General features: G+C 40.3%; 1 protein-coding gene across 1 annotated transcript; it reads right to left on the minus strand.

Annotated features, from left to right (window-relative positions):
- Nucleotides 1-4333: 4333 nt before the first annotated feature.
- On the minus strand, nt 4334-28276 carry LOC147901658 (chromatin remodeling protein EBS-like). Its single transcript, XM_087374493.1, has 5 exons — nt 27932-28276; nt 27459-27801; nt 27289-27357; nt 11788-11929; nt 4334-4872 (listed from the first exon to the last, which is right to left on the minus strand). The coding sequence occupies exons 1-5, from the start codon at nt 28002-28004 to the stop codon at nt 4846-4848; spliced, it is 654 nt and encodes a 217-aa protein (XP_087230619.1). The 5' UTR covers nt 28005-28276; the 3' UTR covers nt 4334-4845.
- Between the last annotated feature and the right edge of the window lie 43813 nt (nt 28277-72089).

The raw sequence follows: 72089 nt of genomic DNA on the forward strand, positions 1-72089 counted from the left end.
TGATTAGGGCAATGATCGTGGGTTCCAAGGGAGGCCTAGGCCTAAGCACCTAACCAGGTAGGTTAAGCCCATAATTTGGCTCCATATCTACCAAAAGTGAGGCACAAATTTTAGGGGAACCCAATTCTAAAGTAGCTCTTTTCATGCTAGAACTTGACAATTAAAGGGTCCCAAGGTTTTCAAAATTAGCCTCCCATTGCTTCTTATTCGCATCAGTTATCTTGCTCTGAACATCTACACGTCTATTGCTTTTGCTCTTCATCCCATGTCCTTCTCTCCTACTCTAAACCTCTACTCCTCTTGCTCTCAACCTCTGAACGTCTACACGTCTATTGCTTTTGCTCTACACTCCATGTCCTTCTCTCCTACTCTAAACCTCTATTACTCTTGCTCTCAACCTCTACTCGGATGCGCGGTTGCTACACTAAACGTGTGCACTTTCTTGAACCTTTGCACCTGTCGTCCTACTCTGAACGTTTTTTCTTGCTATCTTACTCTAAATTTGAGAGCCGGCTTTGTTATGTGAGGCTCACCCACCAGACATCTCATGCAGAACTCCTTCCCCCTGCCTTATTTATTCGGCACCACCTCACGTGTGGACCCTCTGCAGAACATAACACCAGAGAGCGGAGAAGATACCATGGCCCTGATGAACCCAGGCATGCGGGACTTGCCTTCGACCCCCAGGCCTCCAGCTCACCATGCTAAAACTCCATAAAGTGGCAGGTGCTTGGACTAGACCTTTCATCTATTATCCCACATTGTTGCTCCTTCTTTGCACCTATCCTACTATGAATCTCTAGTATTCCTCTTAATTTCTTCTAGTGCTCTAAAAGGTCTACTACTCATGATCTAAATTGTTGCTCCTCTCAATATCTTCTACTCCTACTCTAAAGGTTACTCTTGATCTAAAAATTTTCTACTCCTAATTTAAACCTCTTCTCAATTTGCTCTAAACATCTACTACTATACTGATCTAAACTTGTACTACTCTTGATCTAAATGTCTACACCTCCTTGCTCTATAACTACATCTCTTGTACACCAAGGTGTAATACAATAGGAGCATCACTCAAATCTTGGTAGAACGAAGATAGCAGGATTTTCATTTCCCAATAGTAGTTGCTCTGGAATCATGGAATGAAATAGAGGAAATAGAGGGATTTCCTCCACCATTAAGTAGGTTCTCGTGAAAACAATGTCATAGAGGAAATCAAAACAGAATCCCAGTGCTTTTCCCCAGCTAGCAACAATGTGAAGAGACATAAGATGGAGTAAGAATACAAGCAACAATGAGAAGTATAAATGTATACCTAGAGAAGCTATCTCACCCTTATCAGAAGGACTACAAAACATACAAATGAAAAGAGCTTATTAAACACACAAACAAAAAGAGAGTTCAATCATAATTAATTATTTTTTTCACATTATTTAAATTCTAGACCTTGTAAACGAGGAAACAAAAATCTCCTTTTACCATCCAATGAAGTTCTTCCATTTTCATGAAGCAACAAAAGAAAAATGGAGATGTGAAGATTGTCAGGCTATATGGGGTGATAACCTAAGTGATGTTTGGATAGAAATTGAGTTTGTATCTATTGTTTATGGATCTAGAATCTTTTTACGATAAATAACTATAAATTCTATTGGGCCTGATCTCAAGGAAGTGGGAGCAGTCTTGGGAAGGTTCAAGCATGCAAGCATTAAGGAGAGCAATGGGTTGGGTGGCCTCTTGTCTAAGAGAAGTAGCCAATGGTCATTCTCCTCATTAATGCCTATGTGCCACCTCAGCATGGCATTGGCCCACTAAAGGGAACAATCCCATTAGTCTACCTCAAATTCCTCCCTAATCCCTAAAGATCTAGAAACGCTGATTTGGGCTCAATTGGGGCCCTTTTGGGACACCAAATTTCCCCTGATGAGTGAAACTAGTGGCTATAATCAAGGAAACAAGGGACAAATTTAACCTCAGACAAATGCAAACGAAGGGATTTGCAGGTGCTAGAGATGGAAACTCTCTTCAAATATGCTACAAAAATTGAGGAGTGGGTAGAGTATTAAAGGAGGGAATTTAAAATTAAGGGGGAAATAAGTTAAATTTTAAAAAATCACAAAGTGAGTTGAAAATACTCTCCAATACAACATAAGGTTAGATTCGCCCTTCACAAGAAAATTCTATGCATGTGACTGTGAGAAAGAGGAGTGGGTGGACATGGAAGTCAAATTTAGGGAAGACATGCAATAAAATTAAGAAAATCATGATAAAGAACCCTCCCCAAATTTCCAAACGCATAAGCTTAAAGCTTGTCTTTTATAAGGAATCTTCATCATTCATATAACTAAAGACTAAGAACCATAAACCACAATTCTTGATTACAAAAGTGATCCAATTTTCCTTGAATTGATGTATGTTCCTTGACTTATTCATATACCTTGTCAAGCATTCTATGACATAAAATATGATGTGAGCATGGTGCAAATTATCGCAATAAAAAATAGATAAGAATGTCTAAATGATTAGTACATCATCTAAGAAGGAATAGGGGAAGATCTAGATAAAAAACCTCCCTTCCTTGTAGCTTTTAGGATGTTATGCTAGCAAACTTAAAGTGAAGGGGGCAATAGATTCAAATGCTTATGGATACTTGTGCCAATGTACAGAGACAAACAGTGGGGCCCCATCGCACCCAATTCACGTGCTAATTTATTGTTTGGGGAGGGGGCGGGGTAATATACAAAACACCATGGTGGTGGGGATTTGAGGGGAAAATGATTTCCAATATTGATGGGTTATTGATCCCACATCCCCATTTCCCAATAGTATTCCCCTTACACATCCCATACTATCAGTTTTCACTAAAATAGCCCTATGGGGCAAGTCAATATAGTTCCATTGGACTTAAACCTCTTGGAGCTACTACTCCTCCCTATACACCCCCTACTACCCTCTCTCAACACCCCCTCCCTACTTCACCACACCTCCTTCAACCCCCTCCCCTCCTCCCTAGCCCCGCCCCCTACCCCCTCTTCCCTCAACCCCTACACTCGCCCCTACCCTTGCCTCCCTTAGCCTTATCCTCACCCCTAGCCTCGTCCCTCCCCATCTCCTTTAGCCCCTCTCCCCGCCCTCCTACCCCCACCCCTAGCCTCGCCCCTCCCCACCTCCTTCAACCCCTCTCCCTGCCTCCCTTCCCCTGCTCCTTTCCCCGTCCCTACCTCCCTTCCCCCGCCCCTTCCTCGCCCCTCCTCCCCGTCTCCTCAGGCCCCCCCACCTCCTTTTCTGCCTCTTTCTCCTCCCTACCCTGCCCTTTCCTCTCCTCTTGCCCGCCTCTTTCTTTGCCCCTCTCCTTCTCATCCCCTCCCCCTCCCCCCCCCTCTTTTCTTTCTTGATTTTCTCTTCTACACTCCCTCCTCACCCTTTCTATTTGCAGCAGATGTGACGGACGGATTCCCCCATTGAGGGGTTTGTTTCCGCCATTAGGTCGGGTAAGATGTTCCATGCTACTTCCTCCCATAAATGAGGATGGTTAGTTGGAACATACAAGGAATTGGTGGCATCCCTCATCGCCAGTGCAGACAGTTAATCTGGAATCAGCTTCATCCAAGTATTACTGGTGGCTCCATTGATGTCTTATTCATTCAAGAGCACAAGATGGATGCTAGAGATTGCGGCATTGTGCAAAGCCAGGTAAATTACTTTCAGGCCACACTTTATGGTCACCTCCTTTGGGCACCAGGGGAGGTACTTGCATCTCAGTTTTGGACTCTTTTCTCCCCTTGGTTGTTGGACACAGTTTTATCCTTCCCTCTAGAGCATAGTGGATTCTTTTTTTGATTGGGGGACGTAAGGTTGAATTGATCCGCTATGAAGGCTTCTATGGAGACCGGCATTCCTTGTGTAGTCCGTGGGCCCATTCTAGAAAGCTGGTTAGAACACGCTCCACCAAATTATGAATGGATTGCATTATAATAATCAAGCAATGGAACCTCCTCCAAAAACACATTAAAAAATTGCTCAACCATGAATATGATCACCTTCAGAAGTTCTCAATGTTTCAAATATCTCAATTCCAAACAAATGCCTCTTACTAGACTCATGAGAGAAGCACATTTGCATCATGCTTCTACTTTGACCAGAGTACAAGATTTTATTAATCAAGGCAAATGCATTTTAAAAAAAGTGCTTTTCTTTGAATCTGAAATAAGAAGTGTTAAAATTTGTAGTGATTAAGCAAACAAGGAAAACGCACTCATCCTGCAGCAAATTACAGAGAAGTTACACCTGCAAGAAAAGTGTGAACCACGTCTTCCGCTACAAGCAGCTCACCATTTAGAAAGCACCGGTTCCTATCCCACACCCGTGTGAACACTGCATTGTGAAGCATGCAAAACCATGAATAGGACCTGCTAATAAAATAGACACAACATCTCTGCACTACTTGAAAATTTAACATGATAAAGGGTGTTAGTGCTAAGCTCTTCCTCATTATATTACATATGAACACATCGACTATACATAATAGGGTTCAGATTTCCATCTCTTTGCCCACACATGGATCTAGACTGGATCTTCCGTGAACCTTAGCACCAGATCAACAGTCCACTGCATCTTTTAGCGCACAGAACCCACCCTGATATATGCAGGATTCTATCCCACAAGTATCTTCTCTCCAACTTTAAACACCTTAACTATTTCAGGTGCAATGAAGCACCTTGCATGATCAAAACCTTGAGAGAGCAAGTTTAAGGAGGCCAGGCAACTTTCTTCTCCTCAATGACGCACATTCTAACAATACACTGCATTTCGTCTGCAAAATGCACACATAAGTCCAAAGTCCGTCTTTGGTCACTTTCTTCGGCGCTTTGGTTCCACCTGTTGAAGAGAAACAAAGTGATGGAAAACCAAAAAAACCTTAAAATTTGACAAAATTGAAGGCAACCAACGTGTAAATTGTTTTTCTTTGAAATCCTTATAAGCAATAAATTGACAGCAATAATATATTAAAATTTTAAACCAATCCATGTAGCAAATCCCTATAAGGTTCACTCTTCCCTCTGATTCGAACACCATCCATACACTTCTCCCAAACTCAGACCATCCGTTCAGGCCTCAAGGTTTTCCTCATAATATTGCCTCGCCCACCAACATGAGATGGCAAGCCATCAACTCCTACAACCTAGTGCTTGGATTCCATGTTCATCTATCCCCTGTTTCTCTTAAGAGGAAAATATGGTTAATGTGTGTTTGAAGTCCGTGTGTGCTACCTTCAATGGATGGTCAGTTTTCTTTGAGGGTTAGTCACTCATGTCACATATACACCCTTGAATTGCGCAAACCCACACCCTTTTAAGACAATCTTGAAGACCCTAAATTCCTTGTGGCAAACCTTAGCATTCATCAGTGTCCCCATATTTACAGAGATTGTCCTCAAATGACCCGTGACCCAACAGATGAAATGAAATAGCTTCAACAGTCGACTGGGCAGTATGGCCATCAGGTCTCTGTGTTCATTGTCAGAAGATTCTGCTCTTGCTCCCTCTACTTTGGCATCAGGTCTAGATCCCTTGTGTGCTACCTTCACTAAATGGTCAGTTTTCTTTGAGGCTTAGTCACTCATGTCAAAAAAACTTAAATGTACACCCTTGAAAATTTGGCAAACTCACATCACCCTTTTAAGACAGTCTTAAAGACCCTAAATTCCTTCTAGCAAACCTTAGCATTCCTCAATGTCCTCATATTGACAGAGATTGTCCTCAAATGACCCATGACCCCATACATGAAATGAAATAGCTTCAACAGTAGACTGGGCAGTATGGCCCGCATCAGGTCTCTGTGTTGGACAACCCACTACTTTGGCATCCAGGGCCTCGTCATAACTACTTGTCTCACTATGACATGATATCGAGGACAACCACCACCTTATATCTCATCTAAAAAAGCATGCACCACTAGAACAACAATAATTTATGTATCAAATCCAGGAAAGTCTCTTCCATGTCTTCCACAATCTAGTGCTGCTGTGTTGTCTCCACCTCACTGGCCCATCTTGTTCGATGGTCTTACATACTTGTTTCATGGCACACACAAGTGTACGTAGATCTGCAGGCATTTCTTCTGATGTCCTTTTTCAAGCAGAATTCATTAATTTAAGAAACGAAACAAGGAGAATGGATACAAGCGAGCAGCCAATATTGGATCTACATCTAATGAAAGACTAAGCTGACGTAACCCCTGCTTTAAAGAGAGTCTTACCCAAGAAAGAAACATCAAGGATCCATATTGAACACATGTAAATCTTAGTCATTGAGCTTGAGGAGCAGGAAAAACTCAAGTTTTGAACACCTTGGAAGCAAGAGACAGGCAGTTATACCCACCATAATTGTACACATTCATAAGCTTACTAGGGGGCTTTGTAGTGAGCTGGCATGAATTCTAAAAATGATAAACCAAGGGATATGCATATTCCCAAGATGCATGAAAAGTTCATTGACCAAGAGACCATCGGAACGATCAGCAAAAGCAACACCTGATTCCAAATCAATTCAAGCCTTTGTGCCAAAAGTAAAAAGCCGAAAACTAGATCTTATCCATAAAGGCGCTGTGTTAACCAGCTACATATAAAGAAGAAACACCATGGAGAAGCCTGAAAGAGGTCGAAGCCAAAGCAAAAGATCAATCGGAAGAGAAGGAAATCTGAAAGAAAGTATCCTAGAAGAAGTATATATACCTTTGTAAGACTAGAATAAGTCCAATCATACAAATTTAGATTTTTTGTTGTTCTAAAGATCAAAAATCTACAGTTGCAACCTGAGAGGCACAAACACTTTTCTTAGTTGAAGACAGAGGCAAAGTAATTGCTAAGCACTTAGAAGGATGTCATGAAGTAGGAATGACACTACACCAAATTGATTCTCACTAGAGACGAAGGCAAAACCATGGCATTAGATTAAGGAAAAGAAAAAATGAAAGTTAAATTTTTCGAAGGGTCTATGAGAATGAAGAAAACCAAATACAATAATGAAGCCACTAAAGCAGGCATCCACTCCCAAGGCTGATGTACAATAGGAGAAGAAGAGGCAGATAAGTACACTGAGATGTCTCTACGGGAGGGCACAAATGGACTAGCATAATTGTCAACATGAGCGCCATGGAAAATGGGGGATCCCTGCAGGGGCCACCAAGTTATCTAAACCTTTGTACATTGTGTGAGGACCTTATAGGAGGGTCGGCAAGATCACCTCCCAATCACAGAACCGGTATAAAAGATCACCCTCCAAGCCTAAAGTTAGCCAAGCAACCTGTTGCACCCATGACCACAACCCCGTCCCATACCCCATGTGTTTGGCCAACCTTGGCATAGACTTGCTCAAGGTCCCAATATCACAAGGAGTCCATCCCAAGGATCCTCAAATAATCCCATGGCTCATATATATACCTTACCCAGAGTGTCCTTACCTTAAGAGCACTAGTACACTGGGTATACTCCTTTTCAACTTTTGGACCTAACGCCATCATTAATGCCAACTCATGCTATGACCTTGAGGCCATAAAATTTCTCCCACCACATCAAATAACAACCTATAGCAGGAAGTTTCGGGCTAGGAGATCTAGAACTTTCGGACAGGAAGTTGCCGCTACATAGATGCGACACGGGTAATGCACGTAAAGTTTGCAAGCTTAATAAAGCATTGTACGGGCTGAAACAAGCCCCATGTGCATGCTACTCCAAGAGTGATGCCTTTCTGACCAGCAAGGGACTTCATAACAGTCCAACAGAAATTACCCTATACATCAAGAAGGATAGAGGGGATATTTTAGTCATCATTCTTTATGTAGATGACATGCTGCTCACAGGGTCACATGAAGCAAAAATTGCAGATTTCAAAGCTGAATTGAAAGCTACATTTGACATGTCAGATTTGGGCACGCTACATTTTTATTTGGGGATCCAGTCTATACAAGAGATATGTGACATTATTATGTCTCAATCCAAGTATGTGCAAAAGCTATTGGATCAGTTCAACATGCAAGATTGCAAGCCTATAGCCACTCCCATGGAGCTAGGGCTGAAGCTTACTATGTATGATGCAGATGAATCAGTAGATGCCACACTCTACAGCCAGGCTGTAGGATGCCTCATTTATTTGTGCAATACACGGCCCGATATTCAGTTTGCAGTATCACAAGTGAGCAGATATATGCACAGCCCAAAGACAGCACATTGGCACGCTATAAAATGCATCTTCTATTACTTGCAAGGCACAAGGTCTTGTGGCTTGATGTTTCCCAGGGGGGTGACTTGCATATGCATGCTTACAGTGACTCAGATTGGGCTGGAGATTATGACACTAGGCAGTCCACAAGTGGTAATTGTTTCTTTTTGGGACATGCTTGCATTTATTGGCCAAGTAGGAAACAATTTGCTATGGCTACTTCCTCACGTGAAGCTGAGTACAGAGCAACTTTCACAGTAACAGCTGAATGTGTGTGGCTACGCCGCTTATTTGTTGATCTTCATCTATCATTGGAGAGTCCTTCTCCAATTCTCACTGATAGTCAGAGTGCTATAGCAGTTGCAAAGAATCATGTGTTTCATGCTCGCACGAAGCACATTGAGGTTCATTATCATTATGTCAGAGAGAAGTTGCATGCAAGGGAGATCAATATGATCTATGTCTCCACACATGACAATGTTACAGACATCTTCACCAAAGCACTTCCACGTGAGAAGTTTGAGGCATTTCATAGTGCCCTGAACTTATCTCCTTTTGGTGATTGATCCTTTCCTTGTACATCATCACATTGGCACTGCAGGGGGTGTTGGAATTATCGCCATAATTCATGGCAGGGACCAATGCATGACCAATAAGTGGGTTAGGGGCACTTTTCCCTCATTAGAGGTTTTTCCCCCTAACCACAGTTAGGACCCTAACTACAATTAGCAATTAGGATAAGGTTTTGTCACTAAGACAAAACCTTAGGATTGTATCTTGTTTTCCTTATCTCTTTCAATACATTCATGTGGTTTGCTCTCTTGCTCTCATCTCCATTTCCTTCAATTCTCTCTCTACAGCAGCAATTTCTCTCTCTACAGTTCAGGCTTCTCTCTCTGCAGGATTCTTCCCCTCTCTTCACCTCTAGAGCAGCGGCAGCACCCCTTTCTCTTCCCTCTTCCTCGGAGAAGTATCAGCACTCTCTCTCCAAACCATTACTCCATAAAGGTCTCTCTCTCTCTAGCCTACATCACCTTTCTGAGTTTCTCTCTCCAGCCCCAAGATCTCATCCATCCAAGCAAGAGGGGCTGCAATTGCACCAAGGGCTCCATAGCCAAGGGGGAACAAGTGGAAGGGGAGTTTGAATCTGAGAATTGTTGACTTGCAATACATTTTTTCCGTTGAAATTCCCTCTTTTTCTAGAGATCTAGTGGATGCAACTAACGTGGGATGAAACTGTGATTATGCAGGCATCTTCCTTGCAGATTGAGGTGCCCCGGGAGTCCAATCCTCACTAGTTCCCATTTTTTAGTCATTCCTTGTATATAGCTCAACTTGAGCATTCTTGTCCTGCAATTATGTCTATGTCCTCTCTCTCAAGAGTTTGATTCCAAGTTTGTAAGGTGCTCTGCACCCTGGTCTTGTATCTCCCTTTGAGCGATAAAAAGAGCCTAGATAAAGGGGGATGGGGGTGGATGGGGGGGGCGTCTCAATCTCAGTGCAAGTTCAAAAACTTCTGCAAATGCAAAATTGTATTTTTCTCTTTGTTATTACTTTTTATTGAGCAAACTATGAAATTCTGCAAATTCTCATTCATGCAATCTCCATTCCAACATGCTTCTATGAGCATCTTGAAAAAGTAAGCAAGACAAATCGCAAATTCCTTTGGTCCAAGTCGTTAAAAAGCACAGAGCGGTTGGACGGTCCCCAGGTGGCTCATCCAGCCTCTCAATCACAAAAACGCAATGTGAATTTGCTTGATATGCATGAGTACATATATTCATTGCAACCAGAGATTGCAGATCTCAAAATATATGTCTGCAGAAAATGAAGAACAAAATGGAGCAAACAAATACAACTAGACAAGAAGGGGTCTATGAAGTGGTCCAAGTGTGCATTTCCTTCCTATCACCTCAATTGATGTGAGGGAGTCAATACATAGGTTACTAAAATCCAAGGAGAAATAGTAGATGCAGTGCAGTTCATGAGAGAATGATTCAAGGTAACTCACACTGACTTGGAACTGAACATACCTAAGAAAACACAGACAAAGAGAAAAAGACAGTCGATGTCAGGATGGGGGGCCTCTCAATGGATGACTAGCACAATGAAGGCTGCTTCCACATGCATTAGTAGGGAGTTATATAGTTAACATGGAGCTCTACTCAAATATCCAGCTGATGAGATCGATGAGCATGCCATCATCACATTTGAGTTGAATACGAGACGGGAAAAAGAGTTTCTCAAACAAGCAAATAAATTGAAAGGCATAAAGATTTGGATATGAAATGATATTACTCAAGCTCATGCACAAATTCATGTAGCCAGAGAAAGTCAAAGAAGCCAAAAAAAGTGGGGGACTGGACTATTTGCCATAAACCCCCGTCAGTTCGGAGCACAAGGACTGAGAAGCCTGGCCACACACAAGAAGAGATGGTGTATGTCTACAATAAGAGTGAAGCAAACCCTATATTGCACCCAAGACATCCGGAAGAGCTAGATATGGAAGGGCGGAGCATGTATATTTCGAGCATTCGACCATGATTGGAGACCATCCACAGATCCATCTATGCATCGAGCCACGAGCACGGCCATGGACTAGTTGAGCACAAATAGCAATCATCAATGAGATTTTTAGTTTTTTGTTCTACCACACCATCTGATTACTACATGATAGGATTTTGTTAGACCATCAGCGATGTACCAAGCACCTCTAGTTCCTCCATAGAGGGGTGGGTAATCTTTTTTTTATATTGGTGTTGTCTCATATGTCATTTTCACCTCTTGTGGATGTTGATACATCTCTCTCTTTTTCTCCTCACTTTCTTGTCTTCCACAAGGTCTCCTTATCTCATGTTAGCACCCTGAAGTCTCAATGGAGCATACAGCCTCTTGGCCTCTAGTACCACATCAAAGCCCTAGAGAAGGGAGGATTAGGTGTCCCTTCCCCCAACCTGTAGTCTAAGAGGCTAAGAAGAAATGAGATCACCAAATTTCAGGCTGTCATCAAGAATCTTAAAGAAAATGAAATCACAGCCACAAGAAAAGCATTATATTTCTGGGAAGTGATTAAAAATCAAGCAACTGGTCTGTTTTTATATTTTAAGACAGCAAGGAGCATTTATGAGAACTTCACTTCCAAATATAAAACTTTAAGCCAGTTATAGCAGTTTGGCAATAATAGTAAAAAAATTTCATTTTCGAGCTATAAGGCCCTACTTCATTATAATGAATGTGCTTGATCTGCTTCACCATTCCAGCCATATAGATACAAGATCTGCGCTATCCACTTTACAGAAAGCGTAAGACACTATTGCTACTTTGAGGAAAAACTCCCAATTCTAGACAGAGTCCCATTTACATTGGTCTCTTTCTAAATCTTCCTTACTTAAATCCACTGGCTGGCTCACCTAGACCCTTTTAAACTAAAAAGAATACAGGAAAGTTATTTTATCATTTTCCTTGATAGAAAGTAAAGAGAGAACAAAATAGTTTATTTAAAGTACAGAAATGGTGGAGATGCTAATATACATTATAAGAAGGATTTCGCTAACAGTGAAATCACTCTACACACCTCTGATTCAGGGGAAGACATATCTCTTCCATTAATCAGCATCTTTTTATCTCCATCAGCTTCACTTTCACAATCAGTGCAATAGAAATGCTCCAAGTTCCTTACTTGCTCTGGGCTAAGATTCACACACAATGGATGAAACCTGAAAAGTGGAACATGTTACGTCATTAAATAAGGTATGCAGAGTATTAGCAACAAGTAATCACAAAAATCAGTTAGTGGCCCCAACCAAGGAAAAGGTAAAGGAAGACACATCTATTTATTTGACTGACATAGCAGCCTGACAGTATTGACTGATTTGATTTATGCATGCTTTCTGCAACACCTTGACATTCTGGCTTCATACTCTTGTGAAATTAATTTGAAAGGAAATTTCCTTCGGCTGGAGCTTATTTAATATATAATGCTTCCAGAAGGAAACATATTGCATGAATTTACAGGAAGATACATCAACATAAAAAAGGTTCCAAGGGAATGAAACCATGTACACTTGATACCCTCAGGTTCTTGCTCACATGAACCTAGTATATTCAGGAGAAAGGTATCCCAATACTAGAAGTGTGCAAACCTGCATTGGGTTGATCAACTGTGTGATCCTAAGGTCCTGTACGACTGACCTTTAAGTCATCCAACTGAATGACGGTAAGGGTGACATGGCAAGGACACGTGGTAAGACTAGGACCAAGTGTCCTTCCAGCCGCCACCAATCATAGAAAATTTGCACAACCCTCCAAATGGAAAATCAAAGTTTCCCAGGTCCATAAAAACCTAGCTCACATGCCAGCTTAAGGGATCCAAATCTACTTTCCCACCTCATTTTTGGGGGAGGAGCCAATCTCCAGAAAGGGCTATAAAAGGCAGCATAGCCCTTGCATTCGTTTGCGATCCCCTTTGCCTTGAAGTGCCATTCTTTTCTACGGAAATAAGTTGGCATTAATGATAATGACAGAGTGAGCGAGAATAGGGACCCACACATGATTTTAGGCTAGGAGATACCGATCTATGCATGGAATAGACAAAGAGAGCCATATCATTTGCAACCTCTGCTTACCCTTGGTGAGACTACTAGGCCCATCCCTATCAACCATGACCCCTGTGTGACATCAAGTACCTAGTCTTAGCCATAAAATAGGAAAGTAAGGGTGCCAAAGGACAGTCCTGGTGAGCCGAGAGCACGGTAGAGAAAGGCTCGCATGTGCATGCGTGCGTCCGTGCGTGCGTGAGATGAGAAGCTAGCGCATAATTGCTCGAGTGCATGGTTCTAATGCCTCTAATTACAACAATCTAAGAAGCCATGTTTTCTAATAGTGCCCTCCAAAAAGGCCCAATCAATCGTATCATAGGCCATCTCAAAACCAAAAGAAACAAGTAGAGATAAAGAGAAGCTGGCGTATAATTGCTCGAGTGCATGGTTCTAATGCCTCTAATTACAGCAATCTGAGAAGCCATGTTTTCTAATAGTGCCCTCCAAAAAGGCCCAATCAATCGTATCATAGGCCATCTCAAAACCAAAAGAAACAAGTAGAGATCTAAGCATGAAGAGGAAACCAACTCCAAAGAAAGATTTCTGAAACTACTACACTCTTTTAGCACTACTACACTTATTTTATTTTTTGTATGAAGTCTCTAAAAAGGCCCCTCTATTGAACGACAAGCTAGAGCATAGACACTCAAGAAATCAATTCTACGCTTCCCAACTCTAAAGCCAACTCAAATTGCTCCACCACCAATCAGCTCTCCCAGGTCCAAGACCTCACATGCAAGAAATATATTGAGAAAGGCACACACTAGTACTACTACTATTAGCCAATGTCGGAATCAACATGGAAGGGCCTCGGCCTGAAAGATGTCAACCACATCAAGAGATATCCGCTAGAAAAAGCATATACTTTGAAAACATCAAAATGTCGATCATGTTGCCTACCAAGGCTCATCACTACTCTTACTAAAGAGTTAGCCTCTATGCATGCCTATTAGACATAGAAACCCCGCACATCTAAGCTTATCATGGTCCAACTCATGAAGAGGCTTGGGGGGGGGGGGGTCGAAAAGCACATTTCAAAATATCCAAACCCTCTTTCTCTCTACTAGGTTAGGAGAAAGGCATATCGTAACCCTTACGAAAAAAGAATTATCTTCTATGCATGCCTATTAGACATGAACATAGGAACCACACACATTTGAGCTTATCATGAACAGGCTTGGAGAGCTTATATAGCATTCTTTAGTATATCTAATTATGTCCTACACTGTTGCTCTAAGCCACCTTCTTTCTCACTCAAGGAGCAGTTGCATGCCTTAGTTAGGAAAGACTATCTCTTCATCTGCTTGGTTAGACCTTTTGTCAATACATGTTAACTTAAATACCAGAGGACTCTTGTTGAATATTGTATGAGACATGATTGGAAGTTGAACAACATTTGAATGGCTTATTGTCTTCAATTAACACAACACACAATCTTGCATCCTATTGGATTCATTTTGTCATACACTATATGTGCGTCATGGCACTAATGTTAATGAGTCTTTAGAGTCACCTAGGATCAATGAGAGCCTGCCTTGAAGATTTGGTCCCTGTATTCTTTTCACCACTTGTATGCATGGCATGATTTGCCAATATTCTCCCCCCTAGTTAGCTCTTGTTATCATAACTTGTTAATTTTTTCTACTACTTTGATATTGCATTTTCATAGGTTGCTTAAATCATCTTCATCAAGCTTCAAAACATATAGATTTGACATTGGTAACAATAGGTCTTGGCAGTACTTGTTTAGAATAACCATAAATCACTAAAATCCAAAATGGAATCAAGCTAGAAACAAAACAGAAATTATAACAGTACCTTCAAATTCCATACGAGACAAACATTGAAAGATAGTAGAAGATAATGCCAAAAAGAAATCCAAAAACCAGCAAATCAATGTAGATACTTACAAGATCTGGAAAAGGTGGTGATATTTGCAGGACAAAGATTGCTAGATGATGTCAACACTGAGAATATACAGCAAGAAAGCATACATGTACCAAGTGTGGGTAGCACATTTAGGGCAATTTCAGCTAACAAGACTGGATCGGAGTGCATAGGTGATGTCTAGACAAAACCATGATGCTCTTGAATGAAACTGCAATTCAGCTTATAGGGCTGTTGTGGCTGCTCCAAGTGTAACAAGAAGAGCAAGAGGTGAGATGGTGATGAGAACAAGTGGTAGGGAGTAAAATGAAGCCAGAAGGCCAATCGCAATTCTTTTGGAATGTGAATGTGTGTTTTGGAATGTGTATGTGCGTGCGTGCGTGCTTGCGTGCTTGCGTGTGTGTGTCTCTCTCCTCCATTGCCAAAACAGTTGTCCTCAATTGACAACCCATACGGAGTTACTCACCTGTAAAGCTTCCTCATAGAGCTGAATGAGATGAAAATACTGACCAATCCAATTAGTATCTAGGGCTGACATATCAATAAATACTTATGCTCATAGCATCTAACATAAATACAAGAGTTCTTATGCCTAAAACTATACTCAAGAAGAACAAAATCATCCTCATCCTCAATATCAAGATGGTCTTTATCAATAGCTATAGATGGTAATGGGCCCTCATAACACTTTAAAAGACAATATAATGAATGCTTACATGCCATAAAAGATGTAAACAAAAAGAAACATCATTAATTTCTTGTAAAATCTAGAATGGATCAAAATTTCACAAGGCATGTTTCACACGCAGAACTTGATTTCCAAAGTTGGATTTCATCTTGTAAAATCTAGAATGGATCAAAATCTCACAAGACATGTTTCACAAGCAAAACTTGATTTCCAAAGTTGTATTTCAGCCTTACTTTATTGAATTGTAATGAAACCCAATCTCCTTCCTTAAATGCTATTGCTTATTAGCAAAATTGCTCTCGTATTCGTGAGCCTGAATATATGCTTTTGCACACTCATATATTGATTTTTTGTCCTCCTCAATGAGCGGATTAGCAACAAATACATCACTGATAAAGGTAAAGGCTTTATGCATCATGCGATCATCGGCATAGAATTAGAAAATCAGATGACTTTTGCAAATGAAGCCTTGGTGTCTGTGGAAATATTTATCATGTTTTTATGTTATGACCTGTTGCTAGGAAAGTATAGGGGATAGAAAAAAAAGTCACCAGTATCACTTGCAGTTGTGATGTCTATTTGGAGTGTTCTTATTAGAGCTCATGTTCTTTGGAATATCTGGCTACCACACATAATTTCCAATTTAATGATGCCGTTTCTAATCCTTACTTTAGAGTGGATTAACAAGAAATGAGGCTTCTCGATGCAAACCTAAAGAATCAGCATTCCAAGCTCCAATTACTCATGGTTACTTCCCAGAAGCTGATCTTGGACATGGCTTGTGCCAAACTATAATGTCTCGATCGACTTGATGGATTGCTCTCTCTTTGGGTCATTATCCTTTGCAACCTCTATCCCTTGGGTAATAATTTTGGTCAACAATTCTAGCCTCATTATTCCATTGCCTTTGAATTCTTTTTGCAAGAAATGAAGTGCCCTTGCTTACAAAATTTACTCAATAATAAATTCCACAGTAATATGCTTCCAAGGTGTCTCTGGTACTCTTAAAGGTTGAAGTAACCCAAGTTGGATCATCATGATGAGCTACTGATATGGCATGAACTTGTGACCTTTGAGATAAAACATTGGCAACCACATTCTCTTTCCTAGGAGTATGCTGTATCTGAAAATTAAATGCACCTAAAAGTTAGCAAAGTAGCAAACACTCTCGCCATTGGTTTGCATCGATAAATCAGCACCTAGTAGATAGTATCTCCTAGAAGTTCCTTTTCAAAATTCAATTTAGTCTTTTTCAGCCTTCTGCTCTGAAAACAGCCACTACTTCTTGCAAAAGGTTTTAAGTTACGTCTATGACTGGATTAACTAGGATAGAGGCTTACCAAAGCCTAGGCCAAACTGACCTAGGATTTAAGATTAGATCTAAGGATAGAGTGTGGTCTAACTCAAGGTTAGGAATCACTAAAGGCATGGCATGGCTGAAATATACTTAGCAGAGCATGGCCACAAAGTAAAGTAAAGTTACTTTAGGCATGTGTGCTAAAGTATAGGCGAGGGTTCATTATCAGGGGCCCGAGGAGAGCGCTTCTCCGCACGTACACCTGCTGGCCTGGGAGCAACAACTAGAGGAAAGGCATGTGGTATGGGACACATGTCTGGACTTCGAGGCTGGCTAGCTCTTTGCGGTGGTCTAGACCTCTAGCTCGAGCATGCCCGATGTATTGAGTCTACGGCTATGAGGTGAGCTGCTAGCTACAACCTTTATGAGTTGTTTACGGGTGCATCCCATGGTTTGATTGGACCTTGGATCGAAGTTGCACCTTACCATGATCTAGGGCTTACCAAACTTGTATAGGGGATGTTTCATTTGATATCAGAACCGTGGTTTTGCTTGGTTTTTTTTCATTGTACTTGAGTTCCATGGTTTTCCTTGGTGATATGGCTGTGCAAGATAAAATTCAAAATATTTGGAATTTAGTTTTTTATTATTTTGGCTGTATTTGCAAAGTTTGTACACTTTGCACGGGGAGATGAAGGTAGAGAAATGCGCAATGAGAGAATTCACAGCAAGAAGAGGGAGAATTGTCCGATGACAATTGTAGGAAAGGAAGGTGGATTGCCAAAAGAGGCTGTGTTGCAAGTTGTAGGCTGATGCTGCGCCTAGCAGGAAGATTCCTGCTGCGCAGGCCTGCAGGTTACAGACTGCAAGGCAGCTCGGCTGGCAGCCAGTGCTGTGAATTACAGAAGAGAGGCTGCAAGGTAGCTGAAAAGGGGCTGCTGGGCAGCTCGCCTTGTGGCCTGGATGCTTTTGGGCTGTTCGTGGATCTTTAGAGGCTGCATGATTGCTTGCTTGGTGAAAAGTTAAAGTACAACTGTAGACATGCAGTCCTTTTTTGGCAAAGGGAAGGTGCATGTGTGCCATGCACGTACTTTCCGAGGTTGCGTGCCTAGGAAAGTATCTTTAGCAAAGGTAACTGTTAGAATATCTCTACTTTTCACTTTAGTTGTGTGTCATGCAAGTACTTTCTGTGCATGCATGGGTATTTGACATGCAAACTAGAGGTGAACTGCCACATGAGTTCCAAAATTGCCAAGTGGATAAATGCATGCATGCATATAGATGTACTTTCTAAAAGTATCCCACTAGAGCTAAAGTTTTTCCTTTAGCAAACTTTGAGTTAGAAAGGTACTTTTAAAGTTCTAAAAGGAAGGGAAAACTTGTGGCTTGCATGCCACATCTTTTCCATGCAGCCTACACCCTCAAGCAAACCGTGCATGTCCTTTCCTTTTGCAACTCTTTGCACAAGCCCATTCAGCCTCTACTTCAGCCTCCTTCCCACACCCATAAGTCGTCACTACTTCACCAATCGGGCTGCAAATGACTGCTCTTTCTGCCCCAGTAGATCTTTTGCAGACCTGCCTCACTACAAGCGTACCTATCACAAGCATTTACAGCTTTCGTTTGGTAAAAGTCAACCAGTTCTCCTGTGGGGAACTCTGCCTAGTGACCAACCACCTGCCGCCTACCTTGGTCGCTGTTTTAACCTTGATCGCTGGCCTGAAGAGAACAAACAGTATAGTGAGCTGCTGTGTGAAAATTTTAGCATTCTGTCGCTATCATTTGGCCATGAGTTGTTGCTATACAACAGTGGGGCAGCCTCCACTAAGCAATAGTGTTGAGGAGCCACTTATATTCGGAGTAGTTTACATGCACGGTCTGCTGCAAAAAAGGGAGAGGGAGAGTTTGGATAGCTGAGAAGCTGTAAAGTCTGCGCATACTGGACGGCAATCAAGTGGCATAGTTGCCCCTTAGACATCGAGAGTTGTGTGCAACACCTTGAAGGGACAACATTAGCCAGTCCAAACAATAGTGTATTTGGAGGATTGCTTGAAAACGTTGCTCTGCTAGCTACTACAGGTTTCACTAAGTAGCGGGGTTAGTGTTGGGTTTAGTATTTTGTAAATCCTCCTAGTTTTCACTACGTAACTTCCTCCTGGAAGAAGTATTAGATAAACCCCATCCAAAGATTATTTACCTGTACTAACATTTTTCCTTTTTTAGTGGAGAGTGGCACAAGTTTGTATTTACATGCATATCCGGGCCCTTGAATGGAGGAACCAGCCCCCTTCAAGAAAGGAGCAAGGAGGGCCGAGCCTACAATCAGGGAGCTAAAAAAGTGACCTGCTCTAAGGATTATCATTATAGGCTCTCCATTATGTTATTTGCTACCTTGTAATGTCTTCTTCTAAGTTCTTTTGCAATATCTGAATTTATTTCTAAACAGTTTGAAATTTCTTATATTTACAGCATATTTTTGGAAAGACTTTTAAAGTACTTTGTATTCTATGATGATTTTAAGTATATGTTTGTTTCTTTATTTGGTCTAGTCTTGTCTCGATATCCACATCTTGGCCAATCACCCAATGAGAGATTCTTGTGGTACATGACGCAAGAATTGAGGCCGAGAGTGTGAATAATTAAGTCATGATTTGACTAATCAGTCATGAAGTGGCAGGTCATATCAATTTAATGATGGTGACAAGAAAGGTGTGTGGTTGGCTAACAACATGTTCAAGAAATCCAAGGGATGTCATTTCGATGTGTAAACAAGACTAGGACCTTTACCTATTGACATGGCTATGTTGTTATGTCATTCAAGTAAACCTTTGAATCAACTATGTTATCCCGGAGTGAGGATTCACTCAGAAAGAGAACTACTTAAACTCAGTCATCCACTCCTTTGCACTAAGCATAGGACACGAACCCTGAATACTATTGAATTGAGAACTCTTGTAGAATACAAGTAACCTAGACTTCACGAGTATACATTTTTATACGCTATGAAGAGGATTCCTTGGCTGAGGATCCCTTCTAGTAGCAAAGAGGCAACTCTAGTAAGAGTAAACCTTATGTATGATGGACATGAAAGAAGTCGAGTTGCATACTTGACTCATATTCCACCCGTACCTCTTCCTCATGGCCATAGTATTGTGATACAAGTCTAGGATCCCTTATTTTTATCTTTAAGAAAGGGAGAGAGGAGAAAACCTGAAATTACTTTATCTAGCAATAGATTCAATGATCCTGAAAAGGATTTTAGTGGACCTTGATTTGAATTTGGATCCTACAAAGGTCTACACTTGATGATCCAAATTGATCATCTTGAGGGGTGGTGGTATGGCACACTACACATACTATTATAGCTGCAACAAAATTCCTATGTGGTAGGGAATTCATAACCAATACTAATAGGCCTTGACTTTAATAATTAGAATATGGTTCAAACATTAGCATTAGCAAAGCTAATCAATTTGCTAAGAGCTAAGGAAGTTCTAGTTGAGACCTTCAGCTGCTAGATACCTTACAATATCTTGCATTATCTATTGGTGTGTGTGTTTGAAAAGACATACCCAATAGATTGTTGTTACTCAAAGGATATTGGTAAGTGAAGTCACATTTTAAGAAAGTTATATAGTCATCTGCAAGGTGCTTTAAGTTCTTCTATTGTTCCTGCAAGAATTCAGATGGATTCCGAGGGATTACAGTTCAAATACTACCCTACAGATACTATATAGAATCCAAAATCGGAAAGAAGAATTGGTAGACTTCGGCATCACAATGAAAGACTACAACATTGATTCTAATTTTGGGCTGAATCGAAATTAGAATATTCAATTGGATATTGAATGTAACTTACCCAAAGTCTCTTATGAGAATTGAGTAAGGACATGGGAATCAACTTCTGAGTTTACTCAAAAGATTCTAGAGCCGATACTTCTCCATTTACCATGCATGGTAAATGTTTTGATTCCAAAATTCCTTTGAAGGGATATCTCACAGATGCTACCATTTGCAACCAAACGAAGGACTGAGAAGTATAGTCTGAGAGACACTAATTCAACTCTTCTACCTTGATTTATGCCAACATAAATCTATTTTAAGGGGAGGAGAATGTTATGTCCATGGCTGGTGGACTAACCAAGATATAGGCTTGCCAAATCCTAGGCCTGACTAACTTGGGATCTAGGATTGGATCTAAGGTTAGAGCGTGGTCTAAAAAGTTAGGAATAGCCTAGAATTATGACCAGAGCTAGCAAAGGTGAAGTATGGATCCCGTGGAATGAGCTAGCCCGCTAAAGACGTGGCATGGCTGAGCTATACTTGGCCACTAAGTAAAGTTAAGTTACTTTAGGCATGCATGCTAAAGAATAGACTCTCAGCTAAAAGATAGCCACGGCCTAGTGTACAAGTATAGGCCAAGGGCTCATTAAAAGGGATCCGAGGAGAGCGCTCCTCCGAACATAGAACTGTTGGCCTAGGAGTAGCAACTAGAGGAAATGCATGTGGTATGGGATGCATGTCTGGACTCCGAGGCTAGCTGGCTCTCTGTGGTGGTCTAGACCTCTGGTTCAAGAGGTGGCTCGACGTGGGTTGTATTCAGGTGCGTCCCGTGGTTTGACTGGACTCTGTTACGAAGTTGCACCTTACCAGGGGCTGGGGCTTACCAAACCTAAATAGGGGATGTTTCGGTTTATACCACTATAGCCTCCACTAGCATCTACTTGACTCACAAATGGGTTTTGTAAGTCACTAAAACATGAGCCAAATTTAGAGCTTTCTTGTACATTTAAAGTTATCTTCTCTCTATCACCTCATATAAAAGCCTTCTTTGTCTTGTCAAGTCATGCAAAGAAGCTACCTTATTTGCAAAATGATGAATAAACCTCTTGTAAAACGAAAATAACTCTAGAAACGACCTTACTTCATGCACTATCTTCAACACGTCCAATTTTTGGAATCCATCAACATTTCTCTTTTAAAAACTATATGCACCAAAAATCTTAACTCTAGAAGAAAGAATTAACTTTTCTTAGCATTTATAAATAATTGATGTTCCTTCAACAATTCAAACACGATCCTCAACTGTTTCCTATGCTCCTCTCCATCCTCACTGAACATAATGATATCGTCAAAGAATGTGCCAACTAGGTCTTTCCAAGATATAGAGCTCATCATCAGATTGAATATGACTAGATTTGAATATGACTGGAGTATTACTTAACCCAAAAATAACTACTAAGTACTCAGAATGTCCCAATGTCCTTCAAAAATCACTTCTATCAATATCTTGTGAGGCAATCATCTTTTGAGACTTCTCTTCCTTGCTGCCCAGAATGAAGCTTTAGCGGAAAACACGGACTCTCAAACAATCATACAAAGGATTCTCTAAGCTGACCTAAAGGTTATTTTCTAATTATTATCAAGTTTCTTGACTTAAAAAGAAAGTAGCTCTAATATATATCAAAGTCAAGCTATAGCAGATGCATATCAGTAATTAACTTTTTAAACATCAAAATTGATGATATTTTAATTGAAATCGAGTTTTAATATGCATTCATTCAATGCACACACAAGGAATAGGGTATAGAAAGAAAATAAGAAAAGCATCGGCACCCAATGGAATGTGAAAAAGGCATGCTCTCCGACCAAAGGCTAAACCTTAGATAATTTTTTAATTGCAATGAAGCTTGGCTTTCATTACAATGGTAATCTAGATATCCAGATGGAACCAATGTACACAAAAGCACTATCACATATAATCCTTGGAGATATCATGACATCTTCTCAAGTAAGAGTCCAAAAACAGAATAGTCAATAGAAGAGAGGCTGGCGCTCCAGAGCAGTGGGGTGCTATTGGCTTGTGGTCAGATACTAACGGCCAGTTGGCCCACTGGTTAGCTGTCCAGTCAGCGACCAGACTCAAGGGGATGAGGGCAGCCAACCCTCACCTATTTTTAGGGGGCTTGTTTGTATTTAAGGGATTCCCAGGAGCTGATAACGCAGGCTGAGGTAGAAGACAGCATTCCGAAGGACACAGCTTGATCGTGGTACACTAAGGTCTCCTTTTGTATTATTGTGTCTACTCTAGAGGCACATGCTTAGGTGTGTTTTCCAACATGGTATCAAAGCCTAGGGAGGCGAAGTCCTTGGTAAAGCCCAGGTAGCCTACCCATAGGAGTAGTTCTTGCAAATGAAGGTGGAGGCTCTTGCTCAAAGAGAGGAGATTGACTAAAAATTCAGCCTAGAGTGCTTCAAATCAAGTGAAGGCTTGCAATGAGTGAAAAAATAAATATTTGACAAAGATCTTCAAAGAACCCACAAAGGCACCCACAACATCTCGTATGCCTATCCCCAACGTTGGAGAGGCAGGGATGCTAGATGGGAGCAACTACCAAATAGCATTTTGGGAGATTACTAAAGGTGTTGAGACCGAGCTCCAGGACCACAAGGACTTGGCGGGCGGGGTAGTTATGAAGGCAAATCCAAATGAGAGCGAAGATTGGGTGCTCCGAGATGCTGAAGCACAATGATTATCAAAGCGAATGCCGATTCAATTCTTCCATATGTCAATTGGTGGAGACTGTGATGCCTGAAAGATCTTGAGGGATCAAAATCAGCTGTTCACGATGACGCTAGGAGTGGGAGAACCTATCAATGACCGTCTAGTCAAGGTAAAGGTTCTCAAGGATCAACTTGCCACAGTTCGCCGCAACCAATTAGTCATGCTATTCATCAGCTGGCTTCCACGCAGCTTCGATAAGCTTGTGACTATCCTAATGATTGGAGGAAGGTCGAGGCCTCTCACCTTTAAGGAGGTTTGTCCTCTCCTACTCAGAGGAGAAAGCTTGGTGGAAGTTGTAGAACAAAGATGGTGACGGCAAGGCATTTATAACTTCTATTAGTAAGGGTAAAAGCAAATATGGTAAAGAGTAAACAGAACAAGGAGGGAATAGAAACTCTTCAAATAATGAGTACGGAAATGCTATTATTGTGATCAGCCTAGATACCTTGTGCAAGATTGCAAGCAAAAGGCGGCCGATCAGAAAAAGGAGTCCAAGAAGAAAAAATATCAATTCACTTCAGTCAATCTAGTACAAGGAGAATTGTTTTGGAGGCTACACCTAGTAGACCTGAGATAAGTGTCATTGGTCCACGTCCAATGGTGAAAGGATCTAGAGCCTTATGTGAAAGTCATGTTGCTCAAATAATGCTGAGAATGAGGCACCAACTCTTGACGGAATGTGGAGTAGTGGAAATCGCTAGTGAATGACTTCAAGGAGGTACCTAACTTGCTTTAATGGAAAGAAAAGTGACAGACTAGGGTATGCTTTCCCTTTATGTATTATTGTTGATTTCCAAAGCATATTGTGGTCACAATGTTCATGTTGAGGGTGAAAAAAATCCAGACCTAGAGAGGGAGCATTCTCAAGGCAGAAGCAGTCGGAGCTCTCTACTTGTCTTCTAATGGCAACCTGATTGAAGACTTTGTTTCAGTCAGAAAACCAAAAGGTCATAATCAAGTAACCTTGGTGGACTCAGGATTGAAACATGTATGGGGCTCAACGACAAGCATGGTTCCAGAAACATGAGAAGTTCTGGAGGCAACTAGCATGAGACCAATAAGTGGAGATCTAGGTAGGGGGAAAGAGTTCTCCATGAGATGCTTGGTGGGTGTAAGTGCCTCACACAGCAAAGCCGGCTCTCAAAACAAAACAAACAAAATAGACACAGGTCCTTACAATACAGGTTCCAAGGATCGATGTTGTAGTTGCACCTGGAGGATGATCAGGATGAAACAGGCCCAAGATGTTTAGTATCTTGTAGTATTAGACCAATTTTACCTGGATGCTTGGAACTCTAAGGATGCATCTAAGGGGAGCAACTGGATGGACCTCTTGGGCCTAGGTATCTTGATGATTCCGGCATGCTCGCGACTTGGATAGACAATGCCACAGGCGAGTGATGCTGGGATAGTAGCACTATTCACTTTTTCCAGAAAGCTTTCATGGTAGCTGATGGAGTTTCTCTTTGACAAAACAGCTATTGGACCACGGTGTGTCGTTGAGAGGGAAAGGACTTGACACATATAGTGATGGAGGTGAGAGAAGATGAGAGTAGGTTTAGTTTAGGGCATCCAATTAGGCTGGGTCAGTCCAGCAGTTATGGCTGGCATAGGCCCTGGATTAGGGCAGGTCTGCTGGCTGAGAAGATGAGAGTAGGTTTAATTTAGGGCATCCAATTAGGCTAATGAGTCCAGCAGTTATGGCTGGCATAGGCCCTGGAATAGGGCAGGTCTGCTGGCTGTCGCAGGCCCGAGAATGGGCAGGAAATGGCACCCCATTTGTAGGCAACAGCGGCTGCCCTGGTTGGCAGTCCCACAGATGCAGTCAGCACTCCGTGGAGAGATCTGGAATGAGGGTCAATTGGTCCTCTTCTGGTCAGCTGGCAGTCTGTAGACCTGGTCAGCCAGATCTAGGGTGCTCCAGCCCTATTAAACGCAAATCAATTCACTGGGTTTTCATACTTTTTTTTGTTTTACCGTCCAATAGAACCCCCCCCCCAACACCGCGTCTTCCATATTATACAAAATCTGCAAAATTCTTAAGATCTAATTTGAGGTGGTTTATATAGCCTATTATGCCCTTTCTAGGTCTAGCCCAACTAGTCCTGACCACGACTAACTTGGCCTAGTTATGGCCTTCACTACACAGTGGCCCCTTCCAGCAATGAAAAGATGATAATGATGTTCATGAAGATACGAAAAAATTCTTTTTTGACGCCCTGCTATACAAAAATAAGCAAGAAACACTCCTGCTGCTTCAACAAGAAAGAGAATAGACTTCTTTTCTGTAATGGTGCATGGGATGGCCTTGATGGCATGCGAAGCCAGCAAGAGCGAGGAGAAGCTTACTTCATCATTCTGCATTTCACCGGGCAAGGTCAAGGAGAAGGTATATCAGCAGACAGAGCAAACCTCAGCATCCCCAAACGTTTCAGAAAGCTCTGTTCATGCAAAACCGGAGCACGAAGGGGAGAAGTTATCATAGATAGAGCTATACAGAAGCAAATGGTTTCCTGCTTAAATGGCTTCAGATATGTGGTAGACAGTAACATTATTAATATCGATCCATTGTTGGAATGATGTTGTGCTTCTCTCTTCTGCTGGGGTTGTGGTGTCCTTGTCTGGCCTTATCAGTTAAAAGGATTTTGTCTTCAGAGTAACAAAATGCATGTCCCTAGAGAGAGAAAATACACAACATTTTTTGCATTAAGTAGCATGCCATGCCAATTGTAGCTTATGTAAGAACAATATGTGACATTTTCTTTTGCTCAAAGTTCGAGAGGGATTAATAATTCTATGAAGGTCTGCACTGTACTCATGCTGTGACTAATTCAGCAAGATAGAGGCGTGTTCATATTGTCCCCACCTTCTGCTTGACCACCTTCAATGAAGGCTAGATTTACCCAAATGATATGAAATGGTGCATACGCCTCTGACTGTGATATTGCTTTGGCCCTAGAGTGACCAATTAAGAATTGCTGACCAGCACGGGGAAATCTCTGATGCTGTGATCTTGGTCTCTTGCATTGTGGAAATAGATGACATCATCTTACATTTACGACTTTGATTGCTGTTATTGAATGGACTCATGACAAAAGGCCCTCCATCGCACACTTCACCAAATAAGCCCTTTGACTGGATGGCCTTCAAACAGGCTTAGAGTTAGACAAGGAATAAGCATCCAATTTGAGATCCTACAATTTGGAGGCGTAGCCTATCATTTACATGAAATCCCTGTCATGTCTCCATGGTGTTCTTAATTATTTAATAATACAAGTTCAAAAGGGAGGGCAATAATCTCTCTCTCTCTCTCTCTCTCTCTCTCTCTCTCTCTCTCTCTAGCACTCAGCAAGGACCCTAGTGAGCCTTGCCTCAGCCCATAGGGGCTTGTATAAGTTACATTTCTGATTGTACCTTGTTTCATAGGCCCATAAGGCCTCTCTCTATATATATATATATATATATTTTTTTAATTTTTTTCCATTTATTTATTTGTATTATTATATACCATTTTTTATATATCCAGTGTATGGATATAGTTGGTTTAGGCAAACACCAGTTCACATTCACGTGAAATAATATCGAGCGACCACAAAAGTTCCAATGCACGTATATAGACACTTAAGTCTGTATCCTCAGGGGCCTTACTCCTTCCACAAGAAAACGGAATATTTGTCCAGGGCCCAGACGAAAGGAAAATAAGACCGTTGTACTTTGACGATCACGTGATCTTTCTTTCAATGTGATGGTGATGGTGATGGTTTGCGGTTCTTAACAAAGTCCATGCTGAAAGGTTTGTAAATGTGTTGCATGGTGGCATGTAGCAATTGCCAACATAGCCCTAGCATGAATCACGTTTCCTATGCTTAGTTTGAAGTTCCTTGCACAAGGTCAACAAAGCGTATCTAATGACCACCCAAAGGTTTCGTTGAATTTCTTGCACGTCCAATATCAAAACTATCCACAATGGAAGCGCTTCAAGCCTAAGAACACTTCGTGAACTCCATTCAGAATGCTGAGGGGCGTAATGTTATTCTTACCAGTCTTTGCATTCCTCGCACTGCACCATTAAGTCATCGGGGTTGTACGGCATCTCGCATTTGCAATAGCTGCACGACATCACCAATAACTTACGTTCAAACTGCACCAGCTGGGAATACGATTTGTCGAAGAACCGGGAAAAAGCGAATTGGAAACCCCGATTGCTTACACGGCAACTCTGTCTGGAGTAAATGCTCCCGTAGCTGCTTTGTACTCGAATCGCCAAAAGTAATCATCCGAATCCACGTTCTCGAGTTTAGTGTATCCTTTAAAAGTATGTACTGTGCATTTTCCTTCGATGGTATCAGCACTTTGCGAGTCGATGTGGTCCGAGAAGAAAACCTCTTTGGCACCATGGAACTGCCGGCGCCCACCTACAGACTCCTCGGGTCTGTAATACCAACGGACTTGGACTTTGACATTACTTTTGGCGTCGGCCCACATTTTCTCGATGCGAGCGACGTAGGGGGGTTTGTCGGGCTCCTGGTTACGCATGAGGACAGTATCGCCGACTGCGAGGGAGAGTGGTTACGGGGGAGTCAAGCGAGGGGAAGGAGCAACGGGGGAGGAAAGGAAAACACAAACATACACTGAAAACCACACACAAACACACACACAAAAATGAAAAACGACGAAGCTCACCTCGGACGACTTTATGGGTGCCGGGGATGGAGTAGGAGTCGACGGAGCGCTTGGGGGGCTTGGGTTTGGCCATGGAGGTCAGGAGGGGGAGGAAAGGGGGGGCATCGGGGAGGGTGGCAAGGAGGAATGGCGATGGAGGAAGGGGTAGAGATGGAGGAAGGAAAACCCTAATCAAAGAAGAGCAGAAGAAGAAGGCTGGCTATGGCGACAAACCCTGTGTTGCTGCACACACAATAATCTTCTTCTTCTTCTTGTGAGCTTCGTCTTCTTCATCTTCATCTTCATCTTCGTCTTCTTCATCTGCTTCTTCTTCATCTTCGAAGAACTTCTTCTTCTTTGTTTTCATGGCCTGTCAAATCTCTCCCCCTAACCCTTGCTTATCTGCCTAATTACCTTCTTAACCTTTCCCTTAACCCCTCCCTCCTTATCCTCCCCCTACGTCCCCCTCCACGTGTCCCCCTCCCCCGCCGTCCGATCCCCCATCCCCCCCCTTGCATGCCCTTCTTAATCACACCCTCACCATCACTTCGTACATTTTTGACCCTCCTCGACTTTCATAAACTTATTTTCTTTAAATAAAAGTGCCCGATTTATTTTTTTTAAAGGGAGGGTCAGATCCCCAACAAAGACCCCAAAATCACACCAAGGACCCAGATTACCAACGCCAACTGGTTTGTAACACTCGAAATCCCTCTCGTCGATGGACATCACCGAAATAAATGCGGAATAGTTTCCCACGTTTATAGGTGATATAAACGTGCAATTTATTAGCACTGCCTCTACTGAGGCAGTGCCATAGTGGAGTATTGAAACTCGTTTTAGCACTCTACTACCTCTTTAGAGGGAGTGCATCATGGTGGGATCGAAACTCTTTCGTGAATTTCCACGTGTATTTTTAAAAAAGATTAATCAAGTTGTGTGTTTCAAATCTCATTTATGGAGATCACCCTACAAAAATTGCCCTTTGATAGCGCAACTCCCTCTAAAAAATTATTTGCTTTCTATTTTGCATCCAAAAGCACTTGCTTTACCACAATACTTGGAGGCAATGCCCACGCACTTGTGCACTCTTGTTAACACATACTTAGAGATGGAATTTCATGAATTTGGAATTTGCTAGCACTGCCTCCCTTAGAGGGAGTGCTAGAGTGGCAAGTATTTAAGGATGGCATTATTGTTCGCAAGGGGCACATTTTTAGAGATGGAATTTCATAAATTTGGAATTTATTAGCACTGCCTCATGCTATAGTGGAGGATTGAAACTCCCTTTTGTGAATTTTCACTTGTGATCTTTAAGAAAATTTATTAAGAATGGTGTTTCGAATTTCCATTTATGGAGATCATCCTACAAAAATTATCTTTTAATAGCCCAATGTACTTTTAAAAATTGTTTGCTTTCTCTGTTGGATGCAAAAGCACTTGCTTTTCCAAGCAATACCCACACACACTTATGCACTCTCTTTAATTAGATTTTCTTTGTTGTGCTTTTCTTTAAATAGGCACCAACCCATGGTCCTATCGAGGGGCACATTGCCTAGCTAGGGTCCAATGCATGCACAACCACACACACACACGCTCAACCACCAGCTAGGACACGAGGCCCTTATCCCAAACCCTTCTTAATCACACAACTTTTGAACGGCTGCCCAAGTCTTCTTAAGGGCTTTTGGCATTGTGGTAATTTTGTGGGAAATGAAAATTTTAATGCCAAGGTTGCATGGCGTCCCCCCTTTTTTTTTCCAACAAAACCATTGAGCTCTCTCAATAGTTTTGGGAAAAAAGACTTTGTAAAGCATTTAAGGGTTGAAAATGACATAACATCCACGATTTCACCACATATTATGATATTTATTAGCTTTTTCCATAAATTCCATTTTCTCCCCATGTTTACAGCTTTAGATCATCACACACTTTCATCATTTCTCCAATCCCTTCATTTCTCAAATGCACTTCTCCTCGTGTTCATTCATAGTGGTGGCAATGAAAGTTGATGAAATAATTGTCATCACATATCTGGCATCTCATCTTGAACTTCTATGTGCTTGAACATGTGTTTCTTCGACGTGCAATTTGGACCACATGCCACCATTTTTCATCCAACAGGTCAAGTTGGAAAAAAATCTATTAAAAATATGTAAAGACTACTTAGTAGTTGCATCAGAAAGAGGTAATTAACATCAAGATCGCATGTTACCTATCCATAATCCATAGGTATCTTATATGTATTCATTTGGTCAATCCAAAACTTGGTTGAGTCAATTGCAAAAAAGCCATTGGAATGTTTTCTCATGAACTGCTTGAAGCCCTCTATAGACTAGGGTAGACCACCTTACATCAAATATGAATTATTCATTAGCAAAATCTCTTGCACGGTTCTAACATAGTCTTAGCTCACCCTAAAATAGGTTTGGATCCCTAGCACTGAAGCACCTATCATCTTCAAACTTTGCCTTTACTGCATGATGAAAGCTATTGCATTTCACATCAACCTTCTCTAGAAGCCCATAAAGCAATGAATGGGGGTATACTAGAGAGGTGAAACAAAAAACTTAGACCACCTGAGGGAGTTATACTTAATGTATTTAAAACCAATAAGAAATGATGGACTTGACTTAATGTATAACACAAACCAAATGTGAATTCACCTCTCTCTTGCTTACAACTGCTCTCATTCCTTAACCTTTTGAGAAAAGACTCCAACTGTTCTAAAGTGCATTTGGGAGCACTCCACATAGCTCATTTGGATATGGTTGGCCTCCATTGTTTCTCCTCAATCATATTTTTTAGTTTTTTTCAAGAGGGCCAAGCTTCCTCCTCCAAGCTTTCCTATCGTCCTCCTAGAGGATTTTAGCTTTTGCATCCTTCTTAATCCATTTGTCCAAAAGTTGTAGAGGCAAAGGTAGCCACTTTTGGACCAGAGACATTCTCTTTTGCTTTCCATTTCCTTCAACCACCTCTCAGACAACCTTATCATCTTAAATCTAAGGCATGGATTGATCCAATTGGACTAGTAACTCTCTCACATCAAACATTAATTCTTACACCTAACACTCTTCACCCTCATAGCATCGTTGTCTTCTTTAACCCCTTCATATGTATGTCATTTTGTTGTACCTTGCTCTCTTTGCCACCACAACAAGATGCTTCCAAATTCTCTTATTGATAGTCCTAATGTGCAACCAATCAAGGGTAAATTTTCATCTATGGAGATCATCCTACAAAAATTTCCTTTTAATAGCCCAACGCACTTTCAAAAATCATTTGCTTTACCACTATATTGGGAGGTAGTGCCCCCATGCAATTGTGGGTTCCTTTTTTAAATCAAATTTTTTGTTGCTATTTTTTTTAAACACACCCCCACCCATGGTCCTATCAAGGGGCACAATGCCCTCAAACCAATGGGCCAGGGTCAAAAAGGGTTCAAATTCATGCGTGCATGTGCACACACACACAAACACACTCAACTGGGAGGTAGGACACCATGCCCTTAACCAAACCCTTCTTAACCACACCATTTTTGAACAGTTGCTCAAGACCTTTTGACATTGTCGTAATTTTGTAGGAAATGGGAAATTTAACAGCATCCCCTCTGTAATTCTTCCAACAAACCATTGAGCTCTATCTATGGTTTTGTGGGGAAAAGTATTTGTGAAGCATTTGAGGGTTGAAAATGATATAGCATCCACATATTATGAAATTTATTAGTTTTTCCCATAAAAATCATTTTCCCACCATGTCGTTAGGACTTTAGGTCATCACACACTTTTATCGTTTCTCTTGTCTCCATTTCCCATCCCTTCATTTTTCAAAGCACTTCTCCTCGGGTTCATGCACAATAGTGAAAGTTGGTGCAATTGCTTGGATGTCAACTATGATAACATCTTGCCTCTCATTCTGAACTTTTATGTCCTAGAACATGTGTTTCCTTTGAGGTGCAATTTGGACCACATACCACCTTGTGTTCCAATAGGTTGGGTTGGAAAACAACCTATCAAAAGTATGTAAAGATTGCTTAGTAGTTGCATCAAAAGAGTAATTAACATATATTTGTGAACTAGGACCACAAAATGGCATGTTACCTACTTTGTATTGTTTTGATTGCCGATTTTTTTTCTATGATACACTTATTCCCACCAGGCAATGCATGGAGATCTCTTTGACCCCACCTTATGTATTTATTGCCACCTTAAGTGTGGACTCTGTCTTCATAATCCATAGGTAGAACATATGTATCTATTTGGCTCCTATTTGGCCAAAACTTGATCGAGTCAATTGTAAAACAAACATTGGATTCTTTTCTCCTATTTCTTGAAGCCCTCTATAGAATGGGGTAGACCTACTTATATCAAATATGAACGCGTTAAATGCTCTATAATTCATTACCAAAATGTCTTGCATGGTTCCAACATAGTCTAGCTCACCCTAAACTAGGTTTGCATCCCTAGCGTTGAAGCACCTATCATATTCAAAATTAGCCATTACTCCATTATAAAAACTATTGCATTGCACGTCAACCTTACCTACTCAAAAATGCTAACTAGAAGCCCATAAAGCAATGGATGAGGTATACTAGAGAGATGAAACCAAAAAAGTAGACCACTTGAGGGAGTTATACTTGATGTATTTAAAACCAATAAGAAATTATGTATTTTTTTAAAAACAAAAACAATAAGAAATGATGGACTTGATTAAATGTATATCACAAACCATATGTGAATTCTCCTCTCTCTCTTGTTTGCAGTCGCTCTCATTCCTTGACGTCTTGGAGAATAGGCTCCAACCATTCTAATGTGCACTTTGGGAGCAATGCACATAGTTCATTTGGATATGGTTGACCTATGTTGTTTCTTCTTGCATATATTTTTTGTTTTTTTTGAGGGAAAGATTTCGCATCCAACCTTTCCTATCATCCTCCCATTGAATTTTAGCTTTTGCATCCCTCTCAATCCATTTTTCCATAGTTGTACATGCAAAGGCATCCACTTTCAGTTGTAGGTCCAACGACAATGTCTTTCACTTTCCATTTCCTTCAACCACCTCCCTAACAACCCTTATCATCTTAAAGCTCAGGCATGGATGGATTCGATTGGACTAGTTACTCTATCACATAGACATTGATTCTTACACCAAACACCCTTCAAGCTTGCGTTCATAGTATCTTTTTAGCATCCATTTTCATCCTTGGCCACATGTTCATATTTGCCCCCTTCATTTGTATGTCATTTTGTTGTACCTTGCTCTCTCCCCACAACAAGATGCTTGCAAATGCTATTGTTGACTTTCTTGAAAGTGATTGCATTGGATATGCATGGACATCCCAAGATCATTCCATGCTTTGCAACTAGTCACCTAATCTCATCATTGGAAGCACCTCTCATGAATGTCTCACATCTACTAAGTCTTCCCACCCATTAATAGGGGTGCTCAATAGAAAGGTATTTTTTATGACCCTAAGAAAACTTTGGACTTTGTAAGAGATTTATCCACTCTCTTTACTCATACCTTTTACCCCATTAGCCCCTCTCACCTAAGAAACCATTTGTGCATCAATCTCCAAAAATCCCATCGTAATGGTCTCCCACAACCTATCTCAATCACTATACTCTTGTTCAAACCCCTTGATCTTTCTCTCCAACCATATGAGTAAAGATAATAAATTTGGCCAATGAATGTGAAAGGCCCTTATGAATTTGATCTTTTACCAAGGAGACTTAAGAACTTATGCCCATTTACTCCTCTAATTCTACCATTCCTTGCAATTTCAGCACCTTAATACCCAATAAGCTATTTTAGATGGGTTTGGTGATCTAGTTGGATTAATATCCTCTCATTGAGAAATAAGTATGAGAGGATATTATAATTGAAGGGATTGATCTTGTGTCAATTATTTTAAGAAATAATTGGTTGAATCCGCCTTCCAATTCAACCATGGATTTTCCTTTTTAACGCTTTCTCTACGTTTGGAGCCATTTCAATAGGCTGGCCAAAACAGGTGGGTAAGGAACCTCAAGTAAGAAAATGAGTGTGCAAGGCCATTAATTTGATGAGATTGAGCTTGTGGAAAGCCTATTCAAGATTTTGAATCCTCTTTTCCTTCCCATTCATCATGCATGGTGTTTTTTCACACTTCCTTGCCTTTGGAATATTTTTTTCATTAGATTGGTCAAATCAAATGGGTAAAGAACCTTGAGTTACAACAAGTGTGCAAAGGCCATTAGATTGAGATTATAGAAAGTGTTGAAATCAATGGAATCCCCTTGTTATCCAATTCAACAATGGATAGAATTTTTCACACTTCATATGTCTTTGGAGTCATTTTCCACCAAATTGGCCAAAGTGGGTGGATAAAGAATCTTGAATTAGGAAAGAGTGTAAAAGGCCCTTATAATTAATGGGGTTGAAGGAAACCTAAGAATTGGGATTCCCTTGCCCCTCTATTTTAGCCATGGATGGGTTTTTTTTGCACACTTTTAATGCTTTTGGAGCCATCCTTTACTAGATCAGCTAGACCTTGACTTGGAAAAGCAGTGCCAAAAGCCCCTTTCATTGATAGAATTAAGATTAGCCATCATCTATTGGATTGGCCAAAATGGGTGTGTAATGGCCATCAAGTTGGTTGAAGAGTGTGCAAATCCTTATAGTTGAGGGATTGGTGTTGTTTGAAGGAACTTAAAGCATTTGAATCCCCTTTCCCATCAATTTGCCATGGGTGGCCTTTTTTTCACACTTTTTATGTCTTTGGAGCCATTTTTTATTGGATTGGCCAAAATGGGTAGGTAATGGCCATCAAGTTTGGTGACAAGTGTATAAGTCATTATAATTGATGGGATTGATTCCAAGTTGTAAGAACATTTTAGAATTGGAATCCCTTGTCCCTCCAGATTAACTAGGGAGGGTATTTCACATTTTCTTTGTCTTTGCAGCCATTTTTTGTATGTCCGCAGGGTAGCCTTAGCAACACTTCAAATTTGGGAAAGCAGAAATTAAATATTTTTTGAATTTTGGGAAGTACATTTTTGCTATTAGACAATATGTTGACTCTTGTTTATTGGACTTGAATGCAGACTTTAAAGTGTCTCTCTCTCTCTCTCTCTCTCTCTCTCTCTCTCTCTCTTCCCTATTTTATCTCCTCAAGTCTTTTTACACATGATCTCCACCTTTTCTCCCACCCCCCCTTCTCTCTCTCTCTCTCTCTCTCTCTCTCTCTCTCTCTCTCTCTCCCCTTTATCTCCTCTTCCTTCACACCATTTTCAGGATTATTTTTTGTTTACTTTTTTGATCTTGGGTAGGCCTTATGAATGATTGAATATCATTCACCTTGTTTACTAGATTGCCTACAAGAACGGGTAAAGGACCGAGTGGGCACAATGAGATGTCTCCTAATATGGGAGAGAATTTATTGAGAGATAGATTAGGCCTAGAATGTGTCCTTAGAAAGTGAGAGGCACAACTCCATGACCTTCATACATAAGTGAGTATTAACGAGGTATTAACTGAAATGATATAAACATTTAAGTGGATGCTAATTGGAATGACAAACACTTAAGCGTAGAAAGGATACCCTCTACTAGGTGGCTAGAGTGGGTCTACAAAAGCCACCCACATGTAGCTCTAGCACATAAAGGGACATTATTAACCCCTCTAAATGCTTATTTTTTCAAAAAATGGCCCCTTTGTTTGAAAAGCTTGGATTAGATCATTGTTATAGGGATTCAAGTGGAAAATGTGTTTTGTGGTGATAAGGACTTTAAAAACCTTGATCCCATCATATCTAAGGGCCATATATGATGACGTTGCACACCCATGGTCTCACAAAACCCCCTTAACTAACCTTTAATGCTTAAATTATTAGAAAATGGGTGCCTTGGTGTGAAAATAAGACTCGAGAAATAAAATTAGAGCATTGTTCAGGAGATTCAAGGGCCATAAGGTATGCGATGGTAGTGCACATGAAAGCCAAGGAAATGAGCATTACTATAAGGATTCCATCTTGATTCCATAGGCGAATGGGGGGAAAAGGATGTCCCATGGTAGTAAGGCTTGCACCACTAACCACCTTGATCCCACCACTAGAACCACCTTTACTTGATTCATTGAAAATGGTATCTTTGGTATGAAAACCAAGGATTATTTAGCATTATTTTAGGGATGATTCAAGGGGCAAAAGGTGTCCCCTAAGTGTGAGGGCTTGCATAAACCTTGATTCCACAATATGTGAAGTCCTTGCACACCCATGGTCCATGAAATCATGTTAACCCACCTTAAATGCTTAAAGTATTAAAATATAGCACCTTCTATGTGAAAACCAAGGATTAGAGCAATAGTATAGGGGATTCAAAGGGTAGATGGTGTCTTGTGGTTGTGGGGTCTTGCATCAACCCATGGTGATGGGTCCTTGTACCAACATCGATATCATGGTGATGGGTCTTTGTACCAACATCGATATCATCATGATCAACCTACAACAAGCATATTGATACTAAAGAGCATTTCATTTGTAAAAGAGTGCTTAATGTATATATTACACTACAACACTATGCTTTAGGCAATTTTTTCAAACTACTTGAAATCAAATTTCCAAGAAACACTAATAAGCTCTTTGTTTGACTCATTCAAAGAGCATTCGGACATGAAATAGCAATATAGGTCAATTTTTCTTTAATGGTCCTTGTCTTTCCACTATTCCACCATTCCACATTCTTGATTAGTCTTAGCCTTTAAACCATTCCTCATGACCACATAGCTGTAAAATTATGTTTTGTTTTTTGAATTGAAACACTTTACTAGCCTTTCCATGAATCCCCATGACGATGGTCATATGCTCAAGTTTTTGGGGTTAAAAGCTCAAGTTCTAGACACATTTTTTGGAGTTACTAACCACATCTTGAACAATTTTGATTAGGTTTTAGTTTTGTCTTAACCAATAGCTTTAGCAAGTCAAACGGGAATTGTCATGATGATTTTGAGAATTTTTTTATCTTTCTAGAAAGTTTGATTCAAAATATCAAATTTGTCCTATTTGTTTATATCTGTCATTTGACAATCAAATATGCCAACTACAAAAAACATTATTTAGCAAAGTTTTGAAAATTATGGCACTTAAAATTAGAGAATGGGAATAATTTGTCTCTCGAAAGATAGATTGGATTGTGTAGATGTATGTTACTCAGACCTCATATTAGTCCATCAATAAATGCCACTTGGAAATATACAATGCATATGTATATGGTTCATTGATCAGACCACTTGGTAATCCAGTGATAAAGCTATTACCAAAGACAACAAGGAAATTATACCTTTCACATGATAAAGAAAAGGTGAAGATGTTATGCTTAAGGTGTGCTTAAGCAAATGATTTTAGTGTAAACATCATTTAGGAAGGATGGGATATGATTATAACTCCATATCAATCAAATTCTAGAGAATATCAATCAAATACTATCTCTACATTGATAGAAATCAAATCAATCAAAACTTTTGAAATAGTGATGAAATGGGCATGCATATATGCTAAGAGAGAATAAAACAAATACTCAACTTGCAATAGTAGAAGAGAAAAAAAATGCATAAGAAATAGCCAAAGACAATCCTCAATAGACTTGGGGAAGGATATGAGAACTTATTTCAAAGCATAGCATTTTAGAAGCAAGTATGGACAATGAAGCGCTACAATTTCTCTAACAAGTCAAGAATTAAGGACACAGGCAATTGTTGAACCCTAGAGCTAATGCTTCATGATGCTTAAAGTCAAACCAAAGGAGAATAAGTCAAATAGAGCCCTAGAAGAAAGAACAATGAGAGGCGATTGCCTAAAGGACTCAGTGAAGCTGGAAGTAGCACAACCCCAAACTTCAACACTGTGCATTGCTCCTAAAGAGCAGCAAAGGGTAGTGCATGGATAGAAATCAAATAAAAGTTAAGGAACTCAGACTACGAGACAAGGGGAGTAGCACTAAATGATAGAATCAATAAGGTCAGATCCAATACCAAGAATGTGCCATAATGCCTACTTATTGTCGCATCAATGAGTTGAACAAAGGATGTCATCACCAAGGATTCATCTGAGAAAACCCTATTAGCCCAAATTGATATGAAGTTAAGGCACTTACTCGCCCAACACAAACTTGTAAATGTAGTAAATAGTACCCACTATGAATGCCAGTGCATTAGCTTAATATAAAAGGATAGAGAGTCCAAGGTACTAGGTTCTGTGAGTTTTGCAACTAAGGCTATTGGTTCATGTGGATAGGCAATCATGAGCAAACATCTGTGTGCGTGTGCGTGCATGCGCACGCGCGCGTGTGTGTGTGTGTGGGTGGGTGGGTGGGTGGGTGTATGATTGTCTCTCTCTCTCTCACTCTGAGTTGTTTGCCCCATTCTATGCTCTCAACCAACCACAGTACATGATCACCACCTGATTCACATTCATGTAGGAGTTTGAGATTAGCACATTTGACATTAACATCGATGATCCTGCTAGGGATATAAGAAGAAGAAAAGTCTAAAATCAATGACAAGTATTATGGGCAACTCATTTGGTTAATTGATCTATCTTTGGAGTATTTAAGCGAGGTATTTGTTATGAAATTAGCCCTCTAGCTCAGTTTATGTCAAAGACAAATTAGATACACTAGACTACAATGGTATTAGAATACATTCAAAGGCACAATTATTTTTGGGCATAAAATAATGAGGAAGATATACAAAATTTCATGGATGCTATGATAATGATTATATTGCTAATAATGAAAAAAGAAGATCGATAAAAGGATTTGCTTTTGTCTAAGCACTCAAGGTTCTATATCTTGGCCAGTATCCAATGAATAACACAATATACTGTGATAATGATTATATTGTTGATAATGAAAAAAGAAGATCAATAGATGGATATGCATTTGCCTTAGCACACAAGGTTCTATCTCTTGGTCACTATCCAATGAATAACATACAATTCTTTTGTCCTAAATTCAAGCAAAATATAGAAGTAGAAGTAGAAAATAGAGCTCTCAAAACCTATACTCTCTTTTTCCTCAGTAAAAGTAGAATATAGAGCTCTCATAATAGGAGTATGTGGACTCAGATGAATCCTTTTAAAACTATATTACTTTGATGAGACAAAGCCAGCTACTATATGCTATAATGATAAATTGACTCAAGCCCTATTGAATTGTTTAGTATATCACTCAAGGACAAAATATGTTGATGCTAAAGGGTGTTTCATGCATGAAAGAGTGCTCAATGGAAATATCACACTGAAACACTATACAAGTAGAGATAATTTCGTAGACATGTTTACAAAACCACTTAAGAACCGGCTTTTGGAGAAACACTGATAGGTTCTTGGTTTGACTCACACAAAGGACAGTTCCAGTGTGGGGACATAAAAGGCCATAATGTTTAGTCCTTCTTCCTTATTGCCTACCCCTTCCACAATTTTTCATGACCACCTAGTCATAAGCACAAGTTTTTGGAATTTAAAGGCTCAATTAGGCTTTCTACACATCCTCATGATCACATGGTTATAAACTCAAGTTTTTTTTTTGGAACTAGAATCTTGTACTAGATTTTCCATCAATCCTCATGACCACATGGTCATAAACCAAATATCTTGGGTTGAAAGCTCAAGTTTTAGACACAACTTTGTTGATTTTTGGCCATATCTTGATAAATTTTTATTAGAATTTAGTTTGATCTTCACAAACATCTTTCGTAAGTCAAAAGTGATAGTCATTATAGTTTTAAGAATTTTTTTATCTTTCAAGAAAGTATGACTCAAAACATCAAAATTTGTCCTATCCTATTTGCTCTATATCGAAGTCATTTAATAGCCAAATCACATCAACTACAAGCAATAAAAAACTTGAGTTCATTGCAAAGTTAGACAGCTATAGCACTTGGACATATGGAATGGTAATAATCCTCATCTTACAAGATGGAATATGTAGATGGTAAATTAGCTAGACCTCCTAGTAATCCATTTACATATGGCACTTGGAAATTTAGAATGGAAAAAATTATTGTCTTGCAAGATAGATGGAATATATGTAGATGGTACATTGTAGGGAATCAACAATATGACATTCCCTAATACAAACCAAGTGAAGATACACCCAAAACATGCCCTAATAGAAACCAAGAGAGGATACACCCAAAGCATGCCAATCTTAGTAAAGGATCTCTAAAATTATTATATTGACACCAACCCAATTTTTGAAAAACCATTTAAATCATGAATAACTAATATTTTTTACCGATACATGGTTAGAATCTTCAAAATTTAAAGGATATTTATTAGTAACAAAAAATGTTAGTCTTAGAAGGCCAAACTCTTGAAGTACTTATTGCATTGGAGTCCAGCTCTCTACACCTTTGCTAACATGGTAGGCTCATCACTCGTGTGGTAGTTTTACAGATTTATAGATTGATGAGCAGCTCAAAATAGAGGAGATTTTGGATGCATAGCATGGATGCATTGGAGCTGGTGAGTATCAACACTCATATGCTTGTGTGCCTCATTTTTGAATCTAACCTTAGAATCCTCCATTTGGATCTCTTCTCTTTCTCCACTGAACCTTTTCTTGTATGCATGATTTTCAACATCCAATATTCTCCACTAGACAATACAAGAACCTATTTCTAACATTTTTACTTTAAAACATCCAAATGGAGTGTTTGCAGGTGATAAATTCAAAACCAAGGAGCATAAACAAATGATTTGTGACACTCACCAAGTCTAACTCAACAATGGTATATATCCAAACTCATCTATTGTTCTCCTCATTAGTCTAACATTGATTGATCTATTAAACCATCGTAAGAGTGTTTTGGCTCAAGATTGAACTCCAAAGGTAAAAATTTAGATAATTTATAATGTTCAAACTTCAATTCATTTGATTTTTTCTCTTTCATTGATACCCAAGAAGATGTGTCCATTGAATTTTAGACAAGTTTTGAGAAACAATTTCAATGGTGTGATTCATACTTGCTAAATTAGGAAATGACAAATAAAATAAAATAACTTTTATATTTAACCCAGCTAAGGAAAAGGGTATACACAAAACAAATTCTTCTCTTCCAGGAGTCTAGAGATTAGTGTTGAACCCAAAATTGGTTAAACGTATAAGTACACAATTTTCTTCTCCTCTAGGCTTAACTTTTCTTCTCCTCCAGGCTTCTATTGAGGTACTCAAAATTGGTAAACTATATAAACACATGATTTTTTCTCTAAAGATCAATGCTGAAATCCTAACATGGGCACATATTCATTGTAGTTATAAACTCTAAGTTTTGTTTTGATAAGAAAAAGCAAAGTAAATTAAGAGCACATACTAATGATGGGAAACCTACTCCAAACCAAGTATATCCTATATCTATCCACTTCATAGTGCCATGATGGCACATATGCCATCATGACATTGAGATAGTCATTTATCTTAGCATTCCAATGCACTGAGTCTCAAAAAGTGACCTTGTTTGAGTATTATAATGCAAATGCCAAGTCCTATTCATCAAATATGATCTCAAAACCTAGACTATAGTTGAGTAAGAGTGATCATGAAGTAGCCCAATACTTGTAGGCTAGGGAAGTAGTAAAGGTGTGCAAACCTCTTCAGGACATGAGGTACTATCACATGCCTAAGATAGCCAGGTTCTGTTGTACTCCATTTTCTCACCCACATCCACTTGATCAATAATCCAACCATAGGTATCCTCTCAATAAGATATCTACCCTTGTAAAATGTAATCTTCTTGTTTGTCCCCACAATAATAGCAGAAGTCTCATATACATTAAAAGACAATCATAAAAGCATAATCCAATAGCATCTCTTACCCCAACCAATTTGAGGATTGGGTAGAGAAATGACACCACAATGGAAGATTTAAACTAAAGAGTTCTAAGAAACAAATGCATTGGCACATCCTCTTCTTCTCTAATGAGCAACATTACATGTTTCCATTGTACACTAGCAAATTTTCATCCAATATTTCATATGTCAATTCATTTATGAATCCCAAAAGACATATGAAAATTTAAATGAAGTTTGCTCATGTATAATAAAAAGTTGTAATCAAAATTTAATAATGAGAAATGTTTATGCCTGTTATGGGATCACTGCCCCATGTTCCTATATTTTGCAATTACAATAATATGAAGGACGCATCCATGAAACATGTCCAAAATTGAATGAGATTAATGAGTTTACGTTGTAGATGCCTTTCAATGCCATGTAGACTTGGGGTCAGTGAGCTAATATTGATCTAGTGCACATAATTACCTAGAGCAACCCTTGTGCCTAGAAAATATTAGCTCTAGTTTTGCATACTTAGCTCTAGAGATGGTCAATATGGTATTGGAAATTTTTTTGAAGCAAACCCAATGAAGAAAGCATCCAAACATTGGATAACACCATGAACACATACATATTTACATCAAACCCCTTGTGAGAACTTGAATGATTGGAATCCGAGATTGGGTTAGAATGATGGTAGATGCTACATTGGGACTATCACTTTAAACCTTCCAAATTATTTGTTTCTGCCTTAATAGTTTGAGCGAGAAAAAAAAGGTGAATTTTAATTAATCTAAGCTTGTTTTCAATATGCCCTCATGTCGAACAAATTGCATTTAAAATGAAATATCACGATCCGTTGAAGAAAGAAATTATTACTCTATAATTTCTACCTGATTATAATGAACTTCATGCTAATGAGACAATTATTAAATGACTTTCATGCTAATGAGAAATTATGACCCTATAATTTCTACATGATTATAATGAATTTTATGCTAATGAGACAGTTATTAAATTGGAATGTTGTAGATGCTACATTGGGACTCTCTGTGTTAACCTTCCAAATTATTTGTTCTTGCCTTAACACTTTCAGCGCATATGTGCACGTGCATGCGTGTGCGTGTGTGTTTAGATTTAATAGTCCCATCAATAAATGAGCCATACAATTAATTCCATAATTTCAATAAAAAAGCTATATATGAGACAAGGACAAAAATATTAGAGACAACGAAGTTGAAAATTGTAACACATTGAGAGTTTTTCTTAATATAGACTTTGCAAAAAAGAAGAAGAAGAGAATTTTTACTAATATCGAGTTTGCAAAAAAACACAAGATTGTAAAAAAGTGTTGAATCAAAAGGTAGTCTAGTTCTGAGGTCAGGGTCCACTTACTTGCCACCAACTAAATTTGATCATTTGTTAAAAGTTCAAAACAAATGGACTCGACTTCTACGGCTTGTGCTTTTGTAAACACCAAGGACACCACTTTTCTTTCAGAGGATAACGCATGCCTTGTCACAACTCTTTTGGTGAAGAAGTCAACTACAAACTAATTATCCCTACAAAAATACATGATCCTTTCTTTCATAATGTGTTCCTTGATGGCCTCCTATAGATCCTTTGTTTCCTCCTCATTATCACTATCAACCATGATATTATCCTCAAGTATGTTGTAGGGCTTGGCAACTTCCAAGAGGTGATCGAATCCGGCATATCCACACCATTTGAGCTCAAGAATGTCAAAATGCGAAATGTTTCAGTCGGACCCATTGATGCCTCATCTTCTATGTGAAACACACACGAATCTTCGACTCCAAATTGAACACTCATCAATGGCATTCTTGAGATTGGCCATCTCTGTCATATTCAAAAATGACAAAAGAACAAACTATGATGGAGACAGTATGGACCACATTATGCCTTTAATTAACTTCCCAAATGTAGCTTTATTCCAATCAATATTTTTTGCAAACCCTTGTGTAGTGTCAAGAACACACAAGCTGATAACAAGTCCATCTGGAAAGTGTCGTTGACAAAAACTCATCACCTTCGATTTCCATATTGACAAGAGAGACCACCATCCATGGAAAACAATTTTTTAACTTGACACTGTCATCATTTCTTGCTTCTATTAACCATTCAACATAGCTAATTGTAGCTAGTGGGAATTCAGGCATTGATCTGCCAACCTGTAGCTCTTCCTTTAGCCATGTCTCACAAATTTCGCGAAATCTTTGAAAAGCAATGGAAGTAATACCAAAATACCCTGCAAAGTTATCCCATGTTCCAAAGGTGGGATTTGGATGTCGTGAGGTGAATACTTTCATAAGCTCCTCTCTAATTGCTTTGTCTTGCTTCATTCCCAGTGCCCTTTGAGCCATGTCGGTAACATCCTTGTTGACTTACTTGGACTTGATGAGTACAAAGTCACCTGACTCTATCTTCTCTTGGATCTTTCTCACACTATCATCATCCAATCCCAACAAGTGTCTCATACATGTTATGGTCGGTTGACGACCTCTCTCCTGCACTGATCTCAAAATTTGTATCCATTTTTCATATTCGTCGTCCCCTTCAGTCACCATATAGGTGTCTTTGGTAGCGAAGTTGGCACCCATTGACACATTTGCAATTGACACAAAATTCTGGAAAGAAAATCATAAATAGTACATATAATAGATGAGATCAAGTCTAACATCCATAGCATTCTTTCAAAATTGATGACACTCTGATTATTCTCACTTCAGAGAGAGTGGCACTAGTGCCATTCTCATGATTCTCTCTATGAAAAATGGCACTTTTGCTATTCCTCCAAGAGAGTAGATTAAGAATGGCACCAGTGCGACTCTCTCATTTGTGAAAGAATAGCACTAGATCAAATCTCCAAAATAACTTGAAACTTAAATTGAAAAATATCCTTGAAAATTTCATGAACAAATATAGCAATAAAAAGGTAGGAATACTTACATCCCAATTTTGGTGATCTGCATGACCTTTCACAAGTCCTGGGGCCGCCGGCTTATTTGGTCTCCCAAACGCAGTCCATTGGGACCTTAAATGCTGCAAGACATCAATGTATGGCTGGTTCTTTAGAGCTGTTTGAGCCTCCATGTTAGCCATCGATGATATCTTGTAGCTCACACCGATCGGAGCATTGACAACAATGCATGACTTCCTCCTTGTATAGAAGCTCTTCCTTGCAGAGCAAACACTTCTCCTTGTGGTGCACTTTCCACAAAAAATTTTGTTGCAAGTATTGAGTGCTGGCCCGCAAGAATCCAATAATTATATTCCCACAATCTTTCCTTATGTGTCTCATCCTTGCACATTGGAGTGTTTGAGTGCATGTGGAATGGCATGAGATATGCGCATGTTGCTGGGTGTTTTGACATAGTAGAAAATTTGTGGACCAATTCATTTACATAGGAAAGAGTCAAGGTTTTGTAAACATATTGACTTGGTGCTTTATGGCAATTCACAACCGGAATCGACACCTCAAACTCAAGCCTCGAACTCAAGCCCAAGCCCAAATGAAAAGTACTCTGCATAATCCATAAATCCTGACAAGCTAGTATCCTTTTTCTCAAAATTTTCAATTTCTTTTGAATTGGTTTATAATCAATATTCTTCAAAGCTTTCTCGTGTGCCACTATTCTATCTTCTATTCCAGACACATTTGGCTTGTCCTTGAGAGTGCTTGTATTCTTAGTTATCTCTTTTTCCATTCCAGTTGTGTCTAACGCCTTCTCTTTAGCTGTTCCAGTGCTAGATAGTGGACTTGACTCTTTCTCCTTAGCCTTCTCTTTGCCTTTTTCTTCAATTCTCTTGAGTTTCTTTGATCTCTTATTACTCATGGTATATATTATCTTCCTTTAAAGTCCTTAACAGTGCAAAAAAGGCAGATTTTCATGGTCAATGGTCCACAACCCTTGGATTCCATCAAGTCATCCATATTGGATATCATCCTGGCATTGTCATAGCAAGTGGGATCCAAAAGGTACACTGTGCAACCACCAAGAAGAACCTCAAGGCAACCTGTTTCTTGGACTTTAGCTTCCACTATCTCTTTAACCTCCCCACACCCTGGATTTTGGACGAGGGTAGTAACATATTACATATTGAGTTGGTGCTGCAGGCCACAAACTCTCATGGATTAGAATACCATTGATGCCATTCTATCTCAGTTTGTATAGAATGGCACTGGTACTAGTTTCATTGGTTGGTGTCAGTTACATAGTTAATCATAGCAGTGCCCACTAAAGGTTAGATTTTTGAAAATGTCTCAAAAATGTTATGCGTAAATGTTCCACATCTTCTTCCATCTTCCCTTTTAGCATGGCACTGCTACTGCCAATCTACTTAACACTGACATAGACATAGAATGAGAGTGGCAAACTAATTCAAATTGTGGAGAATGGCTTGAGATTGGCACCAGTGCCATTCTACACAAACTCATATGGAGTAGGATGGCACTTGTGCCATTGTACAAAAAATATGAAAGCATAAATCTTTTAGTTTAGCATGGCACCACTGCCAATCTACTGCTTACATGCTTTAATGTGAATATGCTGTTAAAGGATTTCTCCTTGCAACCTCCATTTTAATATATATCATAGCCAGTATCACTAGTGCTAGTCACATGAAAAATGGCACAAGAGCCATTCTAAAAAATCTAACCTTCAGTTGGCACGCTGTGATTCTCTATGCCACTCACACCAATGAGACTAGCACCAGTGCCTTTCCGTACAAACTCACATAGAGAATGGCGTCAGTGGTATTCTAATCCATGAGAATTTGTGGATGATGGAATTGTGGCCAATGTCTAAAAAATGTCATGCATAAATGCTCCCACATCTGTTGCCAATTACTTAACATTGACATAGAATGATAATGGCACTGTTGCCAATCTACTTAACAATGACATAGAATGAGAGTGGCAAACTAATTCAAATTGTGGAGAAGGGCATGAGATTGGCACCAGTGCCATTATGATATAGAATGGCACCAATGCCATTCTAATCCATGAGAGTTAGTGGATAATGGAACTGTGGCCAATGTCTCAAAAATGTTATGCATAAATGTTCCACATCTTCTTCTAGCTTCCCTTTTAGCATGGCACTACTACCAATCTATTTAACATTGACATAGACATAGAATGAGAGTGGCAAACTAATTTAGATTGTGGAGAATTGCTTGAGATTGGCACCAGTGCCATTCTACACAAACATTAATAGAGTAAGATGGCACTGGTGGTGCCATTGTAGCAAAACTATAATGCATATATCTTTTAGTTTAGCATGGCACCACTACCAATCTACTCCTTACATGTTTTAATGTGAATATGTTGCTACAGGATTTCTCCTTGAAACCTCCATTTCAATATATACCATAGCCAATCTCACTAGTGCCAGTCACATGAAAAAAGGCACCAAAGCCATTCGCTAAAATCTAACCTTCAATGGGCACTGCTGTGATTCTCTATGTGACTAAAACCAATGAGACTAGCCCACTAGTGCCATTCTATACAAACTCACATATAGAATGGCACTAGTGGTATTCTAATACATGAGAGTTTGTGGATAATGACAATGTGGCCAATGTCTAAACAATGTCATGCATAAATGTTCCCAAATCTGTTTCCATCTTCCCTTTTAGCATGGCACTGCTGCCAATCTACTTTACATTGAAATAGTATGAGACTGGCAAACTAATTCAGATTGTGGTGAATGGCATGAGATTGGCACCAGTGCCATTTTGTACAAATTCACATGGGCAATTCTCTAAAATCTAACCTTCAATGGGCACTAATGTGATTCTCTATGTGACTGACACCAATGAGATTGGCACCAGTGCCACTTTGATACAGAATGGCGTCAGTGCCTTTCTAATCCATGAGAGTTTGTGGATAATGGCACTGTGGCCAATGTCTCAAAACTTTTATGCATAAATGTTCCACACCATCTTCCCTATTAGCATGGCACTTCTTCCAAGCTACTTAACACTGACATAGACATAGAATGAGAGTGGAAAACTAAGTCAGATTGTGGAGATTGGCACTAGTGCCATTCTCCACAAACTCTCATGGATTAGGATGGCTCCTAGGGTCCAAGGTAAAATAATTCCTTTGCATCCCATTATCAAAGCTCAAGGTCTAGTAGTTATGTTAAAAATCCTAAAACAAAGGACTAGACTAGTGATAAAATACCAAGGAGGTACACAAACAATTCTCTCAATCTCTTATGTGAGAGAACAAAAGTCAATGTTTGAATGTGGTGAAAAATGGGGGTGTGGACCACATGATTATTACCCTTGAGGTCATTTTGATGGATCCTTCTAAGGTTCAAGTGACTAACCTATGGCAAATCCCAAGTGGTTTGACATCATTTTATAGAAGATGTAATCATCGCTTTAAGTGTAGATTGAATCTCCTCTGCTTGAATTTTAGGGTGCCTAATGGTAGCAATTAGGTTTTGAACATTCACTGCTATAGATGCATGTAGATCTATCTCTGTATATGTTGGCAGTGATGGTCAAACCAAAAATATGGTTGAGGAGCAACATGCAGTTGTAGAGGACTCTCCATCTACCACAGCTAAGACCATCTTCTTACTTCACTAGTTGGCATTTTATAAAATTTATCTTGTCCATCAAGTCACCTTTCTGCTGGTGTGTGACTGTAATCAATGGCAAATATCAACTTTCTTATAGACCTGCCCATGATAACATATAGTAAAACTTAATGTGATCATTGCATAGGATATACAATATCAAATTAACAACACATTAGGTGTATACTTATTGTATCACCATGCCATGATAGCCTTTGACAAGAAAACATCGATTGGATTCAAAGTACAAAGATTATAAAATCCAATCTAAGCTACACCACCAATGAAGAACAGTTATTATTTGACACATTTGCTAATGCAAGAGTAAAAATAAGTATCTAATGTCACTTACTTGTCACAATACCCCATAAAGATATCTTGCACCTCATTGAATTTTGCAGGTTGCAACCATGCATAGTCATCAAGTATGGTCTTTTCATTAATTGATGAGTACCACTAAAAGGAGAGAATCAAACATACATACATAGCTTTGTAGTGATACAGGTAACTGTGTTATGACCACACTACACTAGAAAGTAAATGAACATTTTTTCACTAGATTCAAATCAAATATTAAAGTATAAAGACAAGAGAGATTTTGTATTAAACCTTAGGATAGCCATCATTTCTATTGTTCATTAACCTCTCTCCTAGGATTAGAGAGGATTAAAGTCTCCTCTTAAAAATGAAAAATACATAGTGTGTAGTCCAATGACAAACATAACAGCGACTTAACTCCCCATTTCCTCCAATGCAACCGTGTTTATAGAATTGATCTCCATGATAGCAAAACTCTTTTCCTTTTCTCTCCTCCTCTCTTCCTCTTCATGTCTTCTCTCCTCCTCCTCAAGCCCACTAAATTTGCATCCCCTCTCTCCTCTTAATTGTAACCATTAATAGGTTCTTGACCTGCCAAAATTTGAGCATTGAGAAGAGATGTGGCTTGCATGAAGAGTGTAGTAGGAATTGAAGAAGAAACAAGTGCTGCTAAGCTATGTCCTTCAACATTGTGAAGATATAAAGAACTGATTTTAGAGTGATTCCTATTGGGAAATTGATGTAATAAGGATAAAGGCTATGAGACACATGAGTGTGTATGTGGACTTGTGTGTGTATGCATTTAGATTGGATAAGTTAAAGTCAAGGATGGTGGAGAGTTGGGTTGGCTAAGTCTACCACCAATAACAATTTATCCCATCCATGAGGTCAAGAGCTTTTGTACTTGTCTCTATATAAGGCTCTTCTACTTGAATAAAGATATCATTCTTGTGTGCTACTATGTTCTTCACAGTCTACCCTCCTTGAGCCCTCCCACTCCTCACCCACCAACTCCAATAGTTGTTATGAGAGCAGTACAACCCTCCTTGATCTTCTAGCCTTCTCTTGTGCCATGTCATCCTCTTCTTCCTTATCTTCACCTTCTTCTTGCTTTCTGCTCCAAATTTCAAATTTTTTCTTCTCCTACCTAGAAGCTCCATTTCCCACCAAACCTAGGCATCCTTTTCCCCTCTCATAGGCATGCTTTCACCTTAGAGGACTTGAATAAATTTTGCTTCTACTACTCCTGATGACCTACGTTCTTCCCAAAAAAGTTCTTCCCAATGTGGCCTACTTCATCACAATTTTACCAAATCCTCCTAGGATTAGTTGGAAAATGATATGTGCTAGCTATAGTTCAAATTTGAGCTCATTCGACCCAATGGTTGAGGAGAAATCATAAAAAAACATGTCAAATTTCAAGCTGCAAGTACATGTGACATGGCACATTATTTTGGCTACCCTCTGTGTTGGAAATTATCTGGTATATGAGCTTCATTTATTCATTAAAATCCCCTTGAATAGTGATAATCTATGCAAATTTTGGCCTCCAACTTCCATTTCTACTGTTTGGTGAATTTTGATTGTTCTTGTTGAAGAATCCATTGCATTAACTTCTAATAAGTACTAGAAGTTGAGGGATTTTGTTCATCTGGGTGGTAGCAGTTTGGTTGGTGCGCTTTTTGTGCTAAAAAGCATGTTCTAAGAAAGCAAAATTTTAGCACTTTTCAAGAGGTGCTTGCTTGTGACATATATCCACTAGCCATGTAAATAATAATTGGGCATTTTGCACGTGTCCCATGACACTCATAAGCTTGTAAGCTTTCATGATACCACTACTTTAGTTGTAACTGCTACTTCATCCCTCACGCATTGTCTCCCTCATCTCCCTTGTCTCCCACACAAGTCTTCCAGCCCAGCTGAATCCTCTCCCTAGCAGGTCTTGAGCTTTAGCTCAATCCTCTCCCTAGCAGGTTACTTCTCTAGAGGCTATTGCCTTTTGCTCTCCCTCATAGGTCCTAGTCTCTTAGCTCAATCCTCTCCCTCGTAGGTTTTGAGCTATTTCTCTCACAGGTCCTCCAGCTAAGCTGTTGCAGCTCTCACTCTCTTTTTTATTGCACGTCTCTGTCTCTTTGAGCGGGTGCTACAAGAATGTCTCAATCATCCACAGACCTACAAGCCAATATATTTTGTCATACTGCTATGGATTTTCATGACGTTTATGGTCTTAGCATGGTTGGGAAGAACCCGCAAAGGCTTACAGATGATGATCTTCCAGTAAGAGTATGGCTCACTGTGTTCAGTCAACCACGCAAGTTAAAGGACTACAGGGTGAAGGCCAAAAGTCTTTGGGACCCGGACCTCATACAAGAGGCTCTGGACCTTCACTTTCAGGTTTACTAGGAGGCACCCCCCAATATGTAGTTTGGGATTGCATTTTTTTGAGGTTTTGCCCTTGAGCATTGCAAGGCTGCAAAAAATGCCCCTACAAAGGACGATTTCACTATCAAGTGAGATGAATTTGCTGAAAGCGTGGTTTGTACGGTCCAATGACAAGGTAAGCTCCAACAAAAAATTGAATGATTCCAACAAAAGAATAATCTATTGACCCCTTTGAAATAGCAATCGAGAAGATGTTGAAAGTGTCTTGAGGTATAGGGAGGGGGAATTGCGGCGGCACTCTATTTCTCATGGGCCATGGTCTTCGTTATCCCAAATCTCACATGGCTGTGGCACACCGTCTGTAAACTACACAATGCTCGAGTTGGTTAACAATCAAAAAATGCTGCATGCTGCGAAGATGAGACTTGACTAGGCAAGTGAAGAGGTGGAAACAGCTGTAAATATAACAGATAAGGTCAAGAAAGATAGGCTATGCCAAGAGAATTTGCTGACAATAGTACATACATTGAGGACAAAGCTCCAAGCAGCACAAAATGAAAGTTTTGGCTCCTTCAATTAACCCAAAGTATTTCAAAAAATTGCAGGCAGACATTGCCTCATTCAGGGACACATTGGAGATCCTGGGATTCAAAGTAGAAGCCCCAAATTTTGAGGAGAGTATACCTGATTTGGAGGTAAGACTATAAAATTTACATACACTTTGTGTCAGTACTTAAGTTTTTTTGTGATGTTTCCACAATCCATTGTGTTTACTTGAGTTCAGTTTTTTTGTTGTTTTAACATGCAGGAGCAATTATGTGAAAAGTCTGATGTCTTTCAGATGAGCCAGCAACAATATTATTTTGCCAAAAAAATGATCGAAAGAGTCTAGTCCAACCAACCTCTTTGTATTTTCCCATCCCCACCAACAATTGCCAGTATAGAAGATGAGGATTCAACGTGTCTTACGATTGCACAGCCCTGTGGTGGTTGTGGCTTTACTATTGATAGGAAAGAATTTGTTGTGGGGTGTGTGCTTGCGTGTGGCCATCCTTACCACCAGTTTTGTTTTGCAAATCTGTGTTTGGAAGACACACATTGTTTGGTGGAGGGTTGCTTGGAAAAATCCCCACAGTAGCAAAATTGATGGTTTTAGGCTCATCAATTGGTATGCCTCACTCCCTGTTTTGTTTGGCTTTTATGTATTGCATATCTACCTTGTGACTGGTTTCCCACTGATTTCCATTTTTCTATTTCTATAATGCTTTACATGTGCTTTTTAGTGGTTTGTCAATGCTTTACCAATGCTTTGTGAGTGCTTTACCACTGCTTTCTCTTTTAAAACTACTTTACATGTAAATAGTCATTGCTTTTAGTATGTTTTGGCACTGCTTTGTGACTGCTTGCTTTTGTGAGTGCTTTTTCACTGCTTGTGAGTGGTTTGGTAGTGCTTTGGCACTGCTTTTTGACTGCTTGGTCACTGCTTTGCATTTTTAGTTTGCTTTACATGGAATTTGCAAAGTACTCTACATGTGCTTTGTGGGTCTCACTGCTTTAGCACTGCTTTGTATGTGTGCTTGTCAATGCTTAGCAGTGATTTGTGACTGCTTTACCACTGCTTTCTCTTTTAAAACTACTTTCCATGTAAATAGTCATTGCTTTGGCATTGCTTTGTGACTGCTTGTTTGTGAGTAGTTTGGTAGTGCTTTGGCATTGCTTTCTGACTACTTGGTCACTGCTTTGCATTTTTAGACTGCTTTACATGGAATATGCAAAGTACTCTCCATGTTTTTTGTGGGTCTCACTGCTTTAGCACTGCTTTGTATGTGTGCTTGTCAATGCTTAACAGTGCTTTGTGACTGCTTTACCACTGAGTAAAACTACTTTCCATGTAAACAATCATTGCTTTGGCACTGCTTTGTGGCTGCTTGCTTTTGTGAGTGCTTTTGCACTCCTTGTGAGTGGTTTGGTAGTGCTTTGGCACTAGTTTCTGACTGCTTGGTCACTGCTTTGCATTTTTAGACTGCTTTACATGGAATATGCAAAGTACTCTACATGTGCTTTGTGGGTCTCACTGCTTTAGCACTGCTTTGTATGTGTGCTTGTCAATGCTTAGTAGTGCTTTGTGACTGCTTATCCACGACTTTCTTTTTTAAAACTACTTTCAATGTAAATAGTCATTGCTTTCAATATCCTTTGGCATTGTTTGCTTTTGCAGTGCTTTTGCATTGCTTGTTGACTGGTTTGGTAGTGCTTTGGCACTGCTTTTTGACTGCTTGGTCACTGCTTTGTGTCTGCTTTGTGACTGCTTGCTTTTGTGAGTGATTTTGCAGTGCTTTAACACTACTTGTGAGTGGTTTGGTAGTGCTTTAGCACTGCTTTCTGATTGCTTGCTCACTACTAAGCATTGATAAGCACACATATAAAGCAGTGCTAAAGCAGTGAGACCCTAAAGTACTCTACATGTGCTTTGTGGGTCTGATCACGCACTGCTTTGTATGTCTGCTTGTCAATGCTTAGCAGTGCTTTGTGATTGCTTTACCATTGCTTTCTCTTTTAAAAATTCTTTGTGTGCTTTGTGTTAGGTACCAAGTGTTCTCTAGTAGTTAGCATTTGTTGTCTACTATTTATAATATATTTTCTACCTATTAGCATTTTTGTGTGTCAGGCAGCATTTGGTCTATGCTAGCTAGCATGTATTCTATGCTAACTAGCAAGGCTCCAATATCTAAAGGTAAGTCGTTAGAAATGAAAGACCTTCACCATCACCTTTCTGGAAACAAAATTCATCTCACGTGGGCAGCATGACATTTTGCGTGGGCGCAGTCACCCAAAAGACACCCACGATGGTGGTAGTAGGCTTCAAGAGGTCTGGGGCACAACACAAAATTCCAAAGACTAGTGACACCCATGTTAGCATGTTGAACAGCTTTGCAGCTACAATCCCCTTCTCTATTTCCACATACCTTACAGTCACAGTTGCAGCATGCTCCATGAATCCCAAAACTCTGTGTCCTCAGCTGGTTGACTGCATCCTTCAAAAAACACATTTGCACATGATAAATGCAGCAACATGTGTACCTGTCCTTCATCTTTTGAACGAAATAGGGCTTCAAGCACTCAAACAAGCTTTGCTGAATCGTGATCTCTAGAAAATTTCCCTTGAATCATTGGAAGAACTCAACCTATGCCGGTTCACAAAACAAAGGGAGCACAATTGGATAGAAATCATGAATAGAAATCACTCTATGGATAGAAATCATAGCACATATGTAAAGCACTCTATGGACATACTGAGAACTTGTAAATTTCATGCAAAGCACATTACAACAAGTAGAAAGAAGTGGAAAAGCACTCATAAGGCAGTTAAGAAAATCCCAAGCAGTCATAAAGCACTGCCAAAGCAGTAACAAGCACATGCAAAGCACTACCAAAGCACATGTAAAGGACTTGGGCAAAAAGCTTTTGATATGACGATTGTTTTCAAGGACTTCAAAAGCAAGTCCCTAGTAGTGAAAAAGCACCACTAAAGCATTGTCATAGCATTGAAAAGCACATGTAACATGTAAAACACTCCTCAAATAGAAAGCCATGGGCAAGCAGCCACAAATCAATGTTAAAGCACTCATAAAGCAATCAAGAAAAGGACAAGCAGTCATAAAGCACAGCCAAAGCAGTAACAAGAACATGTAAAGCACTTGCAAAGCACATGTAAAGCACATGCAAAGCACTTCCAAAGCACATGTAAAGTTGTGACAAAGCACATGCAAAGCACTCTTTCAAATAAAAAGTAGTGGACAAGTTGCCACAAATCATGCAAAGCACATTACAAGTGGAAAGCAGTGGAAGAGCACTCATAAAGTAGTCAAGAAAAGGACAAGCAGTCATAAAACACTACCAAAGCAGTAACAAGCACATGCAAAGCACATGTAAAGCACTCTTGAAATAGAAAGCAGTGGATAAGCAGCCATAAATCAATGTTAAGGCACTTTTAAAGCAATCACAAAGCACTTACAAAGAACTTGTAAATTTGATGCAAAGCACATTACAAGTAGAAAGTAGTGGAAAAGCACTCATAAAGCAGTCAAGAAAAGGACAAGAAGTCATAAAGCATTGCCAAAGCATTAATAAGCACATGCAAAGCACTACAAGAGCAATGTTAAAGCACTGACAAACAATCAAAAAATCAAGCTATCAAAAAGCAAATTTTAAAAAGAAAGCAGTGGTAAAGTAGTCATTGAGCAATTCTTATCAGATCCTCTCAAACAGAATGCATCATTCGTAGCATTTTTGTGTGGTACAAATAGGATTGGATGGATCACTATATTTTATGTTACTGGTGTCTTTCCATCAACCAAAGCATTGAAATTTTATGTAGACTTATCCAAAATCCTATTATTGGTTTGCAGAGAGGAGGCATACATAGGGTAGTGCTTGTGCTCACAAATATCTCTTGGGTCATCATCTGTGATTACCTCATTAAGATGAGGATCCAATGCTATCATTGAGGAAATATCATCTTGTTCTGATTGTGCATCCTCATCTTTTTCTTTGCTTCCCTTCATCCTTTCTTTGTAGCTAAGCAATGTCTTTTTCTAGTACTTGCAATTGGAATAGTGTCTCTTGACTATTTGCCTCTTGCATTTGATGTCATGGTTGGACCATCCTTCTTCTTTTTCCATTTCTTCAACTGATGTGTAGTCAAGGTGTTTGCCTCTTCATGTTGGTGAGTGGCATCACCCATGTTTGTAGGTCCTTGAAGCAATGTTACATGTCATGTCTCATGTATAGGCCTCATGTACAGGTTTCTTACAACCAAGCTACAAACCCAAGTTTCTCAAAAAAATATACTTGTCCTTGAAAGTGATTGGCATCCTCAATGCATTTAGGTCATTGAATAAGAGATCCTACCTAGACCAAAGGTTCTTGTGCTATCAATCTCTGAACCAGAGGTGCATGTGTTGCCTACTGACCCTGAACCACACCCATCCTAATCTCTCAATCTCAGTATGGCTACCTCTCTCAAGCTTCAACATGCACTAGAATGGAAAATGAAGTGCCATAATGCAAAAATGACAATGTAAATGATACATGCAATGTGCAAGAAATAATCTCAATCTGTAGGATCAAAGTTCATATCTTTATCCATGTACATGTGTTGAACCCTCACCTTGAGCCCTTTTTTTGTAGTTGAAAACCTAGCCGCTGTGGTCCTTCCATTGCTTCTCTTTCTTTTCTTTGCCCTTTCTTGAAACTTTGAATGGACCTATTGTAGAAGGTTGCATTCAACCCAAGATAGTAGCCTAAACTCTTGAGCAATCCAACCATCATTGTTGTCCCTTAGAATGTGATATACATAATATTGATATGATAGCTTTGGTCTAGGAGAAGAGGAGTGATTCACTATTATAGAAATAATGGGAGCAAGTCTAGAGAAGGGGTTGAGAGGAGGATGTTTTAGAGGAGGAAGAGTTTGAGAGAAGAAAGAGGTTTGGTCGGATTCCACACCACAAAAGGCATCCTTTTCATGCAAGCAAAGTCTAAGAATGAATGTGGATACTTTGAGAGGGCACCTAGGCCGTTTTTGGGGTGTGTCAATTTTTTTGGAAATTTTCAATAGATTTGAAGGAGGAGGTTCAAAGGAGAAAGAGGCTGAGAAGAGGAGGTTGAGGTGGGGGATATACCACAAGAGGAGCCCTTTTCATGCAAGCCAAGGTAGAGAGTGAATCTCGGGGGGTGCACTACTAAGAAATCCTAGGTATTGTGCATTCAAGGGTTATTTAAAAAACCCCTCGATGAAAATTTTGTAAGAAAACAATACAACGTTTGTGCTCAATAGATAACAGGATCTCGTATGCAAGAGAGAAAAGGAGATAGTATGGAGAATCAAAAATTTGATTACTGTAAAACTAATACAATAGATGGCACTGCCTCCCAGCCGTGCACTCCTGTGTGAAAAGCTTCGATGGCGTGTTGGAAATAGTAGAGGACGGAGGCTCTAGATGCTAAGGAATGAGGGTTGCTGTAGCCAGTGATGAATATGGGCTTCACGGGCTTGCTCTTATATAGCCACCAGTCATAGTCGGTTAGACCCAATTGGGAAACCAACCCACTCGGCCCAGCCGACTGGTGGTAGGCCACCGACCACACGTTAGAACCGCGGTGCAGAATAGAGCAACGAACCTATGGACACCGTTCAGCCTAGAGCCATCCGGGATCATCTGGGGCTCCAAATGGGCCCCGAAGCCCGAGAGTGGTGGGCTGCCCTGGGAAATGCTCCATCTACCCTCAGTGCGGTTAGTCATGGGATGCCTTCCCACACTTGCATGTAGCCTAGTTGGCAGTGTGCCAACTCTATCTGAAGCCGTCCAACCATCAGGCCACACATGGCCCCTATCTTGTATCCAAACCAGGACCTACCGGGGATAACTGAGCTACTCAAATGCCTTCTCCTCATATGGGGGGGCTTACAAGTAGAGTTAGCTGGTTCCCGCGTAGTTACACGAGAGTGGAGCATTGATATCTAACACCCCCCCTCAATGTCCACCCACAAGTGAACTTACTTTTTTGGCTCAATGCCAAGTCGATGAAGATGCCTCTCTAGCAAGTCTCTTCCAAGAGCCTTCGTGAAGATGTCCGCAGCATTCTCTGTAGTCGGACAGTACACCAAGTCAACCTCTCCATCCATGATGAGCTCATGTACAAAGTGATATTGAATCTCAATGTGTTTGTGCGAGCGTGGAACACAGGGTTCTTTGCAATTGCCATGCAACTCTGATTGTCACATGATAACTGCGTAGGCTTGTTCTGCATTGCACCCATGTACCCTAAAATCCTCCTCAACCACACTGCCTCACAAGAGGCAAAACATGCTGATTTGTTCTCAGCCTCGGTAGAAGAAAGAGCAACTGTGGGTTGCTTCTTGCTAACCCATGACACAACTCTAGATCTAAGTGAGAATGAGTAACCTTTCACTGATCTCTTGCTGTCCACGTCTCCTTCCCAATCTGAGTCATAGAATCCGATCAAGGTGTTGCCCTTGGTATAGGTGATGCCATAATCAAGTGTGCCTTTGATGTATTTCAGCACTCGCATCCTTGCCCTCCAATGGTTCTCTTGGGGCTTATTGGAAAACCTGCTTAGTATACCAGTCGCAAAACTGATGTCCGGTCGTGTGTTGCACAAGTAAATCAAACTGCCCACAAGCCTTTTGTACTTCGTTTCGTCCACCAGTGGTGATGAATCCTCGTTTGAGAGCTTCACGTCAACCTCCATAGGAGTGCCAACTGTCTTGCACTCAGCCATGCCAAATGCTTTCAGTATCTCTCTAGCATACTTCAGCTATGAAATGAAGATCTATTTTGGCTCTTACCAAACTTCAATCCCTAAACAGAAATGCATCAGTCTGAGGTCTGTCATTTCAAACTCCCTTCCTAGCAAATGCTTTGTCTACGAGATCTTCTCTTCATGATTCCCTGTTATGACAAGGTCACCCACATAAAGGATCATGATCATACACCTGCCTCCTTCTCTATAGATATACAAATTTGCATCAGATGGGCTCCTCTTGAACCTGTTTTACAGAAAGTAGGCATCAATCTACTGGTACCACACTCATGGGGCCTGTTTCAGCCCATAAAGTGCCTTCTTCAGTTTATAAACTTTACCTTTTGAACCGGGGATCACAAAACCTGGTGGTTGTTCCACATATACCTCCTCCTTGAGATCTCCATTCAGAAAGGCGGATTTTACATCCATCTGAAACACGAGCCAGCTTTCCTATGCTGCTAAAGCCAAAACACTGCAAATTGTGGTTAGTCGAGCTGTGGGAGCAAAAGTATCTTGATAATCAAAACCATGTACCTGTGCGAATCCTTTTGCCATGAGCTGAGCCTTGTACTTATCCAACGTGCCATCGGACTTGTACTTGGTTTTGTACACCCACTTGGTGTCGATTACCTTGCGTTTTGGTGGTCGATCCACAAGGTCCCAAGGGTTGTTCTTCATTATGGAGCCATACTCCGACTGCATAGCCTCCATCCACCTATCATCACCTTGTGCTTCTTCAAGACACTTGGGTTCTTCAGCACGGATCACCTCTGTCATCAAAGTGTAGTTGACCAAGTGTTCGTGCGCCCTTCTTTGCTCCTCTAATCTCTTGGACCGACGGTGTTTGGATGGTTCCTCCTCAATGGTTGGAGGTTCTCTGCCGTCCACTTTGTCCACTTCGGGAATGGCCGTTGTCATTGTGGTTCTGTAGGCTCTTCTTCCTCTTCTTTATCTTGAATCCTCCCAAGCACTGTTGGGGGAGTTCGGTCTGCTGTTGGTGGTTGTACTGGATGGATATCCTAGTCCTGGTTGTCTGGGAAGGAAGCATCCTCCTCTAATTAATGCGGCTGTTCTGAGAAGACCACATCGCAACTTACTATTACCTTCTTGGTAATAGGATATAGAGATGGTAACCCTTCACCTCTTCACTGTAGCCCAAGAAAATACACTTTTGGCTCTTCGGCTCCCATTTGGTCCTGTAATCATGAGGGACATGCACAAAACAGTCACATCCAAAAACTCTGAAATGTGCAGTTGAAGGTTTCTTACCAGAAAAGGCCTGCAGTGGAGTCATCTTGTTCACGGCCTTCGTGTAGCTATGATTCAGAATGTAAACTGCCGTGTTACATGCTTCAGCCCAGAAAGTCTTTGGCAAATCTTTCCCTTTCATCATACTCTTGCCCATTTCGTAGATGACGCGCATCTTGCGCTCTGTTGCTCCATTTTACTGTGATGTATGTGGCGGGGGTTTCTGCCTCTTGATCCTGTGACTTTTGCAATAACTTTTGAATTCAGTTGATGTGAACTCACCACCTCTGTCTGATCTCAACTTCTTCACCTTCCTCCCCGTTTCTTTCTCAACCATTACATGCCATTCTTTGAACTTACTAAAAGCCTCATCTTTAGTCTTTAGGAAGTATATCCATATCCTTCTACTGTAGTCGTCGATCAACGTCATCAAGTAGTAGGAACCACCCAAAGCTTCTATCTCCATCTTTCCACAAAGGTCCGTGTGAACGAGCTCTAGAGGAGGCTTTGCCTTGCTAGCCTCTTTAGGAAAGGGTTGCCGATGCTGCTTGCCCATCATGCAAGCTTCACATACATCGGGCAGATCTGTAATTTCTGGTAGGTCTGCAATCATTCCACTTTTATGCATCTCCTTTACAGAACTAAGGTTTAGATGACCAAACCTCTCATGCCATAGCTTAGTGTTGCTCACATCGGCTCGAGCACTAAAAGCTAAGAGTTCGTAGATGTTGTTGTGCCATGTACCTTTACCAATGACCTTCCCTTAAAGATCCAAAATCTATGCACCATTCTTATCGAAGTGAACTTTGATGTCCCGATCCATGATCACAGAAACGGACAACAAGTTCCTCTTGATATCTGGCATATCAAGAACATCGGACAACTGTTTTACAACTCCATTTGACTTGAGAGCAATCGTACCTTTTCCTTTTGCTGGACATTTTGCATCATTGCCGACTGCTACCAGGATGTCATTCCCTACTAGATGTAGAGAGGTATACCAATCCTTCCAACTGGTCATGTGGCACGATGCACCACTGTCAATAATCCAAGGTTCATCTGCAGGTACATGAACTACCTCCATGCAAATCTCCTCAATTGCTACAAACAGCTCTACTGGTACTGCCTGTGCGCTGTTGTTGGACTCTTTCTTTACTCCGTTCTTCTCATCTACAATCTTCTTCCGGCACTCATTCTGCTTGTGCCTTGCCTTGTTGCAATAGAAGCACTTGATCTTCTTCTTTCTCTTTTTATCATCAGAAGAAGATGGGTTACCAGAGTCCTTACCCTTACCTTTCTTTAATCCAACCGAGAAAGCCGAATGTTCTCTAGTCCTCATCTTTTGATGCATCTCCTCCTCCAGAAGCATTGCACTGAAATCCTCAAAGTTGAGGGACGGATTTCTATTCTGCATATTCAGCACCATAACAAGACCGTCGTACTTTGGTGGGAGAATATATATGCACCTTCGTGCTAGATTCTTGCTAGTGATGGTGATGCCAATCGCAGTCATCTGATCGCGTAGATTCTTCACCCTGATGATGAACTTTTCTGCCATTTCAGACTCAAACAGTTTCTCGTTCACGAGTTGAGTCTCCAGATTCTGAATTCCATTTGATTTTTGGTCTCGTACTGATTTTTCAAGACTGTCCATGCCTCCTCCGCTGTGGTGACATCTTGAATTAATGCCATGACTGAATCACTTACACTGTAGACAATAGAACATAGTGCATCTGCATTTCTTCTTGTCCATGCAAGAATCTGATCTGTAGTTAGTACTATCTGTTGTCTTGCATTGGCTGGATTCGGTCTCGCAACTGACTTCACATCCACCCCAGTAGTAGTATCCCAAAGCTTGTATGCGCTTAGGATGGTCTTCATCTTGAACTTCCAGAGGGATAGTTAGTGCCGTCCAACTTTCCACTTTCACCAAACGGTGGGATTCGTAGTCTTGCGGGCTAGGCCATCTCTCACAATCTGCTCGCAAACAGAAACACACTACCAAATCTTCTTGCTAGAGCCCAAGCTCTGATACCATGTAAGAAAACAATACAACGTCTATGCTCAACAGATAACAGGATCTCGTATGTAAGAGAGAAAAGCAGATAGTATGGAGAATCAAAAATTTGATTACTGTAAAACTGATACAATAGATGGCGTTGTCTCCCAGCCGTGCGCTCCTGTGTGAGAAGCTTCCATAGCATGCTGGAAACAGTAGAGGACGAAGGCTGGATGCTAAGGAATCAGGGTTGCTGTAGCTAGTTATGAATATGGGCTTCACGGGCTTGCTCTTATATAGCCACTAGTCGTAGTCAGTTAGACCCAATTGGGAGACCGACCCAGTTGACCCAAAATGGCTGACTAGAGGTCGGTCCCAAAATAGGCCACCAACCACATGTTAGAACCATGGTGCAGAATAGAGCAACTGACCTACGAAGCCCGTTCGGCCCAGAGCCATCCGGGATCATCTGGGGCTCCAAATAGGCCTCACAGCCCAAGAGTGGGCTACCCCGGGAAATGCTCCATCTACCTCAGTGCGGTCAGTCATGGGATGCCTTCTTGCACTTGCATGTAGCCTAGTTGGCAGTGTGCCAACTCTATCTGAAGCCATCCAGCCATCAAGCCACACATGGCACCCATCTAGTGTCCACCAAATGAGGACCTATCGGATAACCGAGCTACTCAAGTGCCTTCTCCTCATATGGGGGGGCTTACAAGTAGAGTTAGTTGGTTCCCGCATAGTTACACGAGAGTGGAGCATTGATATCTAACAAATTTCCCCCTAATAAAACCACCCCTCTTTACTTATGAACTAACACATTTTTTTCTAAAGTTGAATTAAAAAACCCCTTGTATTATTGTAATCCTGTTCAACTTTATTTAAAAGTGGGATTAAAGTAGCCCTCCTTTTGAATGCACATGGTACACTAAAATTTTTGGAGGTGAATCCCTCGAGGAGTGAATGGGGACACTTTGAGAAGAGTTTTAGGAGATGTTTGGGGGTGTAGGGAAACTTTTGGGAATGTTTTATTTGTTTTTAGGGGGAAAAAGAATCCCCAAAATTTGAGGCCCACTAACAGAGAGAGGAGGGTAAGGGGGACTAAACAAAAGTAAAGGGGGTGAGTAAGTGGCCAAGGTGGTGTCAAGAATAAGAGAGAGGCAAGTGGGAGGAAGTGTGGAGCAAGGGAGGTCTATCCACCAATTCAAATGCCAAATGGAGCCCTTTATTCTTTTGATGCCCCAGCCATCCTATTGGCTAGGTTTCTATTTCTTGATATGAAGATGTCTTAAGGGCCTAATGAAGAAGCCTATTTTAAGTCCAAAATACCCCTAATGTCTTCAAATGCTGATGATGTATTTTCAAAGCTCATCAAATCTGAAGAATAAATGCAAGATGTATTTTGAGTTGGGATTGGTAGTAACAAAGGCTACTCCCATGTCCACATGTTGTATAAATGAATCAATTTAAGATCCATTCATCATTTGCCATGCTCAGATGTGTGAGGTGATACATTTTATACAATTTAATAAATAAAAAACTTAGGTCCAAGCATAAGCTTAAGGACTATTTAGGTCCTTCGAGGACTAAACGTTTTACTACATTTCATGTAGCAAAGATCCATTGAGCTATGATTATTCTTTTTATATTTCCATTGAGCTAAGATTCTACTTTTTTTAAACCAATTCCAAATATATCAATGACATTGTTTTGCATGATTTATCCTATACACCTTGTTTATTAATGACATTTATCCTAGGTACTTTGTTTATTGTATTGTTTTGGTAGGATTATGAGAGTAACATTTATGCTTATAATGTCTGAGGGTTCCCTTTCCTATGCAAAATTTGATCATTGATACTCGTTCTATAATTTTTCTATAAAAATATTAAAATTCCTCCAAAATTTTTATAGAGATCCAAAAAAAGAAGAAAAAATTCAAAGTATACTCTCTTCAATATTTCAAAATGATGTGAGAACTAGAATAAGTGTATAGTGTTATAGGCCAAAAATTTCCAAATGTGAATAGTTTAAATCAATGTGAGTGTGAATGTGTGTGGCATTAGTAGCATACAATATAGTGTGCAAGGGCCCAAGGTTGAGGTGGTAGGGCAAGTGAGAGATCTCAACAACGGAAGAGGAATGGAAGAAGGTGAGAGAGAGAGAGAGAGAGGGAGGGAGAGCCAGAAGAGAGAGTCACACAAGTTTTGGTGGGTGCAGAACACCCTAATCTTCTATGTCATCCATATATATATGTGTTTGAGTATTGTACATAACCGGGGTTAAGGTATAGTGGCCTTTAACCCCCAAACCTCCCACTTAAAGGCCAATGTGCCTTTAAGGGAGAACAATCAATGAGCATACAATCCAATGCCCATCAATACACGACAATACTCAAACCACTGACTAGGTAGACTCTTTGTCAACATATCTGTAGGGTTATCATTTGTATTAACCTTGACAAGCTCTATTCGCTTGTCCTCAAGTACCTCCTTGATAAAATGGTACCTGACCTCAATGTGTTTGGTCTTTGCATGAAAAACCAGATTCTGTGCTAGCTGAATAGCACTCATGGAATCACTATGCAATGTCGGTACACCTGTATGAATCTCCAAATCTCTCACTAGCCGATCAAGCCATATAGCCTCCTTGCAACCCTTGTGGTTGCAACATACTCGACCTTTGTGGTAGACAAAGAAATGCACTTATGTGTGCGAGACATCCTTGCAGGCAGTCTAGACACTCTAGATGTTCTTCTCAAGGGCATTTCAGCTTGTTCTCCTGCCTACATATCAGCCACATTTGGCTCATCATTGCCACCAATAGATAATCCATCATCTGCCCTTGATTGTGTACTTGTGGGAGTACTTGGTGGCACTATTTCCTGCACATTCGGTGCATGGACAGCTTGCTATCTATCAACATATGCAGGTGGATTCACATCCTAGAAAGTGATTCTCCTCATTTCCACATCCCTCATGGGTGTCTTATGCATCTTCTTGTCATTGAAGAACACATCATGGCTTCGTATGATTTTCTTTGCTTCTGGATCCCAAAGACGATAGCCCCTCTCCACTTTCACCATAACCCAGAAAGATGCATTTCATATACTTAGGATCTAGCTTCTTCTGAAGCTCTTTTGGCACATGTGCATATGCCTCACACCTAAATATACGTAAATGAGAGTAAGAGAGCTTCTTGGCACTCCATGCATCTTCAGGAATACCACCATACAAACTCTTTCTAGGTGATCTATTAATCACAAGCACTACAGTCTTCATTGCCTCAACCCAAAAACCACCAGAAAGACTTGCATAAGAAAGCATACATTGTAACTTTTCCTGAATGGTGTGGTTCATCTATTCTGCAATTGGATTCTACTCTGGAGTACAAGGGGATGTGAGCTCCCTCTTAATCCCTCGTGTATCACAGAAATGCTGAAAGTCATGAGAGATATAGTCTCCACCATTATCAGTTCGTAGGCATTTAAGCGTTCTACCTGACTTATTTTCAGCCAAAGCCAACCATTTTTAAAATACCTGGAACACATCACTTTTTTGAGCTATAGCATAAGCCCACACTTTCCTAGTTGCATCATCAATGAATGCACATAGTATTCAGCCCCGCCTAATGACCATGTAGGCATGGGACCACATATGTCTGAATGCACTAAATCAAGCCTTTAAAGCTCTTTCTTTCCCCTTCTTTTATGGGATGATTTAGTCTGCTTCCCATAGAGACAATGCTCACAAAATTCAAAATAAAAAAAACTCAAATGCGGTACATAACCTAAACGACATAAGAGTTTCATTCCATTCTGGCTCATGTACCCCAACCGACAATGCCACAAAGAAGTACTTGGCTGCTCAGTTATTGCAACAACATGATCAGACACCCCTGATACATGTAAGGGATACAATGTTCCACACTTGGCACCCCTGGCCAAAACCATAGAGCCCTTCTAAATTTTCCATCTCTGAAAGCCAAAAGTGGTCTGAAAACCAGCATCATCTAGCTGACCCACTGCAATAAGACTCTTGGTCAGCTTAAGCACATGTCTCACATTTTTCAAAACAAATGTGCTGACCCATTTGCGAAAGAAAACTTTGTCACCTACTCCCAGTATGTCACATGCATAGTTATTTCCAGATGCACACAACCTATATTTCCACTCCAATGAGTGGAGAGCCATTCCCTATGGGGAGTAACATGGAATGAAGCACCAGAATCCAAAATCCAATCCTAGAAATATGCATCATCTGAAGTGATAAGCAAGTTTGCAAGTAGACTAGACATGAAGAGAATGTCATTGTTTCTATCATCAGTGACTGCATTAATCTCCTCGATCTTCATTTTTCCTTTGTCCTCCCTTGGACTCTCTTCCTTCTTATTTGCACCCCAATTTGCATTCTTTTTCTTATCCTTTTTCTCTCTTTCTAGGTTGTAGCAATCCCTTTCATGTGGCCCTTCTTGCCACAGTGGTAACACTCAAATCTGGATTTTCTCTACGAGACTTTCCTCTTTCTTGGGACTTCCCCCTGAACTATGATCTGCCCCTTTGCACATTTAACGCTGCATCTTGCTTGTTGCCATCCATAGACTTCTGTCTAATCTCCTCGGCCAGCAAGCTAGCCACAACATCATCAAACTTCAGTACTCCACCAAGTGCAAAGTTACTAACAGCTGTATGGAAGGTATCCCATGAGGATGGCAATGAACATAAGAGAAATATTGCCTTAGTCTCCACATAAAAATTCATCTTCTAGGCCTAAAGTTGGTTGAAAATAATATTGAATTCATTCAAGTGAATAGCAATGGAGACCCCTTCCTTCATTTGCAGCTTAAAAAACCTCTTCATGAGGTAAACTTTATTAGAGGCAGTTTCCTTCTCATAAGTGACACATAATTTCTTCCATAAATTCTTCATACTCTACTCATTTACTACTGTGAAATAAACTGACTCTGCAAGATGAAGTCTAATAGTAGAATTTGCTAATGCATCCAACTCATTCTAATCATCCTCAAACATATCTACAGGCTTAGCTTCAATCCCTACCAAGGGTTTAATTTTATTCTTTTGAATAAGCACAACCCTTATCTATTCTTTCCACAAAGAAAAGTTTGTCCCATCAAACTTTTTAATGCTGAAAAACTCCTTTTTAGACATGGAAGAGGATGCCATGATACAAATGAAACAGAATCTCAAATGCTAGTACCTACAAGAGAGAAATCACACCAAATACTAGGTGCACCCAATATGTCTGCCTCAATGAAGGATAGTGTCACCAAAACTCAAGGCTCAAAGCATCAAAATGCATGTGACTCATGTGCATATGCTATGCATCCATATGAACAAATCTGGCCCAAAAGAAAATGTCAACCCACAATGACAAAACAATGGCAAACATAATGCCAATGAGAGTCAAATGCCTCAAGCAAAAACACCGTCCATGGGCATAAACATCAATAATGTCCCATCGAAGAGATCATAGCACAACCTGTGCATCCACTGCAATATGTCAAAGTTGTCCTCAGCATAAAATAGCATCTATGTGCTAAACGTCCATCAATAAAGCATCACACAAGGTAATCTGGTCCTATCAGCGCATCCAACAAGGATCACAATGCATCCAAATGGCCTATAAAGCATCCATCGCAACCCAATGCAAACCACAAATGAGTGCACAAGGCTTAGACTACAACCAGGGTGATTTGCATAAGGTATATCCAAGAAAGCACGGCCTCACAACAATGACCGCTATTGAAAATAGAACCTGGGATGTCTCAAAACATGAGCATCACTGCATAATTAAACTCAACAAGACAATCTACAAATATCTCTCTTCTGCCACAACTCTAAAATCTCATCCAAGGATGGAGTAAGAGCCAGTTAACCCTTGCAATTGTTTGCAAAAATGAACCTTAGGAAACTTAACCTTAGCCAAAATGCCACATGGAAATCAATGAGAAGGTCTTGAAAACTTTGAGAAATTTTCTTCAAAGAGACGAGGTAAAAACATAGAGAATCATACCTCCCTCGATTCTTCACGGAATAGCAAGTAGCTTTGTAGACATATGTTTCAGGCAGTCCCAGATCCTATGGTATAGACAGCTCTACAAATGGAGGAGTTTCCACTCACATAGGAAATGATGGAACGAAGAAGTTGGAGTAGATAAAGCTTCATTACAACTTCAGAACTTCACGGAATCGAAAGTAGATTCACAGGTAGAAGTTTTGGATTGCTCTGAATCCACTGGGAGTATTTGAACTACAAATGGTGGCTTGGATATGGAGATCCAACACACAAAATCTGTGCCATAAATTGAATTTTGTCACTTTTTGCAAGAGCTGTAACGTTTCACTGAAAACTCAAATGACAGAGATGTAAAAACAAAAAATGAAGTACTCAAAGTATTCTACAACTTTTCTTTAGATATTAGGGCAAGATTCAGCTTCTATAAAAAGATATATTTATCACAAGACTCTCAGGTCTAAAATAGATTGTCTTTTTGCCTCCAAAACCACCTGCTGGCTTGCCAAAAACGACTCAGAGAACTTTCCAAATATTTCTACAAGGACTCTACACATATGGATGTAGGTAAAGACACCCAATGGAGATTCTCCTTCTTCCCACAGAGCTATAGCAATAGACTTCGGGCTCCAGGCTCACACCCGAGCTCAACTAGAACACCTGCGCTCTGATACCAGTTGAGAGATCTCAACAACGGAAGTGGAATGGAAGAAGGTGTGAGAGAGAGGGAGAGCCAGAAGAGAGAGTCACACAAGTTTTGGTGGGTGCAGAATACCCTAATCTTCTATGTCATCCATATATATATGTGTGTTTGAGTATTGTACATAACCGGGGTTAAAGTACAGTGGCCTTTAACCCCCATAGCAAGTCCATGTGCCACTCTTCCATGTAAGAGGACCCATAGGTGTGTTATGTAGCCTGGGGACATGGTTCTCACACCAAAGGCCTAGTATGGTGAATGGTGAAGGAGATTACCAACATTCTTCATCCAAAAGGTGCACGGCGCCCTCCAAGAAAGACCACTCCACCTTGTCTTAAGCCTTGTTGAAGCCCAAAAGGAGGATAGCTAAAGGTTATAACTCTCCCTAACCCACCTAGAAAATCCCATGCAAACATTAAGTGAGATATGGCTAAGGTCAATGGGATGTATAATAGTATTAAATTGGTGGAGTTGTTAGGGCATCTTGGACTTTCTCATCCATGTGGGCTAGTCCCATGTGGGCTGGTGATGTATAGTCCAAGAAATAATATTTCTATAAGGGAAAAGTAGGATGAGCTAGCAAGCATCTTTGTGCCATTGTCCTCCTAGGCATTGTAACATGAAGTTTGGGGTAATAAAACTTCATGCACCTCTTAGCTTCCTACTGCTTTCAAACTTAGTGGACAGAGATCTTTATCACTGGAAAAGGAGAAATAAAAGAGAACCACCAAGAGACTGTACCACACATTCTTGTCTTTCTTCCCTTAGACGAGAATGAAGATGGTAACATCCCAAGTGATGTCGTACTCTAGCATAAGGAGAAGGAAAGGATCAGCGGAGGCCATAATCTCACCAAGCCGATTTGTGCCAAAGAGAAGAGTGATACATTGTTGAAAGAAGATCTTGCGGATCAATATGACATGAACTGATATATATAGAAGAGTTTGAAGGGGCTGATTAGGTCGGATGGGTGGGTTCCAGGGAAACATTGCACCTCCTTCATAGATACCTCTATAGGTAGCTCAAAACACTATGCAAATTGTCATCAGACACATAGGCCTATAACTTCTAAAAGGAAAATGATATCAAATATTTAAACACACTTAGCAACATGCCTTGAAATGGGCTTCACTTTGATATAAGCTTCGTAAGAAATAGAGAAGTAGTTGAAAAGTTATGGGCATTTTACTGGAAGGGGGTAAAAACTGTCCAAAAAAGAAATAGTCACACACAAAGAGTCATAGCTTTTTGGTCTAAAATCTGGTGTACAAACTGAAAATATACTATTATGCTCCTTGAAGAGAGCTTCAAGCTGATATAAGTTTCATCAAAATTTAAGCATCGAGTAGAATGTTATAAGCAAAATACTGACAGGGGGTCAAAAAATCATGAAAAACACCTACTCCTTCTACTGATGCTGACTTGGGAGAATAATCCCTCCATGCTCATACTTAATCACAATGATCCAAGTCCCATAAAGGTCACCTAGGAGGGAAGGAAGAGCTCCCTTTGTGGCTTGGGAAATGGATAAACCATGTATGCACAATGAGTGGGCGAATAGACAGCACTTTTGAACACTTTAGAAGAGAGAGCAATGGAAAAAGGGGAGAGATTCTCAAGAGGGAGAACTTGAAGTGACCTTCATTAACAATAGAGTGAGATTCCCCTCAAATGCAACTCAAAATACTATAATCACAAGGGATAAGAAGAGGTTTCATACATACAATAGGGAACGGGAGCTGCCAAGACTACTCATAGAAAGAGAATGAATAGAGGAATTCTAGAAGGATTCCTCTTGACTCCACATTGTTCCACACTCCTCCACATGCCTTCCACATGCTTGGCATGTGATCTCACTTATATTATTGAAGCATATGGACATGAGACCCACCTCTTTATATGACTCACTCTTCCTATTTTCTAAAAACCCCATAATATCCCATACACAAATAACTCTCACCCCATACCAAGGTATTTATAATTCATACACATGGTATTTACAATGATCCATTCTACTTATCCTCTCAATCCCATACAATATTCTAGAAAATAGAAATAATTGAGAGCCACTAGGCTATCACTTAATACTCACACTCTTATCAAACATAGAGAAAAGCAATACCACTGCCCAATAAAACATGTCAATTTTTGGCATCACATCTTCCCCCCCCAGCAGATCCTCTCTAGTAATAGAGAGGGTTTGCTGGCCATCAAGGTGGTTGAGCATAGAAGAATTTAAGGTGACACTCATTGGTGCGTCTGGGTATCACCATGCCGTCAACAACCTCAAGCTGATAGATTCCATTGGCAAACTTATTCTTGACTCGATATGGTCCCTCCCATCGGCTGATAAACTTTTTGTCTAGACACTTGTCCAAATGGCTATCAAATCTCATGACCAAATCTCCTTCTGCAATATCCTTCTTCTTGCGTAATTTGGTGTCAAAATGGGCCTTGCGCCTTTTTTGAGAAGCTTTCAAATTTTGTAAGTCCTGTAATCTATATTCATCCAAGGCTTCTAACTATACCAAGCATTAAGAATAGGCATCTTCTTGTCCTTCTATTCTTGCAACAGTAGTGCGAAGACTATGTATCTCCAATTCAATGGGCAAAATGGATTCTATCGCATCCTTATCGCATACACTAGTTGGAATGGTGTAAACCCAATAGCTAGCTTGTATGTGGTCCTTAAGCCCATAAAACTTCTATCAAATTGTAAGATATCAATGCTCCACTCTCATGTAACTACGCGGGAACCAGCTAACTCTACTTGTAAGCCCCCCATATGAGGAGAAGGCATTTGAGTAGCTCGGTTATCCGGTAGGTCCTAGTTTGGACACCAGATGGGGGCCATGTGTGGCCTGATGGCAGGACGACTTCAGATAGAGTTGGCACACTGCTAACTAGGCTATATGCAAGTGTGGAAAGGCATTCCATGACTGACTGCACTCAGGGTAGACATAGCATTTCCCCGGGCAGCAGCCCACTCTCGGGTTGCGGGGCCCGTTTGGGATCCCAGATGATCCTGGATGGCTGTGGGCCGAATGGCGACCGTAGGTTAGTTACTCTATTTTACGCCACGGTTCTATCGTGTGGTTGGTGGCCTATTTCGAGACCGAACCCCCAGTCGATCGTTTTGGGCAGACTGGGTCGGTCACCCATTTGGCTCCAACTGACTATGACTAGTGGCTATATAAGAGCAAGCCCGTGAAGCCCATTTCATCACTGGCTATAGCAACCCTGATTCCTTAGCATCCAGCCTCCGTCTTGTACTATTTCCAGCTTGCCATCAAAGCTTCTTTCATAGGAGCGCACGGCTGGGAGGTAGCGCCATCTATTGTATCAGTTCTACAGTAATCAAATTTTTTGATTCTCCATACTATCTGGTTTTCTCTCTTGCATATGAGATCCTATTATCTGTTGAGCACAGACATTGTATTATTTTCTTACATGGTATTAGAGCCTGGACTCTAGCAAGAAGATTTGGTAGTGTGTTTCTATTTGCGAGCAGATTGTGAGAGATGGCCCAGCTCGCAAGACTGCGAATCCCACCGTTCGGCGAAAGCGGAAAGTTGGATGGCTCTAACTATCCACTTTGGAAGTTCAAGATGAAGACCATCCTAAGCGCATATGAGCTTTGGGATACTGCTACTAGGGTGGACATGAGGCCGGTTGCAAGACCGGATCTAGCCAATGCTGGACAACAGATAGTACCAACTACAAATGAGATTCTCGCGTGGACAAGAAGA

The sequence above is a fragment of the Dipteris shenzhenensis genome, chromosome 5, assembly GCF_047967505.1.
Source record: "Dipteris shenzhenensis isolate YYH24624 ecotype China chromosome 5, Dip_SZ_1.0, whole genome shotgun sequence".
Taxonomy (NCBI): Eukaryota; Viridiplantae; Streptophyta; class Polypodiopsida; order Gleicheniales; family Dipteridaceae; genus Dipteris; species Dipteris shenzhenensis.

What these genes read in the sequence shown, in the direction of transcription:
- LOC147901658 (XM_087374493.1), bottom strand. Translation starts at nt 28,004, where the DNA reads ATGGCCAAACCCAAGCCCCCCAAGCGCTCCGTCGACTCCTACTCCATC. An exon ending in CACCCATAAAGTCGTCCGAG is followed by an intron (nt 27,802 to 27,931) that starts GTGAGCTTCGTC and finishes TCTCCCTCGCAG; the next exon opens with TCGGCGATACTGTCCTCATG. An exon ending in TGCGAGGAATGCAAAGACTG is followed by an intron (nt 11,930 to 27,288) that starts GTAAGAATAACA and finishes TCCACTTTTCAG; the next exon opens with GTTTCATCCATTGTGTGTGA.